Source organism: Emydura macquarii, unplaced genomic scaffold (assembly GCF_026122565.2).
Source record: "Emydura macquarii macquarii isolate MOO-44397 ecotype Brisbane River unplaced genomic scaffold, CSIRO-AGI_Emac_v2 contig_2863, whole genome shotgun sequence".
Classification (NCBI taxonomy): Eukaryota; Metazoa; Chordata; order Testudines; family Chelidae; genus Emydura; species Emydura macquarii.
In genome coordinates this window covers 5,296,494-5,368,582 of record NW_027133000.1, presented here as the reverse complement: position 1 = coordinate 5,368,582, position 72,089 = coordinate 5,296,494, and the positions used below count along the sequence as shown (strand labels likewise).

The 72,089-nt window shown below is 39.8% G+C and overlaps 1 long non-coding RNA gene across 1 annotated transcript; it reads right to left on the bottom strand.

Moving 5' to 3' along the window:
* Nucleotides 1-36,289: 36,289 nt before the first annotated feature.
* Nucleotides 36,290-48,576, bottom strand: LOC137166491 (uncharacterized). The gene is made up of 3 exons (XR_010923713.1): nt 48,403-48,576; nt 44,471-44,510; nt 36,290-37,214 (listed from the first exon to the last, which is right to left on the bottom strand). It is a non-coding gene; the product is annotated as an uncharacterized lncRNA (long non-coding RNA).
* Nucleotides 48,577-72,089: the final 23,513 nt, after the last annotated feature.

Here is a 72,089-nt window from a genome sequence, read left to right as displayed (position 1 = left end):
CCTTCCCACACCACATTGATGTCAGTGAAATGCCCACGGTGATCCACAAGTGCCTGCAATACCATAGAGAAGTACTTCTTTCCATTGATGTACTCTGTCGCAAGATGGTCCAGGGCCAAAATTGGGATAAGCATGCCATCTATCACCCCACCACAGCTAGGGAATTCCATTGCTGCAAAGCCATCCATTATTCACACACATTTCCAAGAGTCACAGTCCTTCATAGCAAAATGTGATTAATGTCCCTGCACACTTGCGATAACACAGCTCCAGTGGTGGACTTCCTGACTCCAAACTGATTAGCGACCGACCAGTAGCGATCTGGAGTTGCCAGCTTCCACACAGCAGTTGCCACACATTTCTCCACCAAGAAAGCAGCTCTCATTTTGAGGTCCTTGTACTGCAGTGCTAGGGAAAGCTCTGCACACAGTTCCAAGGTGGATTTCTGCATCCAAAAATTCTGCAGCTACTGCTCTTCATCCCAGACCTGCATAACAATGTGATCCCATCACTCAGTGCTTGTTTCCCCTGCCCAAAAGTGACGGTTCACCATGTGCAGCTGCTCCATGAATGCCAAAAAGTAATCTAATGTTGTTTCTTTCCATGGCACACAGGCAGTCAGGCACCTCTGATTCCTGTTCAGATTGCGAGTTCATGATATATTGCATGACCATCCACAATGTGTTCATAACAGTGACCACAACAGTGGAGAGCAGTGCAGGATCCATCCTTTCAGACAGAGATGGCAGCTGCACAGTAATCGGGGGGCCATTGAGAAATGTCACAAAATGCAGTTGGAAACCCATGGAATAATGGGATGGAAAAAATGCATCATGAGACATTGATGCCACACTCATGATTCCTAGCTACAGAAGGTGGAGAGTTTCACAGTGGGATAGCTACCCCACAGTGCACTGCTCTCACTGTCAATCCTAGAGCACCAACTGCGGACGTGCTCTGCCAACAGAAGGAGCATTGTGTGAACATGCACAAGCAATGTAATTATAGCGCTTTTTGCGTCGACAAAACTCTGTCGTGTAGGCCTAATAGTTATATTGTGTCTCTGCTACCTGAAAGAAAACAAGGTTACTTACCAGTAACTGTTGTTCTTCGAGATGTGTTGCTCATATCCATTCCAATATAGGTGTGTGCGCGCCCTGTGCACAGATTCCCGGAACTTTTTTCCCTTAGCAAGCCCCGTAGGGTCGGCTCAGGCACCCCCTGGAGTGCCGTGCTCATGCCGCGGTACATAGGGCACTGCCGACCCTGCGGGCCCTCAGTCCCTTCTTTCTGCCAACCCCGACAGTGGGGACGGAGGGTGGGTGTGGAATGGATCTGAGCAACACGTCTCGAACAACAACAGTTACTGGTAAGTAACTTTGTTTTCTCTCTTCGTGTGATTGCTCATATCCAATCCAATATAGGTGATTAAATAGCCATATCTTGGAGGTGGGTAGGAGTCAACGGTGAGCTGCTCTCATCAGCATGGCCCTGCCGAAGCCCGCGTCCTCTCTCACCTACTGCACGATGGCGTAGTGGGACATGAAGGTGTGCACCGATGACCAGGTCACTGCTCTGCAGATGTCCTACAGGGGCACTCGCTCCAGGAAGGCCGCGGAAGAGGCCTGGGCTCTGGTTGAGTGCGCTGTCACAGCTCCTGGGAGTGGCACCTTCGCCCGCTCATAGCAGGTCCTGTTACAGGCAGTGATCCAGGTGGAGATGCGCTGGGTGGAGGTGGGTGAGCTTTTCATCCGGTCTGCCACTGCCACGAACAACTGCGTTGACTTCCGGAATGGCTTGGTCCGTTCAATGTAGAAGGCAAAGGCTCTTCTGACATCCAGCGAATGCCATCTCCGCTCCTTCTCCGAACCGTGTGGTTTAGGAAAGAACACGGGGAGGAAGATATCCTGGTTATAGTGAAACTGAGACAACACCTTAGGTAAGAATGCCGGGTGGGGGCTCAAGCAGACCTTATCCTTATAGAAGACCATGTGGGGGGCTCCGAGGTCAATGATCTTATCTTGGAGACCCTCCTAGATGATGTAATGGCCACCAGGAAGGCTACCTTCAAGCAGAGGACGAGCAGCGGGCATGTAGCCATGGGCTCGAAGGGGGGGTCCTGTCAACATGGCGAGGACCAGGTTCAAATCCCAGGGAGGCACCGGGTAACGGACCTGCGGATACAGCCTCTCCACCCCTTTGAGGAACCTGACTGACATGGGGTGGGAGAACAGGGATCGCCCTTCCATTGGCTGGTTGAAGGCCGAGATAGCCGCCAGGTGCACCTTCAGGGAGGCCAGTGCTAGACCCTGTAGCTTGAGGTGGAACAGATACTCCAAAATTGCCTGTATGGGCGAACAGCTCAGTGGGATACCCCGGGACTCCGCCCAAAAGGTAAAACGCTTCCACTTGGCCCGGTACACCACCTGAGTGGAAGGTTTTCTGCTGCCCAGCAGAACTTGCTGGACCTGTATGGAGCAGGCTCTCTCTCCCTCCATCAGCCATGGAGTCTCCATGCTGTCAGGTGGAGGGAGTCCAGGTCCAGGTGCAGCAGGCGACCCTGGTCCTGGGAGAACAGGTTGTAGCGCCTCAGGAGCAGGATTGGCATGTTGATGGACAGGTCGAGAAGCATGCTGTACCAGTGCTGCCTCGGCCAAGCTGGCGCAATCAGTATTATGTCCACTCTGTCCCTCTTGATCTTCAAGAGGACCTTGGGTAGGAGCGGGATGGGGGGAAACGCGTACGTGAGGGTCCCCGTCCAGTCTAGAAGGAACGCGTTGGAGAGGGAGCCCGGCTCGCGACCTCGGAGCGATCAGAACCTCGGGCACTTCTTGTTCCAGGACAACGCGAACAGGTCCAGTTGGGGAACCCCCCACTTTCGGAAAATTGAAATCACCACCTCCGGGTGCAGAGACCAGTCATGGCGGGGTAAGAATGACCTGCTGAGGTGGTCTGCCTCATCATTCCTGATCCCCGGGAGGGGAAAGGCAGATATTTGGAAGTCGTGCCTCACAGCAAAGTCCCAAAGTCGAGTAGCCTCCTGGCAAAGAGCATCCTATATGAGGAGTTGCTCGTGAGAAGGGTCCCTGAAGAGGGACGGGGTAGGAGGAGAATCCAGGGAGAAGGCCGTAAGCTAAAGGGCATAGCCCCTGAGGACTATGTCGAGGACCCAGCGTTCTGTGGTGATGGTTTCCCACTCGGCATAGTATGGTTGAAGCCTGTGTGCAAAGGGCTGGGAGAAATCCAGGGGAAACGAAGGAATGCCACCCTCATGCGCACTATCAAAACCTTTTATTTCCATTATTGTCCTTGCTTGGGCCTTGCTGGAGCGCTGCCGAGGACCCCGGGCGGTCGCGGCGGTTGGACGCCCGGTAACGATTCTGACCCCACCTGGGTTGAGCGGGTCTGGGGACTGGCCTGGATGCCTCTGGGCCTGAGGCCGAGATTAATGTCTCGAGGCCTGCGGGGTGTAGAGCCCTAGGGACCTTAGGGTGCTTGCGAGTCCTTCAGGGCATGGAGCTTCTCATCTGTTTTGTCTGAGAAGAGGCCAGCGCCATCAAACGGGAGGTCTTGTATGGCTTGCTGAACCTCCTGGGACAAGCCTGAGGACTGAAGCCAGGAGCAGCGGCGCATGACGATGGCCGAAGCCATCACCCTGCTGGTGGCATCTGCCGCATCACTGGCTGACTGCAATGCCGCATTTGCCACAGCTGCACCTTCCTGGGTCACAGTGGCAAAGTCCGCGGCCTGGTCTGGTGGCAACACTGACTGGAATCTCTGCAGCGAGGACCACAGGTTTAGGTTATACCTCCCGAGGAGCGCCTGGTGGTTAGTGACCCTCAGCTGCAGTGCCGCCGTGGAATAAACCTTACGCCCAAAGAGGTCCAGCTTTTTGCTGTCCTTGTCCTTAGGGGTGTTGCCCTGGCTGCCTGTCGGTCCCGCTGGTTAACAGCATCCACAACCAGAGTCCCCTGGGCAGGGTGGGTGTGTAGGAAGTCGAACCCTTCCTTAGGGACATAGTATTTTCGCTCTGCGGCCTTGGAGGTGGGGGCCACAGAGGAAAGGGTCTGCCAGAGGGCCTTGGCAAGTTTCATGACCCTCTTGAGCACCGGCAGGGCGACACGTGATGGCCCTGTTGACCCAGATGCTCCAAAGAGGGGGTCCTCCTCCTCTGACATCTCCTTAAGTTCCATGTTCAGGTTGCCCGCCACCCGCTTCAGCAGGTCTTGGTGGGTCCGGAAGTCAAAGAGGGGGGCCTTACGGTCCCTGGCTGCCGCCTCATCCGGGGAGAAGTAGGAGGTCTGCGGAAGGGGCCCCGTGGAGGGACCTTCCTCGGGTTCTGAACTCTCATCAGAGGGGTGACCCTGGTTCGGCTGACCTGGAGGTGGGGGTGCTGGCTGGGCCACCGAGGAGTGGATGGACATAGTGCCCTGGCCCATCTAGGCACCCCATGGCCCCCAGTACGGCCACTGCCAGGGGCCTTGGGGCCACGCTGGTGCCAGCATCGGTGCCTGATGGATCGTGTCTGGCTGGCGTGCCTGAGACCCAAAGCCGCTAGACTGATGTTTGCGGCTCCAGGGTGGTGAACGGCCCCGAGATGACGATGCCGACATCTCCGGTGCTGTCGGGGGGATGAGCAGCTGGAGGAGTTGGACGTTGATCTCCTCCTGCGCCTCAACCTCTTACGGTGACGCTTCCCACCTCGGGACTGGGAGCGGTGTTGCCTATGTCTCCGTGGTGCCGAACCAGAACGTGACCGACTCCACGGTGCTGAGACGATCGGTGCCTGTGGAGCAGACGGTGCCAATGCCATCGGTGCTGGAGCAGGCGGTGCTGGAGCAGATGGTGCCGAGGCCATCGGTGCTGGAGCAGGCGGCAGAGAAGCAAGCGGCGCCAAGACGGTCAGTACCGAAGCACTTGATGCACTGACGGGCACCGTGACCTGTGTCGGGGATCTTGATTGGCACCGCCCATGATGCGTAGCCCCGTGCACCGCTCCGGGCTGTGCACCGGGGTTAGGGATCAGTGCCGAGCGAGGCTCTGTACTGAGGTACCCGAGCCAGAGCTGCGACCCCTGCGCGAGGTGGAACTGGAGCAGCGTCACCTCGCACGTGTGCCTCTCAACTGCCCTCGATGCCGTGGTGTCGAGGAGCTCGACGACTCTGAGTCGGAGCTAGGAGGGCAGCCTGCACTCTTGACCCTCCTCGACCATCTGGGGGGAGACCTCTGGGGGTTTACCCCGAGACGCCAGTCCTGGAACCCTCGGCCGAGGGGGGGACGGAGGCGTGGGCAGGCCCATGAGGGCGCGTGCCGCTGCGAAAGCCTCCAGCGTCGATGGCCCTTGCAGGGGCGCTCCCCCACCCCCAGGAGTTGGGGGAAGCTCTCTGCGAGGAGATGCCGGTGCCAGAGTAACCTCCATGGCACGTGGCTGGGGCATCTCCTGTGTCACTCCCTGCTGTACCGGTCACAGGGAGGAGTCCATGTGCGCGGCCTCGGGCTGCTTCTTTTTCTTTGGCACTGAAGGCTTCGGTGCCAGTGCCGGCAGAGTGCTCCGCACCAAGGAGATGCTCGGTGCCGCCGGAGATCGCGATGGCTCGGAGTCCAGGTGGAGCGCGGACTCCATCAGGATAGCCTTTAGCCGGGCGTCCTGCTCTTTTTGGGTCCGCAGCTTGAAAGCCTTGCAGATCTTGCACTTTTCTCTTCTATGCTGCTCTCTGAGGCATCGGAGGCAGCGATCGTGAGGGTCACTCACTGGAAAGACTTTTGCACACACGGTGCAGGCTTTAAAGCCGGTGGAGCCAGGCATGGCTCAACTATAGCCCCTAAGGGCACTATCTATTTACTAACTGCTCTACTATCTGTAATCTAGCAACAATCAACTGAACAAAGAAACACACTAGAATGCTAACGGAGGCTACTTGCGATATGCAAGAGGCAGACGTTCCAGCAACTGTCAAAGGCAGAAAGAAGGAACTGAGGGCCCGCAGGGTCGGCAGCACCCTATATACCGCGGCATGAGCGTGGCACTCCAAGGGGCGCCTGAGCCAACCCTACAGGGCTTGCTAAGAGAAAAAAGTTCCAGGAATCTGTGCACGGGGCGCACACACACCTATATTGGAATGAATATGAGCAATCACTCGAAGAGAGAAATTTAGTTATTAATAAATGGCTGTTAATTTTGCCATGTGGAAAAACAAACTCATATTTGGGAAGTATGGATTTAAATTTTTGTTATTAATTGTCCAGGGTTCTTGCTTAACCCTGCAAGCCCTGCCAGTAGCGATGACTCAGGCATGATAGGTGGAGGGCTTTACTTCCTTCTACTACAGTGCATTTTTTCTTGAGTCTCTGTTAACTTTCAAGTGAAAACTACGAACAGATCTATTTCTCTGGAGTACTAGGGAGGATCATAAACAACTCTGAACTCCAGAGAGAATTTTGCACTATTCAATCAAGTGTTAACAAGGCATATTTTAAAAATTGTTACCTGGTTTCAACAGAAATAATTACTAGGCATGATGTGAGCACACTTTCATGCCCAGGGTTTGGGAATAGACTTCAGATCTCACCCTCACAGCCAGTAAAGATTACCTTGCAGGAACTGCCAACTTCTACCGCACTCTCTCCTAGATAGTTCAAGATGAATCTCTTATGACTAGACAATCTCACTACTCACCTAGTTTGAAGTAAGGGATTGTAAGGAGAACAAGCAGCTGGAGATGTGCACAATTATGTGATTGTTGCCAGTTCTTGTAATTTTATTATGAGTCTTGCAATAACTAGTGATTAGCTTAAAGCCCAAGCATATGATTATGTGAAAAATCTTAGCTCTAATTCAAATAAGAGTACGTTTCAATCCCCAGGCTTGGAGAAAAGCAAACCCTACAGGCTCAAACACCAGAAGACAAATTATAAGAGCTGCAAATTTATTATTTTTAAAAATTTCATGATTTTAAGAAAATCTCTTGACTTTTCTGGGGCCTGATTTATGATTTTTCAATTCTTGGGGTTGGCAATACTGTTCTGGTAATGAAACAAAATGAAACATACAAAACCTTGCTAGTTTCCAGACAAACATGGAAATGAAAGCAACCAAATTTGCTGGAAATTCATTTGGCTTAGTGAAACGTTCATGATAACTCAAAGCAGAACTGGGTAGCTCTCTCTGGAGACGCACAAATTGTTCAAAAATATATATATATATTTTAATTTCTCACGAGAGGGTGTGCCATAGCAAATCATTTACCTGATAGATTTATCCTCTTTCTGTTTACAGAAATGTCCATGAACGGACCATTTACTCAAATGTCTTTTATTATTTTTGGTGAGTTTTGAAGCTATAGATCAGTGATACTCAGACCTCAGTGGCTCAGGAGCCACATTAGCAATCAGCATTACCCCAAAGAGCCACAGTAATGTGAATTCATTGTTTCATCCACTATAGTACTATATATTCATATTTAAATAGTATAATATATAATAAAAACTAAATATTTTCCCTATAATTCTCACAGCAAAATGACTAATGTATTATTATTTTATCAACTATAATTGGTTAATAACATAGTAAAAGAATCCTGATTGGTTACACAAAGTGCCAAGTCTCCCAAGAAAAAAAAGCATCACACCTTTCAAAACTAGCCCGAACTCCTTGAAGCAAGTCCAACCCACCGGCCCTGACTCCTCCCACCACCCGCCCTCTCCCCTAGGTGCTTCAGTCCTCCCTTCCCTTGAATAGCTGGTCTCTGATTGGCCACTCCACTCCTGCTCCCAGCAGCAGCACATGCAACCACTGGTCTGTTGTTTGGTTCAGCCAGCAAAGAAGCTCCCTCACTACTGATGGAGTGGCATGGAGCATAATGGGAGTTGTGGGCCACTTGGGTGGAAAGGGGGGTGGGTGACGGCAGGTGGGGAGGGGAAGCCCAGCCTGTCTTAAAGCCCAAATAAGCGATCTCAGAAAAAAAAGGGGGGGACACCCCAAAACCGGCAACTCACAACTCTAAAAAATTTAAATCAAGTTTAAAACTAACTGTTGCCGTTATGTAAATAATAAATTGAGTCAAAGGTAAACTTCTCAACCTCTATAAGCAATGACTGAAATAAAACTTACCACTTGCATTTCTGCTTCGTCTTCTCCATGTTGATCCTGAACAACCCCCAAACTGAAAGCAATGACACTACTGACGGAATGTTTGAAACTCTAGAAAGTTTCATTACAGTCATATATAAAACAAAAAGTTAAATCGGAAAAGGGTGTAAACTGAAAACAAAAACCAGGTCTTACAACAAGATATTTCACTCTTACTTCTGACAGAGCTCATTGAATTAGCTACACTTTGACTTGTTTCTATTAAACAAACATAAAAAGAAAAAAAGAAATATTTTATTTAAAGTTATTCTTGCACACAAAACATAAAGTCCTGCACTGTAGCAATGTGTCTACTTGTGTACTGATGAGAGGGAAGAGCAGATGAACAACATCTTTGTTCTTTTTTTTTTTACTCTCTGATTACCATTAATGAAAACATAACTCTTCAGATCAACTCATTTAAGAAATATAGAAACATATCACAATGTACAATATCACACCCTCTCCACTCACATCCATCCCAGGATTTTCCCTGTCTGACTCACAATTTAATACAAAAAGTTTTATACATGTCTATTTTCTAAATTTTCGCTGCCTTATTATAATATGTGCATATATATGTAATCCATTTATTTTACCATGTACAGTAGAAAATAGGTTTTTCTTCTCTGTTATGTCTAAACACATCTAGAATTATTTTGAAAAACACAAAGAGCCAAAATTCTATTAAACTAAGAAACTAAATTTGGGCTGTGATTATTTAATTGGCTTATTAGACCATAACACAGTCTTAGATAAGAAGCACCGTTGGCTTGGCCTGGCTGAAGTAGTGGTTTCTGAGTTATTTTAACCTGACAACACTTTCAAGCTAGAACAATGTGACAGTTCTCTCTAAACGAAGACTCCCAAATGCAGTAAGCATCAAGTAACTCCCTTCTAGGTCAGATATCGATTAAGGTACACAAGCTTGAAAGTTATGCTCTGGTCATTGCCAGAATGAGTTTGTCTCACTAATTTATAAAGCTGGCTAATAATCTAACCCACTTATAGTGTGCTTAACAAACTCTGTTACGTAGTAAAGGGAGAGAGGAGCTGAAGTAAATTAATAATATCCTAAATTTCAATAATTCAGGCTAGATTGAAATCAATGGAAGTTTACCACGTGCTTCGGTGGGATCAGGATCTGGCCTGTTACACTACTGATGGTCCCGAATGCTTCCATATCTTTAGATCCATATATGAAATTTGTGGTGTGGTCCCATTTCTACTTTGTACTCACATATTCTTTTTCACGGTATTTTCCATCAGAAGTTCTCTCAGTGCTTTACAAACGTTAATTTAGCCTCATAGCACTTGGAGATAGGAAAGTCTTAGTCTCATTGTACAGACAGTGAAACTCACAGAGCGGTTAACAGACTTGCCCAAGCTCACACAGCAAGTCAGTGGCAGGGCTAGGAACAGAACCCATTTTTCCTAGCATGCAAAGCTGTGTTCTAATGCTCTAACCATTAAACTTTGGTCTCTCCACTATAGTCTAACCACTAGACCACGCCTGGTCCTGTGCTCAAACCAATAGCCAATCATTCTAGTTATCTAAATATCATCAGAACAGAAGTTCAAACTGAGCTACCAATCCATGAAAAACTGTTCATGGACTTCAGCCAAATGAGCTACCGAATATATTAATCAGGTACGTTTCCTGCTATTAATCAGTTGCATCCTATCAATGTAATTGGTGTGATAATATGTAGAAAACTCACAAGGAGTTAATTTGTAACCGACACTAAATCTTGCTTTGTTCAATAACTTCTTCTCTTTCAGAACCAATTCTCCTGCTGTGTCTTGCTTAACAAGCTGAATGTTATAAAGCTGATGTTTACAAGTAGCTGAGGATATATGCACACTATAGAATAGACTGAAATCAGATAACTGTTTGAACTTTTATAGGAGACACTGTACTATGTTTCTCATATAATATTACAGACACCACTGTGGAATTAAGTGACATGCCTTTCAGTTGTAAAGTTACTAAATATAATAAAAGTTTATGTACCATGGATTTCCGGCAGAACTTCAAACTTTCATAGTTATCCATGTTATAGCCTGTGCCTTGCGATAATGTACAAACTTGTAATTTTCAAAACAAACAAACTTTGCTACTGAGAGAGAGTGGGGATGTGTTCTGTTTCTGGCTTCTGTGGAAACTGTTTATGAAGGATAATTTTTTTATGGTGTGATGTGGAGAGTACATCAGAGTACACTGTACCTCTCTCAGCTTACTCCTACTCTGTGTTGGCCAAGAGTATTAAGATGGCAGAGGGTAGAATGAAAAGATTTCCCCCACTTTTTCATTGTGAACGTCTTCTTGAGTTTGGCCTAAGACTTTGCAGTCATTCAGTATGGGAGAGAGAAAGAGACAGATAAACAAATGGAGGGGAAAAGAAATGAAAGACAGACACAGTGCTAGTATAGGGTCAAGCACTTGAGTTTTAGAATCATCCCTGAATTAAGGGACTATAAACTGATGAGTCTTAGGCCTTCTTTTAGCCTAGACAGCATGTAAGTTACAATAACATTGACTCTTTTAGATGGAGTATAAATTATACATCAATAAGAGGGTGTGAGAAGTAATAGAAAGGAACAGAGCAAAGCCTGATTAACTGACTTTGGGACTGACAGAGTATAAGTGAGTGTAATTTCAGATGATGGGGTAAATTACATCAATAGACTCACCTCTGAATTTGACCCTTATAGTTTACTTCTGAGTGAGGCTGTTTATTTGAAGGTATAACACAAGTAACTAGAAAGAGGCCTTAACTGCATCTAATGGGCATCTAAATAACAGTAGCGTGATAATGTCCACATTTTTCTGCCTCCTGTAAGCAAATCTCTACACCTCACGTTCCACTTCACTCCTTAGTAGGATGACAATAGAGCCAGTTATGAAATGTGATGGCATTTCAGGATTCCACACAAAAACAGGGATTTGTTGTTTTAATGCGTTGAGGTGGATATGATCATTTTTGTGACTCCACCTTAAAGCACAACTTATTGTCATCTAATGCTGCTGTGTTCTATGCCCTGAAAAACCTATTGATAGTGACCAGTACTTACAGATAAGAGTAGTACACCACATAAAATACAACTGCATTCTGTTATGTAAAGTCATGGAAGATTCAGTCCAAACTGTCAGAGTTTAATTCATGTAAATAAGGGTGTGGGGGCAGGCGTTCAAACCGAGTTTGCTTTGTGGAGACAATAATTTTTTCATTATAATAAAAATTCTAGTATTAAAAGTTGCAAGTTGAAAGAAAAGAGGAAACATTTAATAAGAGAAAAGTTTTAAACCTTTATAGATTTCATGCACTCTTAAATAAGATGAAAGTAACATTTTGAAGTCTTAGGCTCTGAGAGAAACATTTTGAGGTGTGCTGTTTCCACATCTCATCAGCTTTTTGCAGTCAAGAGCTATTTCAGCTCTTATTGTGGTATGTTTGGCAATACACTTAAAAGATTACCACTTAATCTAGTTAAGTAACTTTGGCTTCAAGCAAGTGTCTATCTGTCCATCCAGCTGCTTATTCTTTTTTCTAACTCAAAAAAATAAAAGAATCAAACAACATGGGGGAAGGGTTAGGGGAAAAAAGGACAGCTCAGCCTGATCTTGTTCTGTTTTTCATGTAGCTTTGAGTTTTACTAGATGGATAATTCTATCTAGACTGATTGTACTTTATACATTTTTAATGTAAAACTGTGCAAATGTCAGATTGTTATAATGTGCAATCCCACTCACTAATGGGAAGGTTTGATCTTAATTTAGCAAAGGACTCTTTTTAGGAGGTGAGGATGAAGGTTAGAGCTGGTTGAGGCTTGTAGTCTGGTAGTGTTGTATTTTGGGGAGATATTGGAATGGGATCAGATGGGGGTAAAATTATCTCTGGCAAATTCCTAGATTTTCACCCTGGTAACTGCAAATAGAATTTGCCCCAAATCAGGCTTAGCTCCTAAGGGCCCCTTTTTCTTTTGCTATATATCCCTGCCACATTCAGTCCACCTGACCCAGGTTCATTCATTGAACCTGGATGATGAATGAGGCAGAGCCCTGATGAAAAGCAGAGTGCAAGTGTGTGATTAAAGACTATCATAATGCACAAGGGGATGGAGGTAAGCTTTTCACTTTAGTTTTGGCATTTCCTAGTTTTTCAGCCCTTCACTTTGCAGCTTAAGTGCTCTTTTAACATAGTTTATTTTACTGAATTTCCTAGGTTTTTAGAAAGAAAAATGACAGAAAATTTTTAAAATATAGATTTTAAATAACTTTTCTTTAATAATAGAAATATTTTTTTTAAAAAATCCAAAATACTATTAGCTAGACAGCATTGGAATGCTCTGCCTTACACATGGTGCACATTCAGGGCCTGATACAAAGTCCATTGAAGTAAACGGATGTCTTTCCATTAATTCAATAGTCTTTGGAGCCCTGTCTCATTCCATATGGACCCTCTAAGAGCTAAAATTGCACTCAGCTTTGTTATGGGTGCACATGCAGTGACAGAGTAGTGGGAGATGATTTTTAAAATCCTTTATTGTTATTTAAAATGTGTTGCACATACGTAAGATACATTTTAAAAATCCTTATTACTTGGCCAAACCCAAATGGACTTTCACCAGACTACCCATAAAACATCCAAGACTTACATCCCTGCAAAATTTCAAATTTTTGTTCAAGACCTCTGAGACACCAGAGCTATTTAAAAAAAAAAAGTTACAAAATCTTTTTTTTTTTAATAGCAAAAGTGTATTTTTCACTCTCTAAAATAAAAGCACCTCTCTCTTATTTAGTGCTTTTCATCTCAGAGCGCTTTACAAAGGAGGTAAGTATCATCACTACCATTTTACATATGGGGAAACTGAGGCACAAAGTGGGGGTGTGACCAGCTCAAGGTCACTCAGCAGGCCAGTGGCAGAGCTGGGACTAGAACCCAGTCTCTTGAGTCTCAATCCAGTGCTCTATTTACTAGGCTTCTCTCTCTCTCTCTCTGTCTCTCTCTACTCAACAATAGCCACATCATTTTTTGGCTCAAACTTTTGAGTGAAATTCACCCTGGGAGAACAAATCCACCCTGACAACTTTCAGTTTGAAAGGTGAAAGTTTGACAAGATAATAAGAAATGAAAAAGGCCCTTGAGAGTGCAAATGCTTAGGCAACCTTAGCTAGAGCCATTTCTGTAAATTCTTCTTATACACACAGTGTAAAACTTGAAATAATTAAAGTAAATTAAGTCACGATAATGCTACTTTAAACAGTGAAAATTAATTTACATTAATTATTTAGCTTCATGTAGGTACATGCTGTGATTCAAGCAAAAATTAGGGATTGTGATGGGCTCAGAGGCTGCCTTGGGAAGAAATTGTATCTGAGAATATTTTTACTCATGCTCAGTATCTTTTTGCTGCAATTTTCCTCAGAGTTGCTGTTTTAAAATTATATTTTGGGCAATTTGTCTTCATCTTAGCTATACCAAACTTAGCTTGCAACAGAACAAATGCTTACATTGTACATGAAGCTTTCATGTTTCTCTCCCTCCTTTCTGAGAAGCAATCTGATACCATTTACTCCCTACACCCGCATGCTCAGGACACTCACCAAAAATGTGCTCTTGCCATCCGTCCCCTCTGAAAAACCCAATAAAGCTGATGTAAGTTCTTTGTCAGCTGTCAGTTCTCTCCTTTTCCTCCTGGCTATGACAGAAGTCAGTGATGATGTTGGTCTGTTTTTTTCTGTACATGCCTTAGTGCCCGCTCAGTCCATATTATATATAATGGAAGAGATGGAAAGAAAAGAAGAGGACAATGGAAAGTACATGATAATATGAAAGACTTGTATTAGCAAGGCCACTTTAAAAATGTCTCTCAAATATCTTCTCTCTCCTCTATGTGCCAACCATTTGAAGTGCAATTGTAGGTTAAAAAATGCTCACAGGTTTCTATCCACTCTAAAATTAACTACCACAAATGCATCCAAGCTAGTTCTCTAAAATAAGCATGGAAATGATAATAGTTCACCAGGTAGACAGCAAGTGTGTGTGTGTGTGTGTGTATATATATATGTATTTGCAGGAATAACCCCCCACTCCCAGTGTAAGCTGCAGAGAGCCACTTGTGTGCATGTGTATTTTTCTTTCCAGATTAATAATTTTTCACCTCTTATCTGTACTTGGTGTTCTATATAGCTATGGTGCATCAAGGCTTAATTATTAGTACCATACTTAAGGCCTTAAATTATTCTGCAAAAAAGTTCCTAAGAGATTGCCTATGGCCCCAGCTACCATCATAGCCATTGAGGTAGTTGGGATGGAACTGATGGGGGTCCTGAAAGACAGTCTAGAGTGGACAGCTGGCAGCATCTTTTCTTTCAGATACCTGCAGCTCTGCCTCATTCATAAAGGCCACAGATCCTGAAGGGGACAGGGTAAAACTCAATACATTTTTGTTTTCTCTTAATATGTGATTATTATTATAGCATCACTCTGTGTTTTCTCTCTGTTCTGAGGTTCTCTGCTTTATTTTGGACTTGGTTTTTTGTCATATAGCATATAGGATAATTTTAGTTATTTTCTTTTAAGGTGCCAAGAGGCCTTCAAGTATTGGGTACCAATGTACTTTTAGTAATCACCTATTGTCACTTCACCTAAATGAGTTTGCTGTGTGAGATAATATTAGGTATTTTCTGTGCTGGAAGGCCCGGATTCAACAAAGCATTGAAGCATGTGCCAAAGTCCCATTGAAGTCAAGTACATGCTTACGTGCTTTGCTGAAATGGGGCTTCAGAGAAGAAAATTTCCTTAGGGAACCAGAAATGACTGAAGCAATATTCAAGAAAATTTTCTGCCAATGGACGTTCTTCTGAGTTCTCTCATCAGGTTTCAGACACTTGAAGCTCAGCAGTACAGCTATGCAAACTCTCATTTAGCACCTCAAAGGATTCTAGGAAACTGCATACTTTGATGCTACACAAAAAGCCCTGAGTTGCTGTGAGCACGTCTCCTGAATTCAGTGGGAATATTCAGCATTGATTTATACCCTCTCTCACCACGGATGTCAATGCATGAGGTAACAGTCAAGGAAAGTTTTCCCATTATAATTGCACAGCGTACAAGTTAGGGCAGCATTTTTCCTAGTTTGGCTGCACGCGGGGGCGGAGTGTGTGTGTGTGTGTGTGGTGTGAACATGAGGGCAAGATTTGGCTGAGTGGGTCAAAGTTTCTGGAGCAGCCTTCCAAATTGCTCACCTAAAAGAACATATCGTAGCTTTTGTGGACTTCATTCTGTGCCACCTAAGTCTCTATATCTTCAAGAACTCAGATGTTTTTGGCAATGGCATATTTTATGTTCAGACATGGGGTGGTGAGGTATTGAAGAGCACAGCCTGTTCATTGAAATAAGATTTTGACCTGTCTAAACTCATATGAGCTACTACTGCAGTGTTGGGAAAACGTGAGAGAAAATGGAAGAAAATAACTGACATTTTTTGATGTATCCAAACTGTGACTGAGATTTGGAAAACCAGTCTGATAGATCTCAGAGTTATTCACATTTAAACTATATATATATAATTTTCACTGGTCAGGTGCTGAAGATCATGTCAAAGCAAGAGGATTTGGTACAAAACAGTTTAAACACTATTGGGTAAAAGTCATTTTTATGCAAAGAAAAAAATGCATGTGAAAAATCACAGTAAGAGAATTAAAATCATCAAAAGGTAAGGGAAAAAGACAATTTAAAAGAGCTTACAGAATTGCATTGGTACTGAATCAGTTTGAGATACTCACATGGAATATTCATAGAGAGACTGAATCCAATAGCCATTCAATACACACAATTTGTGCCTCTAGAGAACGCTGTTAATTGTTTTCCTTTTCCCTATCACTAAAATTTTGGGAAATCTGTTATTGCCCTAACAATTTTTTCTTCTTCCCTGTCATATAACAAGAGTTATCAATACTGGAGAGAAGTCTGAGATGCAAAGTTAAGATCATGATCTGGATTTCAAACACCCAGTATTTCAGCTTTGTTTGAATTCAGGATTTTTCCATTCAATCCAATAAAGAGATATATGGGCTAAGTGTGAAAATTGGATCTGGGTTCAGATTCCGACCTCCCTTCTCAGTGTTTTGGAGTGAGCAGACAGCTTATATCAGGGACTTCAGCTGAGGCCCATTTATAATAGATAAAGTTATATATAATATCACTACACATAAGAGTAAACAGCAGCTAAATTCAGTAAACTGTATGCCTGAATTTTTTAAATCAGAAGTAGTGGGGTAAAGAATGTTGGAATAGATTTCCCCCTGAAGAAATGTAATGTAGAATTTACAAACATTCTCCCACTACAGACTTGGGCAGTTCATGACATAGGCTAGGCAAAAAGTTTGTGGGACATCTGGTCTGAAAGAGTTATGGTTAACTAGTGGATCTAATTTCAGTAAAAAGTATTTCACTTTTATTACCCACATATTTTCTTTCATATCACATTAGCAGAAAGCTAAGATGTATGATGAAAAAATATGCAGGCCTACCCCCTCCATTGGAAAAAAATTGATACAGATTTCTTATAGTTAGCCAGAACCAGTTTGAATCTGACTCACAGGAATGAGAGAAGAAAAGCAAGACATCAGTGAAAGATATCACAGGCATCTATTATAGATATTTTAGATATTTATGCCACTGCTGTTTCTTTAAAGAGGGTTGTTCACACCTGTTTCTCGGAGCTTAGGAAGATCACAATCAGCAATTTATTTATTTTAGGATTCTGCAGTTTCATAAGTCACCAGTTTTAAAAATATAAAAACACTAAGCCTAGATTGCACATGATAATACTGAACCACCATGCTGTATCTGGAAAGTGTTTCCTTCTCTTAGAATCTGAGAGCTGACTAAAGATGCTGGAGGGCGAAATTATTTTCAAAATACCAATATGCTGTTCAGAAGGGGAACGGATGGAAATGGATTGGCAGAACTGTGTGACAGAAGCTTGCACAGTGACATGCACCTTCTGGCTCTGGTCATTGCTACTGTTCCCTTATTTTCATGAGAACCAAATTCACTTGATTTGTATATGTTAAAAAAAAATATATGTATAGAAATCCAAGATATTTTCTTAAATTACTTCCAGTGAAGAACACTAGAGGTCACTCTAGCTATCTTCTAGACAACAATTTTAGTATTTTATAGCAGCATTTCAAAGTACTTGTTATAACAGGACTGGGTTGTTCCTTTCTGATCTTGATAAAATTATCTTTTCCAAATAAACAAACAAACAAACCAAAACAAAAAAGTGTCCATTTCCCAAATGCATTTCAGAGGTTATTTACAATTGATTAAAAAAATTAAGAAACTTAGGTCAGAGATGTGTGTGATTTAAATATTTCACTGATCCAAACCAAATGAAAGGCTTATTATACAAACATGAAACACTTAGGCAGATTCTCTGCAATAGCTGAGTTCTGAGCCCTAAGAATGGGGAAAGGGTGCCAAGCAGTCAATCATTTCTCCCTGATTCGGAGGGTTGGTCTGTGCCAGTCCTAGCATGACTTTGAGCAGCTGAGCACTCATGTAACCTAATGGAATTCCATTCTTCCTCCCCTGCATGCACCCTGCACCAAGAGAGGAGCGGGATGCCTGGTGCAGGTGAAGGCTCCAGAGGCTTTATGGCCATTAGGAATTTTCCCTACTGTAAAACTCTCAGCTGACCAATTATGTCCCAATTCTTGCCCTTTAGGCTACTTGCATAGTGCAAAGGGGCCGAATCTGACCCATAGTGTTTAATAATCAAGATTTTGAGTTGATCCCAAAATGTTACCATTCAAGAGTGATTTAGTATGTGCTGTGTCTATATATATGAACACGTTTAAATTGTTTTTCTTGATTCTGTTTTGCAGAAATATCAAGTGATCAGTTTTTATTTTTATACTATATGTGAAAGATGCCAAGATAATAGCAATAGAAGCTGAGGCCCTCTGTTTATTCACAGAAGCTTACAGCATGTGCACCAATGTACCACAGCCTTAACTTAGAGAAACTATCATTAAGGGTAAGAGGATAGTTACGCTCTGCTGGCCTATTCAGTCATTCATCCATGAGCCTCTCCACTGAGATTGCCAACATGTCTGCCAATTGTTATGGTAGCATTTGTGATGTAGGCATTTGTTCATTAAGCTCTGGACTGAGATCTCTAGTAGACAGTGGTAACTTTTTTAAGGCCAGGAGGGATCATTATGATCATCTAGTCTGACCTTCTGCATGACACAAAGCATAAAACTTCACCCAGTAGATTCTCCATCAAGCCCACAACTCACTTAAAAAAATATAAATCACAAATGCAACAGACAATTGCTGGTGTGATGTTATCAGTGAACTAAAGGCAGTGTCTCTTACTAAGGCCAGCAGATTTATTTTATATGTATTATTTAATTAATGATTCCACGTAGCACACTATTGCGCACATTTACACTGGGAAGTGAATGTGAGATTAGAACTTCTCTTAATTAATACTTTTATAAGTAATTTGTCCTGTGAAACATCATCTAATGCTTGAGCAAGATTTAGCACTGTAAAATTAAATGAATGAACATTCAATTTACTGAGGTTGCAAGACTACCCATGTATCACATGAGCTTGTTGTATCAAACAGGACAAGTGAGGAATAATCATGATAAAGTGCATATGGCAGAAATGGTTACCACCCAACCCCTGAGCATTGGTTGAACCTTAAAACATTTGACGGTCTTATTTTGATCAGCATCCAAAAATTGAAATACTTATCTGAACATAACTCAACCTCTGAGACTATAAATTAAATCTCCTGAGAACAGGTTATCTTGTCATATTTCTGATTTTTCCTGGTTTCAGATGAGTCAAAAATGCCAAGAGAACAGCTTCTTTTTTTGCAGTATCTTCGTAATTTTATTTTGGGTCCTATCTGAAAGAGACTTGTGAAAATAGATCCATGTCCAAGTTCCTGAAAAAGAGCTTTGATTTTTGAGTAGTCTTGTATTTTGTTACAAAATCTGATTTTACACTTTCTTTGTGGGTAAACTTCCTCTGACACTGTTAAAAGTTTGAAGAAGCAAAGCAAAATCATCATGCAAGTTTGCTTTGCAATACTTCCACTGGAAACCAAAAAGTTTTCTGGGCATTTTTTGGGTTGACTCGTGAAATACAATCCCAGATTTATGCTGATAAAACTTTTACATCACACAATCATATTTCTCTCTTTCTCTCGGTCTCTGGTAATCTTGACCTGTTGGGTTTATATAATGTAGGCTTCAGTAGTGAATTTGTAGTTAAGTATCCACCGATATTTGCATTTCAAACAAGAGTAAAAATCCCTCTGCTTTCCACTTTAATGATTGAATTTAGCCTCCAGGTTTGACTCAACAGGTGCTTACTGAATTCTCTATGAATTTTTTGTGTGAAATGTTTATTAATTTAAAATTTCCCCATTTTCCCCACCTTTCCTAAAAGACCACAATCCCTTCTAACTTCACAGATATACACATTCTGATAACACAGAACACTTTGGAACTTTTAAAATTAAACACAGACAATTCTTCCCTTATTCTGAATTAGTGTTCTGAGCTATGTAAAGATTAGCCAATGGAACTGATCAGATCCATCAACCATTAGCATCTTCTAATGCTGGTAACCTGCCTTCCTGACTAGAGGCAAAATGAGCTAGATTTTTCTGGCTCATGCAACTCCACATGACTTGTTAACTAAGTTTCAATAGCCAAATCCCTAGTACTGTTAAGGTAAGTGGCAGAAATAAACTGATTGTCGCATCTCATGTTGCGATTGCAGGACTAGCAGTTAAAATAGTTATCTTTTAATTTCTAAACAGAGGACGTCAGATACACATAGAGAATACGAATGGAGTTCCAGGAAATGTAATTGCACTTTCAGATGAAAACGTATAAAATGTAAATCAGTAAATATACTTTATCTGAAGGTTTGTTCTACAAAGCTCATACTAAATACCCTGTGTTTTCTTTGTAGTGCTGTAGTGCCAAAGTTTCAAACACTTTCTTCATTTCCTTTTAGACACTAATACATGTGAGATACTTTCCTTTTTAAACTGTAATACACGTGCATGTAATGCACCATCTAGAGTAAAAAATAAGTATGTGAAAGAAAAAATGGAAATATTTAAGAGATAATAGTAACTTTCATAGTAATAATACATAACAAATATATAGTTCTTTGGGTTAGATTTTGCTGTTACACAAAGCCTTGGTGCATTGGGTTCACTGCTTCAGATAAAGCCCCCAGAGACATTATGACTGAGACACACGTTTGAGTCACAATTTCCCTCCTGCTTACTCCAAAGAGTAGACTTTTGCTACTATAGCATTAGTAAATTACCTCTTCTCCCCATGCCAGTTCAGCTGCTCTTGTCTGTGAATAAGGAGGTAAAGCCAAGTCTTAAGTCATGCACAACCTTCCTTTCTCATTCCCTGTGCCTACCTACTCACTCCCAGTTCCCTTCCCCAGGGCAAGAACAACTAATGAAAGTTAACATTGTGCCAGTATTTAAAAGGTTAACAAGTCGACCCAGATAATTATAGGCCTGCCAATCTGACACTGAGCCAGAACAAAATAATGGAACAGCTGATAGGCAACTCAATTAATAAAGAACTAAAACAGAAAAGAAAATTCATGCCAATCAACATGGATTTATAGGAAATTGACCCTATCAAACTAACTTGATAGCCTTTTTTGATATAGTTTTAAGTTTGGTTGAAAAAGGTAATAGTGTTTATTTAATATGTTTAGATTTCCATAAAGCATTTGACTGACTGCATGATATTTTGATTAAAAAACTAGAATACTACAAAATTAGCTTGGTATACATCAACTGGATTAAAAACTGGCTAACTGATAGTTCTCAAAATGTAACTGTAAACAAGGAATCACTGCATGGGTGTATTTCTAGTGGGGTCTCTCAGGGATCTGTTTTGAGCCGTGTGTTAGTTTACATTTTTTTTCAGTGAACTGGAAGAAAACATAAAATCATTACTGATACAGTTTAGAGATGACACAAAGATTGGAGGAATAGTAAATAATGGAGGGAACAGGTTAGTGACACAGAGCGATCTGGATGGCTTAGTAAACTGGGTGCAAGCAATGAAATACTCATTTTAATATAGCTGAATGTAAATGTATACGTTTAGAAAAAAAGATTGTAGGCCATACTTACACAATGGGAGAGACTATCCTGGGAAGCAGTGACACTGAAAAAAATTTGGTCATGGTGGATAATCATGAGCTCCTAGTGAGACATTGTGACCAAAAGAGACAATATGATCCTTAGATGTATAAACAGTGGAATATTAAGTAGAAGTAGGGAGGTTATGTTACCTCTGTATTTGGCACTGGAACAACTGCTACTGTAATATTGTGTCAAGTTGTGGTGTCCACTATACAAGAAAGATGTTGATAAATTCAGAGAAGAGACATGAAAATGATTAAAAGGTTGAAAAAATCCATTTAGCTTACACAGAGAGGGTTAATGGATGACCTGATCACAATTTATGAATACCTACATGGGCAACAATGTATAATGGGGCTCTTCAATCTAGCAGTGAAAGGTATAACAAGATCTAATGGCTGGAAGATAAAACTAGACAAATTGAGACTGGAGATATGGTGCAAATTTTTAACAGTGAAGGTAATTAACCATTGGAGCAATTTACCAAGGGCTGTGGTGGATTCTCCATTACTAACAATTTTTAAATCAAGACTGAATGTTTTATCTAAAATCTACAGCTAGGGGAAACAGGAATTAATTCATGGAAATCCTATGGCCTGAGTTTTGCAGGAGGTCAAACTAGATGATCACAGTGCTCCCTTTTGGCCTTATAATCTATGACTCTACCCCTATGCACACAGACCAATATCCAGGTAGACCACACATGGAGGTAAAGGGAGTTTTTATGCCCTTGCACAGGCACGTAGGAGTTACAATCTATCCCCTTATGTCTTGAAATCTTTTTACCAACACTGACTAATAAAGGCCCTCATTAACTATAATGGGACACACCACAGTTTGAGCGGTCCACCCACATGCAATAGCTTGCTGCATAGAGACCTAAGAAGCTACTTTATCTTTTTTGTGCCTGTGATATTTTCACACGTCTGTCTTGCAATTGCTTCTAGTATCTTTTCAAAATTAACTTTTGATCAAGTCAGTTCAGCGAGTTCAATGGGTGCTCTGCTCTTATGAAGCTTGAATAAAGACTGTAGGATTTGGCCCTCTAATGTAACTAGATGTGACCTCTTGCTTTGCGTACTTTCCAAAGGTAGTACAATCACCATCCCCCTACGTGCATTGCTAAAAACTGTAGAAGTAGCACTGGAAAAATCTTGTGCTAATTTTGCTATTTCTTTAGAAGTTCAAGTTCAGGCACCTCTAATCTTTGCAGCACAGACCTTAACCGAGACCTAAAATTCAAGCTTCTCAAGGCACAGCTGTAATTCAGCCTCAGGTTTCCAGAGGTTAAGGGTCAGCACATTAATCTATTTGATATAATTCTTAGAATCCTTTTGGAGAAAAGAAAAAGCAGTAACATACGACCAAGCCATGTTTTCTGGAAATAAATGAGAACATATCATGATATAGAACTGTATCCTGATGATGAAACAAACTGATCATTACAGTTCCAGTTATAACTTATACTAAGCATAACCAGTTTCACTCTAAGAATTGCTGTTCTTTTGTTCTGTTAAAAGATTTTTTAAATGGGTGGTTTTGCTTTGATTACAAAATAATTTCTCTGAAAATTAATTACACCAAAAAAAAAGAAAAGAAAAAAAAAGATGTTCCAAACAGCTGTAGTATAAATCTAACCATCACCCCCACAAGACATCATCATCAACAACAAAAGCCTTATAATAATAAAGATGTGTAAGTGGGAAAATATGGTTTGTTGTTACCCTGAGAAAATGACTAATATTAATTACGGGGGAAGTAATTATTACAATGCAAGGATGAGGATGTCATCACACACTTTATGAAGTGAGTGCTAGTAAAACACTACAGGACTTTGCAGAACACAGACATGAATATCTGGGAATTGGCTCTGCCAGAATTTACACCAAAGATGGATTATTATTAGACATTATCTTCATCTGGAGCTTCATTATTAACTACTTCTTCACTGAGGCTTCATAGACTTTAAAAAAATACTATTTCTGGATATTCATAGCACAGCCAAAGATGAATGTTACTGCTCTAACTGTAGATGAGCAGATTCCCAGCTTAAAAACTAGAACAATATACAGCAAGAGTAGGAAGAACGAAGAGGAATCATCTATTGGGTGGTGGATTTTTAGTTTTCAAATGCAGGTTTTCACTATTGGAAGCTCTCAGCTACTGCTTGTGCACTTTATATACACACTGCAGAGAGACATGGAGATTATTTAGATATGAAGTTCATTGTTAAGCTTAGGCTTACTGTAAAATGAATTAATTTATTGCTTATAATGTTAACACCACTGATGTAAAGAGCAGAGAAAGAGTCAACTGAACTTCTGCTCAATCAAAACCTCGCAGAAAGTCAAATTTACAGAGACTGATTGTCCCATCTGGTGTGACACCTGTTCTACCTAACACTCTCAAAAGGAGAACAGAAGGGGCCCAACTGCCTCTGCACTATCATCCTTCCCTCTTCCAGACCTCACAGAGGCTTCTGTATGCTCAAAGTCCAGACAGAGGGAGGGCAGGTAAGGTACTTGGGAGGGCTGTGAAAAGACTGGGCAGGTATGTGGCAGGAGACATATCATCCTCATGGAGAATCCCTGGGGAAAAAATGTTCAGTTCCTTATGAGACTCATGAATTCAGTACAAAAATGACCATTTTGTAGCTCCTGTGAGGAGAATTCTGAACTGAACTGTGGGATATTTAATGCAAATAGATGTAGATGTAGACAAGTTGGAGAGAGTACAGCGGAGGGCAACAAAAATGATTAGGGGGCTGGAGCACAGGACTTATGAGGAAAGGCTAAGGAAACTGGGCTTGTTTAGTCTGCAAAAGAGAAGAATGAGGGGGATTTGATAGCTGCCTTTAACTACCTGAAAGGGGGTTCCAGGGAGGATGGGGCTAGGCTGTTCTCAGTGGTGGCAGATGACAGAACAAGGAGTAACGGTCTCAAGTTGCAGTTGGGGAGGTCTAGGTTGGACATTAGGAAAAAAGTTTTTCATTAGGAGGGTGGTGAAGCACTGGAATGGGTTACCTGGGGGGGAGTGGAGGGGTGGAATCTCCATCTTTGGAGGTTTTTAAGCTGAGGCTTGACAAAGCCCTGGCTGGAATGATATAGCTGAGGTTAGTCCTACTTTGAGCAGGGGGTTGGACTAGATGACCTCCTGAGGTCCCTTCCAACTCTAATATTCTATGATTCTATGATTTAAAGAAAATGATTTCCACACAAAGCTGAATTAAAGATGCATAATTAGCACATTTACAAACATAGGAGCCAATCCTGTGATGGAGTAGACATGTCCTGAGGTACACTTGGTTCCATTAAGTCTTACTGTCTGGTCCCACTGGGGGAGTCAGTAACTTGGAGGATCACACTATTAGTATCCATTACAAATTAGTGGACCCATTCAACAAACATGAGTGGACTTCAGTACATAGTAACAATGTTAATTAACAAAGGTCCATTGTCTCCACCACCTAGAAGGATGGTTTCTGGCTGTCCTGGCTCTCTATTCCCAGGTAGCATAGCTCCTGCAGAACACTATGTTCCCACTGGCTAGCTTCCTCTCACTGCACAGTAGCAGCAAAGGAGGAATCCATTGAAGTCAGCAGAGGGTGGCGGGGAGGGCACATCACCTTTGAAAGTCAGAGCACTAATTCAGGCACCTAATATGGGTTTGGTACAATTCTGAAGATAAATAAATAATAAAGAAAGCAGAGAGCTCTTTTCTGAATCACAACACTGTGATGCAAAACAAAAAACTAGTGAGAAAAAAAGGTTTTCAGCAAATGCTAAATTTGGCTGCTGAGAGCTTAAATATAATGGAAAGTGATATTCAAGAACATTCAGTCAATTAGATGAAATGACTTTTTCTCCTGATCCTTGTCCAGTAAATTTCAGAACAAATGGCATTAAAGAAACTAATTATTTTTGCAAAACTAGTACGAGCTACCTGGCAGATGACTGGGAGTTATTTAATTATCTTCCACTGGCATGTACATTTAGGAAGGAGAACTGTTTGGCTAGAATTAAGAGCTAAAAAGGCAAGAAGCCGACTGCTTGAGGATAAGGAGCTAGCTGCAGATTTAATCCACAATCTTGTTTCATTGGACCTTTCTTGTTGAAGAGTTCAGCTACATTGAAGACCCAGATCTGGGCCTGGCCAAAATGCAGCAACTTGTTGGTATTTTCTCCTAGTAGAGGCCTATGTGCTGTAGTGCAGCAGAATAGGAATCCTGTAAAGATAGTACACAGACTGGCTTTACCAATAATCCTTTTGATCAATACACTTATATGAGCATGATCTCCAGCTGCCCTAAGGCCACAAAGGGCAAGACGATGTATAAAACCAAAATTGACTTGTGCTAATTCCATATTAATTAAGCTTCTCTTGACCTGCTTTCCTTGTTCTGAAGGAGACAGTGGAGGATCTTTGCATGCAGACCTGTGAACATGCTCTTTTGGGATAATTTCGGCAACCTCACTATATCAGTACCTTGAATTCACGCCCTTAATCAAGTTGTCGCATGTTAGGGCAAACCATGGATGGCTGACTATAGATATCATTCATTCCTACATGAAAGCCAATATAGCTGCTCAGAAAAAGGCAACTGATGCAAATTTATATCCACCAGGCAAATAAACTTTTTTTCTGTACTGTACAGAATGTCATATGATTCCCACTCTTTAAATTGGCTTACAATTATTCAGAGCTCTAACATTTTCTCAGTTAGTATCTGAAATGAAAGGCTCATATGTTGTACTAACAAACATAAAGTGATAATCCAGCCATCAACGAGGCAATTTGTTAAAGGTTTGTTTATGGGTATAATAAACATATCAGCAAATATAAAGCTGTCAGCTTGTATACTGCCTAAACACCATCAACTCATACCCCTACCTGAGGTGGCCTCTTGCAGTGATTGATTTTGGCCATTAGCTCCAAATCAAAGTTGGTTTCAGTTCATCTATCTTCTTCGAACCTTTAGCAAAACTGTTTGAAAATAAACATTAGGTCTATGTTTCTTTTGCCAGAAGAGCACCAGGGAGTTTATAGACATATGACTAAATACATCTCCATCTTTGCAGTGACAGCAGCAACCTTCTGAGGTTGAGCTGCCTGGGCCAAGGTATTTTGTTGGCTAGTTGTGGAAGGCAGCAGATGAAGACATTGGATTCTGATTCAATAATACAATATACTGAAAAAGGTTCAAATATTGATAGTTAAATTGTGCTGACTTTAAAGGGAAAGGCTTTAAAAACTGAGCAGCAGAGATCTTCCTGTCCAGCTGATGTGTGTTTGTTCACAAGATCAAGGAGGGGAAAGTTGTTTTAAACAATTCATTTGTGGCCTCCAGAGCCTGAAACCAAATAAGGGACAACTCAGTCTCTGGCACAAGATACAGATGCCTGAATGTGGCTCTAATTTACAACAGTTGTATTCTGTCAGCAAGGGGTTTCCTGGACACATTGGTCGGGCCCCTTTATCTCAGTGCTGGAGATCAGGAAGAGCAGGGTTAGAAATCACAATGGTGACTTTAAATCACTTAAAGGACTATGAAGGGGAAATCCACAAATGCTTCGTCAAGATGGCTTTGCCCATCTTGGCTAAAGGGGCAGAGGATCTGGCCCTAACACTTTTTAAATTAACATTATTCAATAAACAAAACATTGTCCTTTACATGCCAGTTATGTACATTTTGAAGAGATGGATTTAAGTGTGAAGTTTGGTTCTGGGCTTTTCCAATAGTTTGATGGTGTTTGGATCCAGGGTTTAACTTAAGAGCCATCTTTAATACTTGCTAATCACTGATGCTGTGTGTTTGAATTTACATTGTTCAATATGAACTGCAAGATGGGCTCAAACCACAAAGGAATTGAATTTTGAAACCCACAGAGTTCAGGGGTGTTTTTAATCCAATATTTAGTTTACAATCATCTCTAGTTTGAGCACTGTTTTCATGGCTCATAATATTTCAGACACTCCTTACCTTACGCACAGACAATTTTATACAACTGTGTTTATAAATAAAATATTAACTTGGTAAAAATGGCACTGTTTTCTTTGATTTCTGTTTGCTTAGTTAACTATCAAAGACACATTTTTACTATTGTTTTCCAGCAGGGTCAATACTGCTGTAGAAACAGATCATGGATTCTTTTTTGCCTTGCATCATCAGCAACAATGCTAATAAAATCCTGATTCCAAGCTCTTCGTGGCTCATGATAGACATGAACCCTCCGATTCAAACACCCCTGCACTTGGGAAAGGTTGGATCTGGATCTGAAGCTTAGAGCTTTGACCCTTTCTCTGCTTTGTGACAATGTCTGAAGCAGAAAGAAAACTGCTTTGTTATCAGAGACAAGGCCAAGATAGAAGTGATGACAAAGAAATCTTCTTTTGACATGTGAAACTCAGTAATGTAACAGACAGGCCATTGAAGAAATAATGATATCTTATTCCAAAGTTAATGGTCAGATCACATGCTATTTTTCACTGGGGGTCTCTGAGGCTACAGACATTGCGAAAAGGAGGCTTCTTTGTACATTTGGTGTCACAAAGATATAAATGTTGCAAACTGGCGTCAATACTTTTCTTTAGTATTTTAGGGGATGATACGTATTAACAGGGAGCTTTACAGTGAAGACTCAATGCTTTGGCTTGTGTTTCTGTGCTACTGATTGGTTTGTCTCAGCAGGAGGATGTGAACATCTCATTGTAGTACCTACCTCCTTCTGCCTTCTGCTGAAGAAAAAGGGGATTTAGTACAAATTGAGAAGTCACCCCATACAGTGTGGCAAGAGTGACCTCATTGTAGCTGCCACAGCCGGTGAAAAAAATCTGCTGGAGCCTGCCGTGCTTTTGCTGGGTCAGATTCCTTGCCTTTTGTTATTTGAGCTTCCTTGTGAGAATCGCTGCTGCCTAAAGGAGTAACATGACATTCCCTTTCTTTGCCCTTTAATCCAATCAGAGCAGTTTTGCTTTTTCACAGAGGGCTGAGATACACTCTAAGTTTAGATCAGCAGCTGTGAAGTGAGCTTCCTTGGTGAAGATTAATACTTTGACTCTGATCATACATTTCAAAATGAATGAAGCCAATAAAGGAAAATTATCTTTTTGGTTATTTTTTCAAATATCTTATGTTTGAGGTATTGTTGTTTACATGGAGCAGTTGACATTCTTTGCCCTGTCAGGGCACACAGGATAAACATTCCTCTTAAAAATACTGGGGGACAGGAGGAGGGGAAGAGAGGTGCAGAGAAAGAAAATGACCCAGTCAGTCAGTTTTGGATGATAGCAGATGGGATCAGGTCAAGTGAGAATCACACAAGGGCTCTTCTGGTTCCAGTCTGACACTTCAAAGCAAAATGAAGAGGCACCATTTCAAAGGGGATACACAGTATTATTTGATTAAGATGTAGCTTCCTGAATGAAATGTGCATGTAATTATTTGCACGATGATGGGTTTCATACAAAAAGTTTACTTTACTTTGTTATCTCTCATTGGTTCTTATTAGTGATGGGCCTAGCTTGATACCCTAACTGTGAACTTCCACTCTGGATTTTTTAAATTTGTGTGTGTGTGTGTGTGTGTGTGTGTGTGTGTGTGTGTGTGTGTGTGTGTGTGTGTGTGTGTGTGTGTGTGTGTGTGTGTGTGTGTGTGTGTGTGTGTGTGTGTGTGTGTGTGTGTGTGTGTGTGTGTGTGTGTGTGTGTGTGTGTGTGTGTGTGTGTGTGTGTGTGTGAGAGAGAGAGAGAGAGAGAGAGAGAGAGAGAGAGAGAGAGGGTTCAAATATAACCTCACCCTCTTGGTTTTGGATACAAATCAGAATCATGTAGTAGGCTTTTTACTCAACCTGGGGACATGGGAAGAAATACCACCACAACGTTTACACAGTATTTCCTTCCCGCCTCTTGTTGCTGGCCCACTGCCCTTCCATTCCTCCTGGAATTTGCTTCCCCCTAGAGACTCAGCATCCTCTTCCTCACCCATCACAGACATCTCCTCACCCTTTCCCCCAGTCATGCTACCCTCTGCACCCCATGCCCTTTCTCTTATAATAGGTGTCTTTAGAGAGAGAGACCTGCTAGCTTTCATCCAACCTCTCCTCTAAGTTCTGTGGAGAGCTGCCAAGAAGAGTAATCCCCTTCACCACAGCATTCTAAAAAGGTTTTCCAGGGTGCATAGTATGTGGCCCAAAACCTTCCCTGCAGACCAGCATGGGTTGCTCTCTGTTGTAGTTGCTGCCAGCTGCACTGGGCTTTTTCCTAGCAATTGGCTGAAAAGGATTCTGGTGAAGTTCTTGCCCCTAGAGTACAGTTCCATTGATAGTCACTGCATGTAGGCCTGTACCTTCTTATGATATTGGGCCACCAACTATCCTGTATTTGGGGGTGGGCCTTCTTGGAAGCCCTCCCAAAAACCCAATGCAGGTCAGGAATTGACCATGGTCTCCACTCTATTACAAACTTTAAGTGCCAGTTACTTAGTAATGGAAACTTTAATTATTGAAGATTTAAAAGTTTAGGATGGGACTTTCAAAATTGTTCAGCATTGGCCTAATTCTGTTCCCATTGATGTCAAATGTTCATTGAATTGAGTGGGAGCAGAGTTAGCCCAACGCTGAGTGCTTTTGAAAATCCCATCTTTAATCCCTAAGTGGCTGGCAGAGATCCAGTCCATAGTGATTTATTATGATTTTTATAAATGCCTTTTCTGTAAAAACTACCATATGCTTGAGTGTACAGGAAAACATAGGCTCAGAATTGCCATGCTAGATCAGAGTCCTGTGTCCCACCTCCAACAGTGGCCAATAACAAATGCTTCTGAGGAAGGAGCAGTAAGTAGTTACCAGCTCCCATAAAAAGTTTACCCGTAACCTCTGATAGAGCTTGGCTTATGTCTTAAGGGTTATATATTGCCAAAGCTCTTCGAATTGTTCTTGTTTGTTTTTTTAAAATCTTTACTACTACAGCTCTAGACGTTATCCATATAAATATTGTGTTTTTAAATCGTGCTTAGCTCTTGTCCTTAATGATATACTGCAGCAAGGAGTTTTGTATGTTAATTGTGCATTATGTGGAAAAGTATTTATTTTTATTAGTTTTAAATTTTCTGCCTTTTAATTTCCTGATTGGAAGCTTCCATGAAGGACGAGAGCTGAGTCTGATCAAATAGTGATACCAGATGTGTCTTGGCCATGTTGGTACAGTCAGTATGACTTGTCCCAATCTTATTTGATCTTGCTCAGAACATTTAACAGTAATGGTGTTGGTAGATATGCACAGAGAAGTCCTTTTGTCTATGAGATAAGAAATGTGACTTCTAGAAATAGGGAATCGAGACCCCATCTAGAGCAATAACTGGTGCACTTTGCGTTAGCTGCTGTGGAAGACAGATTGACTTCTAGGAGTCCCCAACCTAAAAATATCATGTGGAGGATTCTGGAGTTTAATTCTCATTTGTAACTTAGAAAGAAACTTCTGCTGAGTTTGTCTGACATGGTGTTTTGAAAACCTGGGAGGTATGAAGATGAGATGACTATGAGGTTGGTTGGCACCAATTCCAGAATTTTATAGCTTCATCATCGAGAGATGGGGAACATGCTCCTCCCCTGATGGTTGATATAATACATGACACATTGTCTGTCATTATCTTTACTGATTTCAATCCGATTAGAGGTAGAAAGAGTAGCATTTTTGACCATTTTCAGTTTCAAAAGGTTTATGTGGAGAAGCTGCTCTTGTAGGGACCATTTACCTTGCACCTTATGAGGTCCTACCTGTGTCCCCATCCCAAAAGCAAGTGTCTGATGTTATCACTATGATAGGGGGAATCTGACCTGCACAGGTCTTGGTCAGGTCTTTCCACCAGTTGAGTGAGTGTAGAACCCATTGGGGAACAGACAATAACCTACCAAGACTGTTTGCTGGGTTTGTAAACCATTCAAAGCCATCCCTGTAGACCTCGGAGATGTAACCTGGCATGCTGTACTACAGACATACGTGGTGACATGTGTACCAGCAATTGAATGCAATCTCTTACTGTAACCTGAAGACTGATCTGAATCCTTGAGATGATATTTGCTGGTGCAAGAAATCTGGTGGAAGGGAGCTATGCTCTGCCTGTTATTGCATCCAGGGAGGTTCCTATGAAGTCTAGACACTGTAGTGAGGTCAAAACATATTTATGAGGTCGATCTGAAGGGCTGGGCTGTGAAACAGAGAACACGTGATCTTTACTGACTCCAAAATATCCTGATATAATCTGCCATTTATCAGCCAACCGTCTATGTTGTAATGATGTACAAATGATGTAAGTGGGTGGCAACTACTGGCAGAATCTTTGAGAACACCCTTGGTGCCAAAGATAGCCCAAAAGAAAGCAACTTGGATTGGTAGTGTTTGTTATTGATTCAGAAATGAAGAAACCTCTTGTGCGATGGATGAAAATTAAATATGCATCTTGTAGGTTGAGACATGAGCCAGTCTCCTCATTCTAATGAAGGAATGATTGCTGCCAGGGTCACCACCTTGAATTTTTGCTGTATTACAAATCTGTTTAGGGACCTGAGGTCTAAAATTGGTCTCCACTCTCCATTCTTTTTGGGGATCAGGAAGTACTTTGAATTGAATCCCCTTCCCCTATGTTACACAGGGAATTGGTTCTACTACTCCTAAATGTAGAAGTGAGGTCACCTCTTGTTCTAATAATTTATTGTGAGAGGTGTCCCTGAAGCGGGATGGGAAGGGGGAATTGTAGAAGGGATAGCTTTGAAATGAATAGTGCAACTAGATGTTATGGCTTATGAAACTCATTTATCTGATGTTATATGCTCCCATGCAACCTGAAAATGGGAGAGGCGGCATCCAAAAGGAAGGAGAAGGGTAAGATGTTACAGCTGTAAAATCCTCTCGACTGGATGGTTGAGACTCCAAACCAAGCCATCAAAATGATTATTTGGAGGACAAGAATGGCTGGGAAGTTGTAGCTGATGGAGGTTTCTTTCTGGAGTATCAGGGGTTCAGAGGGCCTAGGAAAGGCTGAATATGGGGTGGGGTGTGCTCTTTATGCTGTCTGAGATCTACTAAATCTCCTTTTACTTACAGGAGTATAAATTCCAGGGGATCTCAGCTTGGCTCTTGAGTCCTACAAAGTGTGTAGACAAGCATCCATTGCTACTATCAAAGGAGAGGCCTTCACTGACCTCTCTTGGAAAGCCTGACATCTGCAGCTCAGTCACTCTTCTCATGACCACTGTGGTGAATGTAGACTGTGCTGCAGTATCTGCCACATCTCAGGAGGCCTGGAGTGATGTCTTTGCTAAAAGCTGTTCCACTTGAATAATGGCTTTAAACTGGTCACAATGTTCCTCTGGCAGATGGTCAATAAAGAAATTAAATTTGTTATAATTGAAGTAGTCGTATTTGGCCATGAGTGCCTGATGGTTTGCTATACTGAACTGAAGTGTGGCTGAAGCATAGGATTTGGGCCCAAAATGTCCGAGTCTCTTATGGTCCTTACTTCATGGGGTGAACTTTGAGCTATGTCGCCTGCCTCATTCATTAATAGTCTCCACTACTAGGTAGTTTGGTGCTGGGTGAGGGAATAGAAACTCCAATTTGCTGGTGTGACGGGGTATATAGACCCCTCATTGGCCATGAGTGGGTTAAGGAACAATTATGAGCTAAGGAGGTCCCACCCCTACACCCTTGTTGAGCATTCTTGAACTGGAAGAAAGGTTTAAAAGGCAGCCAGTCACCTTAGTCTAGGAGGGGGACATGACCGGGGAGTTCCTGCATCGGGCCAGCAAGCAGGAGACCCAGCACCCGGCGGCAGGGAACCACAAAGACAACATTCCCAAGAGTTTGGCAGCAGCCAGATGAGACATGGACTGGAATAGGAAGTGGCCCAGGGAATCTGACAGAAGGCTGAACATCGTAGAGAGCCAGGTGAGCAGCTGAGGCAGCTCACAGAGCCCAAGATCGGAACCAAGTAGAGTAAGGTGGGCCTAAGTTCTGCTACTTATGCTGGAGCAATGACCACTAGGCAGGACTACCATCATGTTTGAACTGTTGCCATTGGGTGGGAGTGCTGCCATTTTTGACCTGCCACCAACTGTACTGAGGCCACTGGGTGGGATTGCTGCCAACTGAACTGTGACCGCTATGCAGGATTACCACCACATTGAACTGTGACCACTAGGCAGGAGGCCCTGCACCGACACCCCCCTTCTCATTCACAACTGGCCAGAACATACATTTTATCTCTTTTTGCAGGTAGGTAGAGTTGTAGTTGGGGTTTGCCAGACAGCCTTAGTGAGTTCCATAAGAGCTTCATTCACTGGAATAGCAATTCTCATCAATGACAAGGTATGTAAAATACCTAGGAATGTATACTGGGACTCCTGAGCCTCTTCTAATGGAGTCTGAAGTATGTCAGCAACTCACTTCATCAATTCCTGAAACTGTCTGAAGTCATCTGCCACAGAAGGTGGTGGAGGCAGGACATCTTCATCAGGTAATGAGGAAATATTCATAAAAGCTATCACCTCCCTTGTTTGCCCTTGCCTCTTGCTCCTCAAAGGTCTTTTCCTCAGGTATAGCTGGTGGAGGAGGAGAAAGGACCCTTCTCTGTTCCCTCCAATGGTGTGAAGACCTCATAGTGAATTGTTGGTGACAGAATGCCCACAGATCCCAGCAAGGCCACAGAGAGGGGGTCAAAAGGCAAAGCTGGAGGTATCAATCTGTTTTCTTTACATGCTGGTGTCATTTCAGATCTATCCTCTTGCAAAAAATCAGTGTGGGGGAGAGAATGATGTGTTCTAGAATAAACAGGGGAACTTTGCACCCAAATCTGAGAATCTGAAGAGACCTCTTCAACATACTCTGAGGGAAGGGGACCTGGAGGCTGTTCAGTTTGCAAAGTATACAAGGGTGTGTATGGGTCTCTAGGTGACAAAGGGGTCAGTGACAGAGAGTGTCTTGACACTGACAAACCCCCAGCATTCAATAATAGTGGAGACTGCAGCTCCAAAGAGGCAATCAGGTCCTTAGGGTACTGAACTTTTGCAGTACTGATGGTAAAGATGGCCCAGGACAGGAGTTGTGGAAGATGGCTTCAGTACTGATGTAGTCAGCACTGAGTGCTTGGCCTGGGAATGAGTCAGCTCCAATTCCCTTGGTGCTGCAGGATGCCTAGTGGTCTTTGGTACCATTGACTTTCTTGATGTCAGTACTGAGTATTATTCAGGGAAGGGGCTTATAAATCCTTTCAACCATGTCTCTGATGGTCTGGATCCAGGTACCCAAACTTGGTACAGAGTCTGTCTTAAACTGACTTTTCTTCTTTGCCTCTGCAGTATTGACACGACTCAGAGCCTGCATGGAATTCTCCTTGGGACCTGAGATCTCTATAGCCTTCTTGTATGCCAGTGACCAAGAGCTGCTTGGAGATATACTCCTTACCTCCTTATGTTTGGAGACAGATGTAGATGAGGACTTTGGAACCTTAGGTGTACTGATTGTCACAGTACCACCTACCTCTCTAGTGGTCTTCTGTGACCAAGATCTTGATGTTGACAGAGCACTAGCAGTTCTAGGAGATATAAAGGAGGTCCTCCGCCCTTGGATCAGAAGATGGACATAACATTTGCTCCATTATTAAGAATTTAAACTAGATCTCCCTATTTTTTTTAATCTATTCTTGAAGGACGTGCTGATCTTGCACTTAATGGGGATATAAGTACCACTCAAACAGTGGAGGCATTGGGAATGTCTGTCACTGTTAGGAATAGCTGCTTAGCAGGAGAGGTACCTCTTGAATCCAGGGGAGCCTAGCATTCCTGAACAAAATACTCAAAAAAGACAATCCCAAAAAAGGGGAAATTCTTAACAACTATTTAACTATATCTAAGAATAAAAAATTTAAAAAAAATATTTTGAGAGAAAAAAGAAAGAAAAAAAAACCATTACGTTATAAGCACTGAAAGGTAAGTAACTAGAAACAAACACTCTAAGTAAATGCTAAATATTAGAGATCAGACACAGGTTGCAGACTCCATCTTAAGCCAAATGTGGCTGTGAAGAAACTGAGGGCAGTTTGCCCGCACAGTCCTATATAGTGTCAAGGCTGTGTAAGGTGGATGCACAGTCTGCACGGGCACTGTTATCAATAATCTGCGATCAAAAGCACATAGCACAAGCACACTTGAAGTGGAGCACCCACAGAGATACTACTTGAAGAAGAACCTAGAGCATCTCAGCACAAAAAACCATGATATATTGCCCAGGCACGCACAACGTAGAAACAGCGAGGACACAGTAATTCTGCTAAGGCAATGCTGTGGGAAAGCCTGCAGCCAGGCTAGACTAACCTGAGTACTCAGAGTGGGTGCCAATCACCTGGATTAATCATACAGTGAAGATATATCTCTAGAGATGGTCCCTCCAATCACACTGAGCCACAGTGTTGGGGCATTACAGGGACATTTGCTGCCTGTATTGCTTTATCTGTTCTATGGATAACAACAGGGACGTCAGAGCTGCCAGCATAGACTGTTACATAAATTCACTTATGTCTGAATTCCCGGTTATATGAAGGCCCTTTATGCTCTATTCTTGCAATTTAAAGGGTCATTAATATGAGTGTAAATTACATTTATGCCCACTTTAAAGCTTTGAGCTTTCAGCACCTTTGAGCTTGCACAGGGTAAACACAAATCAAGTCCTTTTTTTAAAAAAATGCTGAAATAGAAGTCACATGGTACTTTTCATAGATTTACCTTTAAGAAATAGTAAATAAAAGCAAATTACCCTGCTGACCATGGAAGAAAAGCAATATGTGATATCATTGGGAGAAATGGAAGATAAGAGAGAAAAAACAAACAGGAAAAGCGAGTAAATTAAATTAATATTTAATAAGTAAGTAGTAAATAGTAAGCTGGAATGTTGGTGTTTCTTGAGTAGTGCTGGCATTCAGTCTTCGGCTTCATGGCATGGTGACATCTGCACACACTGTGCTGTGGATTATTGCACAAAAAAACAATAGATTTCCTCCCATTTTTTACATTGATAGCAAACGTAGCAATTTGCTTGATTGGAGAGATGCTTGGACATTTTTCAGCTGGAGGGGACTAGCCTATTGAAGACATAATGAGTCTTGCCTTTGTAGCACTCCTGACTGGATGGAGACCAAGCTCTTGGTTTTTTAAAAACAGTCTTTGCACATGATTATTAAGAGATCATCTAATTTACTCATTGGTTTCTTCAGAGTATGAACAAAGTCCAGAAAAGTGTCTGAAAATCTCATGTGTATGGAAATATTGACCGTAGCACAGAACTTGTAGCGAGGTTTTTTTTTTCAAATCTGATTGTATAAAAACTGGTCACCCAGAGTGACAAAGAAAATAAAAGCATTATTTGTTCACTACACGATATGCTGGCAGTGTGGGTGAACTAAAGGAAAGCAGTTGGAATCAGTTTTCTTTGTAGAGCATTGATGTCAATTCAGGGGGAAAGAAATAGTTGTGACGCTCACCTCAGAGTGGCTGGCTATGAAACCACTGGTGCCATTCAGTGCTAGGACCCACTGACAGATTTACTGCTTGCTGTAGAGCTGCTGCTATATGATGGAAATGGCAGGTGTAGTCTGCTACAAATATTTTTGTCTCAAGCATCTGCTCCATGCACATGTGTAACAGAGCAGCAAGAGGTCATGGAGGGACAGCTCTGTGTTTACAATGACTTATTAAGAAATGTAATTATTTTCTTTAATCTTCCTCACAACAAGGAGTTCTTCTCACTAACCTGTAGTTCTATTGCAGTGCAGGGGACATAGCTGAGCAAATCAATACCAGGTAATGGGCACTGAAACAGAGAGAGAACATATTACTTCAAAAAGTATTTTATATATATTGCTTATAAAAAACTACTGCTAACACCTAATGAAAATGTGACTATACAATTTTTAAGTAAGTTACAGGAAAATCAAAGAGGAACTGTGCTATTCAACAGTTGAAAAATATGAAATTTGTTACCAAGTCAGGTCCAAGACAAATCCTAGATCCAATTAACCCCCAACACTGAGGGTATTGGAAATCTGAACCCAGGTTTGGATCTTAATTTTGAGGCTTTGTGGCTCACTAAATAATAATTGAAAGTGCTTCTTAGCTCATCCATAAAGCTGGTCAAAAATCAGCATACAGATCACAATGGATTTTCTGAAATTATTTTTGGTTTTGCTCTGAGAGGCTTGTGACAGAATTTCACTCAAGTTTGAACAAACCAAAAAACTCAGGATCTGATTCTGTATAAAAACTTGGGCATGTGTTTGACTTCAAAACAGAGATCATAGGCCCTCTGTCATGAATGGGACTGGTCTCAAAGCATAAAGTTAAGAATGTATATACTCTTTGCAATATTGAGGCCGCAGTTGATACTAAATAAGGTGAAACTTAAAAGTATCAAAATAATGAAGAACTAAGAATTGTACATGATTTAAATGTGAAACCATGAATTAGTTCACTCAGGTTAATTTGAAACTAGACACTGGCCCAACCCTTACAATTTGGAACTGGATCTAGCATTTGAAGTTTGGAGGTTGTGCAGCCCGGGATGGTTGGACATGCAAATAAATGCACAATATTAGCAAACTTACATGAATCAGCTCCTCCACAATACTGAAATAAACAATGGAATCTTTTCATGTATATTAACTACCTGTTGCTCCAGAAGAGGTAAGAAAGATAAAATACCTTCTTTGGATTCATTACAAAAATGCACCAAAGGACAAAGGCAGAGAGATATTTAAAGATAGGGCCTGGGTCTCTTCTCACACCTGTTTTACACTTGTGCAATTTCATCGATTTCAGTGGGGTTACTCTTGTAAGCAGGACCAGATTCGTACCTTTCATTTAATATTTTAATTGAAAGTTATCTATATTATTATCCACTCAAATGTAATAAACAAGCTACAGATTTGGGATCCATGCAGTGGTCCATTACCAAAAGGATAAGTCCATTCAGGTTTGTTTGAATCTCTCTCTTTTTGTCTTCTGCTCACTGCTCTTTCTAAACAACCGCTGGTGCAGCTGCCGAGAAATGGTTGCCTGCAGCGTGTATATGCTCTAAGCAGGTAGCTCATGTTTTGTTTCAAAGTGGTGGGCAAACATATTTGGTTTTCTCTTGCTGCCACAGCCATACCATTATTTCAGTCTCATGAAGTAGGCCATAATTTATTTCATGAAACTCTTCTCCAATAAATATTTGCGTATGGTATCTCCTTCGGCAGCAAAGTCCAAAATAGCATCTGCTGACAAAGGTGGGTATCCATGCTAGACTTTCCAGATCTCATAGCACAGCTTCATGATGGCTAGCTGCTTAAGTGTGCCCGGTGACTTCATGATTCTCCTTCAGTGGCTAATTACACTGAAGAACAATTGCCAACCCCCTTCCTTTTGCCTTGTGCCGAGATCACAGAAAAGTGCATCTCACATAGTTGTGATTCCTGACATCACTGGCAATGCTGGGAATAATGCCACAGCCTTAGAGACACCAAGCTGTAAATGTGATTAGCACTCTTGCAAATTGAGCCCCTTTATCAGATGTGTTTTTAATATCACATTATCTGATTTCCCATTTCTGTGGGCTAGGGAAATGGAAGGAAAGCAGCTTTCATCCATGTGTACAATGCCCAACACCAACAAAGCAATCACCAACAAAGGATGAAAGTTTGTAGTACAATAGCAGTTCAGTGGGTACAAGAAAGTGTGACAAGCTGATGTCTTGCTATATCCTTTAATCAAACGAACAGAATAGAACTGATCCAAAGAATACTGCCATTGTATAGGACTGCACATGCTATTAAGATATAACCATCAAGGTCATCTTGACAGTCCCCCACTCTTTTTCTTATTTCCCCCCACCAGCTCCAAAACAGGAAAATCTTCTGAAGAAAACAAGTGCACAATTCACGGAAAGAACAAATACAGTAAATGAGAACACAATGCCCCTTTTCTTTAGGCTAATTAAATGAGGGCCAAATATTCTTTACATGTTCCCTCCTCAGAATACATGTATTTACATGCACATTGTATTTATATACACATCTTTCTAACATATACTAAACCTTTGCTTTGCAACAGTAGCTGCTTAAAAATAATGCCATCGACCTGTACTGACATTACAAGATCAAATTCAAGTGGTTTTACCGTTAATAGCTTACAAAGCAGTTTCCAGGCAATATGTAGAATTTTGCCTGATTTGAGTTCTAAATCTTGGTGAAAAAATGACTGAATATGTAGAATAAGAGGGCATTGATGAATTTGGACTTGATAGTTAAACCTCTGTTTTGTAGACAATACAAAGGGTCAGCAGATACTGAACTAGGTATGAAAGTCTGAATGTAAAGTGAACAGAAGGGTTTATTCAAGTGATTTTCTATCCAAGGGTAATAAGGAGTTCTTTTCCAACCAAATTTAATCTTTGGGAATTGCACCAATGAGAATTTTCTGATTAGGCTCAGAAACTAAATGGGTTATTATTTCTTTCATGAGAGTAGTGCCTACAGGCCCCAAACAAGACCAGGAACCCATTGTGCTAGGCACTCTGCAAACACATGGTAAGAGTTAGTCCCAGCCACAAAGAGATTACAGACAAGAGAGTCAAAGGCACTGGGAAACAGAGGCACAGAAATGATGAAGTGAGTCATCCAAGACATCAATGGCAGAATAAGGAATGCAACATAGGTTTTTTTTAATGAAATCCAAGGCCCTACTGTGCCATACCCATTCTCCTCTCACTATGTTGTAACCAAAGCCACCATTCTAAAAAAGTCGAATATTAGCATTTATCAGAATGTACTGTATGTAATGCAAAGTCATTGATAGACTTATGGATGTTTATGGATTTAGGTTTTGGAGTATTATTTTACACTCCATATGAGCATTTGTCATCCACTGGCAACTACAGAATGGTTTCTTTCTCCATTCCTTTTGCCTATTCGGGCAACATAAAAAGTTCATCAGGTACAAGTTATTTTCCACCATTGTAATAAAGGTATGGCACACAAGAGTGCTTGTAAAAAACTGATCTTTATTCTTGAGCCCCAGTCACATGGCATGGATCAGTGTAACAAAAGAGAACCCTAGAGACAATACAAATATTCTGAATGTAAAATTTTCAACAAAAAACTGAGGGGGAGAGGAATGGCAAAATATTTTACAAAAATTCTTGGCCATTTTCAAACAGCTCTACTGCTACCCTCCCATATTGCAGAGGTCAGTAACCACTGACTCCAGTGACTGCAGTTACATCTATGAATAAGCTGTGAAATGTGGCCTGAATTAAAATCTTTACATTACTATTACAATTTAGAGTCATAGAGTTTAAGGGGAGAAGGGACCACCAGATCATGTAGTCTGAACTCCTATGTATCACAGGCCAACAACACAAGCAATGGCAGTGTTAATGGCAGATAATCCTTGCAAGTGACCCACACCCACATGGTGCAACTCCCCCTCACCTCCGAAGATAACTGCCGATCTGATCTGCAGGGAAAATTCCTTCCTGACCCCACAAATGGCGATCTGTTAGGACCTGAGCATATGAAAAAGAATCAGACAGCCAAGCACCATAGAGAGAGAATGCTTGGTGCCACTTCAAAGATTTGACCCTTCCCATCTAATGTACTACTTCCAGCTGTGGCCATCCCTAATGCTTCAGAAGAGGGAGATTAAAAAAGTCCCAGAATACACTGGTGGGAGAGGGAGAATTCTCTTCCTGACCTCTTCGGGTGGCTGGCTGAAATCTTGAAGCATGAGCTTTTAGCAACATAAGACATAAATCTGAAGTGAGTCCCAGAGCTGTTGAACCCTGCCCCCTATGATCACAAGCAACCCCATTTTGCAATCTAACTCAAATTTGTCCAGCTCTCTCTTAAAAGTAATTAAGTTGTTTGGGCTCTCCCTCCCCCCAACTATTATTGGGAGCCTGTTCCAGAATGTCACCCCTCTGATGACCCCTTCTAATTTCTAGCCTGAATTTGTCCTTGGCAGGTTTATATCCATTTTTTCTTGTGCCAACATTGCTCTTTATCTTAAACAGTCTTTAACCTCCCTGGTATTTTACCTCCTTAACGAATTTATAGGGCAATCATATCCCCTCCCAACCTTCTTTTTGATAGACTATACAAGCTGAGTTCTTCCAATCTCCTCTTAGAAGATAGGCCCTTCATTCCCCTGATCATCCTAGTAGCTCTTCTCTGTATCTGTACCAGTTTAAATTCAGCTTTCTTGAATGTGAGTGACTAGGATTGTTGACGATATTCCAGATTAGGTCTTTCTAGTGCCTTGTACTAGGTCATTAATAGTTGTCCATCTCTACTGGAAATGTCTTGGCTAATATATTGTAGAATTTATTTGCCTTTTTCACAGCTATATCACATTGTGGCTCAGAATTATCTTGTGATCGACCCACATGCCCAAGTCTTTCACCTCCTCTGTCTGATGAGTGCCCAGCTTGCAGAGGAAATTATTATTATTAGACCCTAAGTGCATGACCTTGTATTTTGTACTATAGAATTTTATCCCATTTCTGTCACTCCAGTTTTCAAAGAGTCTTCAGAATCTACTAATGGTAGTTACCATCATTCTGAATTATGACATATTTTATGACACTGTCAATATAAAACATAAAAAGAAATTCACTGACATTTTGTTTCACTATTTAGAGGATAACTTAAAGATATTTTCCATTTATGCAATGCTAATTCTTTCCTGAGCTAAATAATCTTTGAAGCCAAAACTGAGGTATCTATTAACTCAGGCTGCTTCAGCAGCAAGTTAACAGGAAGTTGTTATTACACAAAATGTCTCTGTTCACATATTTTTGATCTCATGAAGAATAAAGTAACTTTAAACTATTTTAAGGAAAAGAAGGGACCATTGTGGTCATCTTAATCTCATCTCCAGCATAACAGATCATAGGACTTCATCCAGTGTGTCCAATAAATTGTGTTTGAACTACAGCATATTTTTAGAAACGTACTTTGTTGTATATATATTTTGAAATAGAAAAGAAAAGGTGGAACAGTAGCAGACCAAAGTGCTGATGAGGCCATGTGAGTTGTGAGACTATGGAGGGTAAATTCTGAGAGCACCAGCCAAAATGATCAATAAAATGAAAATGGACAAATATAGAGCCATAGGAATTAACAGACTAAAAGGACAGTTCTTTCACAGTTGCCTAAACTAGATTAGCCAAAATAATACTATACAGTTAATATTATGGACTGGATTCTCCACTTATTGAATCAGTGATGAAATTCCACTGATGTCAGTGGTGGAGGTCATGTCCTAGGCAACTGCTAACTGTGCAATACGATATCCTAGGATACATTATTTCCTTACCACAGATGGTAATTTATTTATTCCCTGAAGCATAAGGAATGATAAATTAGGCAGATAAAAAGGAGGATTATAGTAGTCTGGGCAGAATTCAAGGGGAAAATCAAAACTCTGGTGGCCCACAGGAGTGACTTAGGGTGTGAGCAGAGACGTATCCAACCTACAGGCATTAGTACTCACATATAAGCAGATTCAGCAAAATATTTAAGCATGTGCACTGATATCAGTGGAACTCAACCACATACTTATATGCCTTGCTGAATCAGGGCCTTATTCCCCAGTATTCTTATTGACTAGAACGAATCAATATTATGGAGGTGGTTTTCTAGACCCAGTTAGGGAGATTTTGCCCATCGGGCAGTAGGAAACTGAAGAATAAGTAGTGTCCAAGTATCAAGTAAGAATTGAGAAATGCACGATGCTCAGAAAAGGTTTCCAAGCTGCCCAAAGATTATTTTCTGGCCTCATCATCAACATATACAGAACTGACAGCTGGAGAGTCACATTTTTGCTGAATATAGCGACAAATAGGCAAGTCTAATAAAATTCTTCTTCTTTGATATATTATTACTATAGCACCAAGAGGCCCCAATCAGGATAAGGCTCCATTGTGCTAAATGCTGTACAAACACGTGTAAATATGCAGTTTCTGTCCCAAAGAAATTACAAGATAAGGCTCTGAAGTCAGTGGGACTACTAATGTGAATAGAGTTAAGCATATGTCAGTGTTCGAAGGATCAAAGCCTAAGATCATGCAATCTTCTGATATAGTTTTCAGACTCTATTTCCATTTTTACATTCTTGTTATTTCCATTTGACTGCTGTTCCTAGACCAGCCTTTACTCTTTTGACCTTTACTTTGTGCTCCTAGTAATATACTAGACATACTTTTTCAATGGAAAAGAAAAATGTTAGCATCAACCAAAAATTATCTTAGTTGATGAAAAATATATTTTCTTCAGAGAATACTGGCATATTATAGAAAGGTATATGTTGCTAGTAAACTAGAAATGAAGGAGGGATGGGAGAAGCCAAAGAAAAATCAAGCCACACAAGACCAATATATAATCATAATGAAGCGTTGGAGGCAATTTGGCATTGCTTTTCCTTCTAGGAATAGAAGGTCACAGGGTCTGATATGCTGCAGTGAGGGAAAGGAAAACATTTGCAGTGTGTGGATATGTTTGGAACTGTCTTACAGACAGAGCTAGGGAATTTAAAAAAATTAAGCAGTTAGACAATAGAGAAATAAAGCAGGGTATTGTTTGTGAAGTTCTGAGGCAAATTGCCAAACTTTCTGAAATGGCTGTAAATGTAGTTTTTAAAAAAAGTCAATACAGTGCTAGTGAAAGATGTCAGACTGACAGTTCTTGATGATGAGGTAAAAGCTCTGCAAATGATTTGATTAGAAACCTGACCCAACCCAAAACCAAGATGGGTTTGTGTTCTTAGTTTTGCAGACCAGGGCTGATGGTAATTGAACAATCAGCTTCCAGAAGCCCTATTGGTTAGCAGGAGACATCTTCAGTGGTAGAGGAGACTTTTCCCCTACTTCTGAAAGTCTTTGGGAATCACCGATAAGGGCAATCTCTAAGTTCTCAGAAGGCAGGATGCACTTGCTCTCATAATACAGCATTGTGAGAAAACAGCACTACAACTGCTCAGGAACTGACTAGAGGTGAGTGGGGCAACATAATCCCTAATGATGAGTACATACACCTGAATCTCCTTATACTGGAAGCCCCAGCAGTGACAACTTCTGCAAGATTCATAATTGAAGTTCCCAGTTTTTCCACAGAAACAACACAGCAACAACATAGAGCAGGTTCCACGGCAAAAAGAAAAGAGAAAGATAATAACGCTCTTACTAAATTGAAAGTATATAATGTGCAAATTCTTCACATTATCATTAAATGGCAGTATCAGACAAAAAATGAGGAAAAAACAAACAATACATTTTGTATCTAGAAGAATGTGCTTCATTTTAACGGTAGTCTAATTTTTCATGAAGCAAGGTTGACCTTGCTATTATAGTTCAGAGCATTTCCTTTCTGACCTTGTGTTTTCTATAAAGATGGGCCTGAAACTCAGATTTTGTATCTAGATCTAATTTTTCACAAATCTTAGTATTGCTGCATGTAGTAGTATTCTTCTGATCAGAGTGCATCAGAATATACAACTGTGCATTGGCCTGCATGCAGAACTTGGCTGAAAGTGTATTTAAAATATTGATTTTACATCTGGAAGTGTAGGGAAACAGAGCAAAGCTATACACAGCCTTTGCCAAGAGCACTAAGATGCAGTCCCCATTACATGGCTACTATTTATTTACAGTAGTGCCCAATACATGCTAGGTGTTTTCCAAACATTCAAAGAGGATGATTCCTACTCCAAGGAGCTCACAGTCTAAGGGCTCAAGAATTGGTTAGATTGATTGGAAATGTATAGACTCAATCTAGTCTCTCTCTATTCAGTTCAGCACTACAGATTCTAATACCTGGGAAGTTCACATCTTTGCACTTACAGTGACAAGTGGCTCAGCACAGAACTGGAGAAACATGTCCTCTTTTTTGGCATAGAAATAATAGAAATGTAGGACTGGAAGGGACCCTGAGAGGTCATCGAGTCCATCCCCCTGCACTGACCCAAGATCAAGTATACCTACACCATTCCTGACAGGTGTATGCCTAATCTGTTCTTAAAAACCTCTAATCATGAGGATTACACAATCTCTCTTGGTAATTTATTCCAGTACTTACCTAGCTTTATAGTCAGAAAGTTTTTCCTAATATCTAATCTAAATCTCCCTTGCTGCTAATTTAGCCCATTATTTTTTGTCCTACCTTCAATGGACATGGTGAACAACTGTCCTGTCTAAAACTGTCCCTAACATATTTGAAGACTTATGTCCCTTTTTTTCTCAAGACTAAACATACTCAATCTTTTTAACCTTTCCTTGTTGGTCAGATTCTCTAAACCTTTTACCGTTTTTGTTGCTATCTTTGGGACTCCCTCCAATTTCTCCACGTTTTTCTTAAAGTGTGGTATCCAATACTGGACACAATACTCCAGCGAAGGCTTTACCAATGTTGTGTAGAGCAGGACAATTACCTCTCATGCGACACTTCTGTTAATACACCCCAGAATTATATTAGTTTTTTTCACAGATGCATTGCATTGTTGACTCATATTGAATTTATGATCAACTATAACCCCAAGATCCTTTTCAACACTACTACTGTCTAGCCAGTTATTCCCCATTTTTGTATTTGTGCATTTGATATTTCCTGCCCAAGTAAAGTACTTTGTACTTGTCTTTACTGAATTTCATCAAGTTGATTTCAAGCCAATTCTCCAATTTTTCAGGGTCTTTTTGAATACTAATCCTGTCTGCCAAAGTACTTGCAACAACTCCCAATTTAGTGTCATCTACAAACTTTCTAAACATACTCTCAACTCCATTATCCAAGTTATTAATGAAAAACTTGAATAGTACCAGACTCAGGACAGACCAGTGTTGGACTACTTTTGATACTTTCTCCCAGTTTGACAAGAAACCATTGATAACTACTCTTTGGTATGATTTATCAACCTGTTATGCTGTCTCTCCTTATAGTAATTTCATCTAGCCCACATTTCCCTCATTTGCTTATGAGAATATTATGTGGGTCTGTGTCAGAAACCTTACTAAAATCAATATATATCTTGTCGACTACTTCAGTGCATCCACTAGACCAGAAACCCTTCAAAGAAGGAAATTAGTTTGGTTTGGCATGATTTGATCTGGTCAAATTCATGTTGGCTGTTATTTATTACTCTATTATCCTCTAGGTGATTCAAACTTTTTGTTTAATAATTTGTTCCAGTGTCTTTCCAGGAATCAAAGTTAGGCCAAATGGTCTATAACTTTCTAGGTCCTCTTTGTTCCTCTTTTTAAAGACAGGTACTATTTTTCGCTCTTCTCCAGTCCTCTGGGACCTCACCCATCCTTCATGAGTCCTTGAAGATAATTGCATGTCAAGACACAGATAATCACTCTCAAAATACCCTCAAAATGGGACTGCTACAGTGGGAAATGGCAAAAAAAAGAACACAACTAGTTGTTTTGTTAATCTGGGCACCTTCCTCCAGCCAGTGCTGGCCATATCACTTCTACCCCATCACTCTTCCCTGGAGATATGTTATTAAATTTCCTTAGATTGGGATAACATTTCTAAAGATAGCATGCCAGCATGGTTAATGTAAATGAGAGAGCAGCCTCTCACCAGTTTTTCAACTGCAGCAGAACCTGATATATAGAGGGAATAAGTGAAATCAGAATAGAATTCTAAAATATTTAAACTGAGATTATGCTTTTATGGCTTTATCCTGTTCCCAATAAAATCAATGAGAGCTTTCCCATTGATGTTAATGGAAGGATTGGGCCCTTAAATTATATAGCAAAATGTTCTCCATTCCTTTCAGGTTTAATGTCTATATAGACGTAGTCTGAGGTAGGATGAAAGTGTCAGTTTTTACATTTAAGGATTTGTGCTTTATGAGGCTTGATATGTTAATGCTTCCTCTGGGGCTATTCTGGATGAGTGCATTGCACAGGTGGCCTACTGCAATTTATAGACATAATAATTGAACAGGAGAAATAAGAGACAAGAGCATTTACAGCACATGGGATGCAGCTGGTTTAACCACTTTAACAGCAGGCATAACTTTTATATGACAGAGTCGCTTTCTAAAACATGGGAAGAGAACTTTTTTCTGAGAGCCCCATGCACTTTTTTGTACTCGCTTTCTCTGCTGCACATACCAGGGCATTTTCTGAGAGTGACTTTGTCAAACCCTTAAATGAGCAATTTAATCTACTATAATTTATATTGCTAAGGAACTCTTCTAAAATGAACATCTGTTAAATGCAGTCAACTTGAGAAATGCCCAAAACTCCATGAACTAAACAGTCACATACCAAAAAATATTGAAGCTAGAGAACTGATGGCACAACATGAAAAACAAAACAATTGGGTATTACAGTTCCTACTGAGTAAAATAACATAAAATAACATTTTTGTTGCTTTCCTAACAGCTGTTTACATAGTTAAACTGTTTTTTTTTTTGGTTTTTTTTTTCCATTTTTTTTGTTTCCCCAGTGCTGTATATATTTTCTGCTGAATGGCTTGACCTATGAGTGGTTTGCTAAGGAAACTGGAGAGAGCAGCTGGTCTGGAAACACATTTATTTGTCTTTATGAAAAGTAAAATTATAATAAATGGATGGCAACTTAATACCATTTGTTACAGAATCTGGTAGGAATACTTTTAAACTTAGAGAGGATAGTGAGACTGAACAGAGGGACTGGATTTTTTTTTAAAGGTAAACTCCAAATATATCCCAATCCCTACATGAAATTAAGAAAGAAAAAGAAAAATATGTCTTGAATATAATGAAATATAGTAATTCAATGATGAAGAAACTCTCATTTTGATAATCTGTTGGCATAGACTCTGGACCTGCAAGCCTTACTCACATCATACGTAGACTACACATATGAGTAAGGGTTACAGGACACAGGAAATACTTTTCCCTATTTGAATGGTGGGAAAAGACTTTTAAAGTTATTGTACTGCAAGTGCTTAACCTTAATATGTATATAAATTTACCTTTCTTGAAAGTTTGTGCCTTCTTGGGCAGTTGGCATTGGTCCTGCTTTGAGCATGGGATTGGACAAGATGACTTCCTGAGATCCCTTCCAACCCCAATATTCTATGATTCTCCGTGCATTTCATAAATGAGTGGCATTTCCTGTGTCTTGAACTGCATCATAAGATGTGACTTCTAGCTGGGGAAATTTAGGAAAATGAAAGCTGTTAATAAACATCACGCAAAGCTATAAAACTATGAAAACATTGTCAATTTCTAAGAACTGTTTCATTTAAAACAATTTAATTATATGCTGTATTACTGCCAGTTTTATGCCCTATCCACTGTTTCCCATACTATGTATTGTTATTACATATTAAATATGCACTGAATACTGGTGCTAAGGTATCGTAACTAATCAATGCAGTTTTCCTTTAATACATCACATTTTTAGCAACAGGAAGGATGCTAAGACCATTTATGTTGCAATGGACATCTTCTTCTGAGGACAATATTTGTTTTTAAATTTGAGTTGAATTTTGCTTTCATTTACTCCAGTGTCACTCTAGAATTAAAGCTCAGTTCAGCCAGGTACTGAGCACTTTGGTCCAACACAGCACTTACATATGTGCTTAACTTTAAGCACATGGATACTTCAATGGGAATACTTTGCTGGACTGGGGTCAGAGTGCTCAGTACCTAGCAGGACTGAGCCCTAAATCCACCAATGTTTGATTTACTTCAGATTTACACTGAGATAAATGAAACCCAGTTTTGACTCTTTGCCTCTAATTGTCTCCCAGTTATGGTTGAGGGCTACATTTGACAAGTATCCTCTTGGCTCAGTTCTAATTGCACCACAGTTACAACAAATGAAATACAAGTTATGGTTTCTTGTCCTCGACCTAAGCCTCAATTTACATAAGAACTGAAGAACTGTGTCCACACAGACTCAATTATCTCCTGCCTTTGGCCTTGGTTCATCAAGGAAATAAAGTCAGTCCTATTAAAATCATTGGGGCTACTCACATGCTTCAGAGTAGACACTGCTTAAATACCTTGCTGAATGGGGCCACAGAAAGGAAGCTGAATTTAGTCTGGAAAGGGTTGAAGTTATTGCGAGGCAGCCAGGGATGTGTCTGCTGTGAACTATAAATGAGCAGACATAGCATTTAATGAACTTTTATATGTATGTCGATGTAATTAATAGGGGCGTTCCTTCAATATCCCATTTCCTTTTTTGTAGCTATCTTTCCCACTCTCAAAGACCTGATGATGTGGCACTCTTCCTCCATACTAGAAGGAACTATTGCTCCTTCCAGAGAGCTTCCAGGCGTCTGTCACAGGAGGTCACACAAAAACAATGCATAAAGCTCCCCTTTTCTAAGCGGAATAGAAAAGGTATGAGGAATACACCTGTAAAAATATAGGAAGAATTCAGAGCAGAGAATCCCATTCTAGGCCCTTCAAAAACATACATCACCACTCAGGAAAGCAGTATTGTAAGGAACTAGCTAATGTATGTGTAGCACTGCCCTCTCCTAGGTGGAATCAGAAATGTTCAGTTGTGTGTCGTCAGATCTATATTGCTAAAACTGTGGAGAGTCTTCTCTAGCACAATTGGTAGGGAGCAGGATTTTTGAAGCAGCAAGATTTGACTTATCTCATCTCTCCTTCTATGAAGTTCTCAGCGGTCATAATGTGCAGCCTACTGGCAACTGTGCCAGAGGATTGGTGACAGTGTATTACTATGATTTGTTTCTCTGACAAGGAAACCACAAGGTTATATATCCTGGATTCAGATGCAGCCTGTATATTGGTTATTTTGTTTTTATAGCTAAATGCACAGCAAAATAAAGTAGAAACTACAAACATTGTTGCTTTAGGGGAAAATGGTGATTACTTCTAATACCTTAGATACTATGTACGAAACCCTGGTCTTACTGAAGTCAATGGAAGCTTTGCCAGAATTTTATTGTATTGCTATATACTTACTAAAAAATATAAAATATCTTAACTTTAAGCCATGACATCCATGGGACTACTGAAATGTGTAAATTTAGGCAGTGGAATTTGCTTAAATTTGCATTTGCTGCATCCAGGCTTTAATATGCATATATGAATATACATAATAAATATTAAACAGCAACAAAATTTACAACAACTGCAAGTTTCCTGCCTCTTTCATGCTTTTATATGCTGAACTTCACTTGCTTCACAGGAGCAGCCCCAGGCTCTTCGTTGCCCTAGGCAAACTGGAAACACATCCCATCCAGAGTTGGTAGTTGTCTCTACAACAAACAGTCACTAAGCCTTAATGCTCTGTTGCTCTAGGCATCAGCCTTTCCTGACTATGGCTATGTACACACCATCAGATCGATCTTTCTGGATTGACTGAGCGGTCAGTGAAGACCTGCTCAATCAATCTGGAAGTTGACGTACTAAAACCACCTCCTCAAGTGGCGTAGCACTGGGTCAATGGGAATGTATTTCCCATCAGCACAGCGGAGTGAAGATGCCGCCCACAACGAAAGTTAAGAAGTCGACGGGAGTTACGCAAACTACTCTGTGTAGCTTGCATAATTCCCATTGACTGCTGCCAAATTTTCACGTAAGTGCAGACCTGGCCTATGTTTACGAGCCAGGCCTATTTCTACATCTCATACTACATCAGACAGACAAGATGGCTGCTTCTTGATTAATTATTCATTTTTGTTATATGTACATTTTAAACAAAGTATAGCTATTTATAATTAAATGTGCTATTTAATATTACAGTGTAATTCTCCTTTAAGATTATAAACGAGTTCACCAGAGCAGGAATTGAATGGAGGCTGTCTTCAGTTCAGGCTCCCCTCAACAATGGAAAATTTCACTTCTGCTCCATATTTAACATAGTCTGCACTAAAATTGTCTTCATCTGAAAGCCTGCTGCCATAAATATGCTGTCAAATGCCCATGAATCTGAATTTCACAGAGCCCTTTTGTGATGCTGAGATAAGTCCAATATTCTCTTCTGGCTCTAGGTGTTCTTTTAATTCTAAAAATAGATCTCTCCCACTTTTCCCAGAATCACAACAAACTTGCAATTCTCTTAAATGCTGCTTATAGAACAGAGAGGGAGTAAATAAGTTGCCACATCTTCATGAGCCCCATTCCTCTGCAAAAAAGCCAACAAAAAATCTGCTTTGCTCATTGATTACCAAAATAGTTTCTTGATGACTTGTTAATTTGCTAAGCCAAGCAATTTATTAGGTGTTTCCTGTGTTTTTTAACTACAGTCTGCATTGCAAGGAAACAAGTAGTGTCTGTGGCATGGAAGATGAGTCTGTGTCTGATGAGAGCCATGTGTACCAAACTCCCATTTTTCATAAGTGCTGTCATTTTACAGATGTATGACCCTCTTCTTCTGGTTACAGAGGAGGGGGGCTGGGGGAAGATAATGTACAGGGTTCAGTAGAGAAACCCTTGTAGGCAGATACACAAATCATGTCATGCAAACCAGAACAGGCTAAAGGAACATCACATCTTTTTGCAGAAGACAATAACAGATAGGACAGAGAAAGATGGAGTTTAAGATGATTAGGAAAACAGGAATGGTTAATGGATAACAGCAACGTGGCGCCAAGCAGTTCATTCCATGTCATAAAGATATGAGGCAACACAAACAGAGAGCAGGTAAAAGGTCTTTGAAATTCATCCAATCAATGCAGATGCAGAATTGTGCTCCCAGCATATTTGACAGAGAATAATATAGACTGTGGAAAAGTTAATTTTTTTCAAATTAAGCCTTTTGTTTTCTTAGTGTTTCTTATTCTCAACTGCAGTATATCATTTCCAATTTGGGATTTTTTTTTAAATGTGCCTCTCTTGTGATTTTAGGCACTTGCTTTTTCTTTGAAGAGCTGGATTCACATGTGTCTCAGAACAGTCATTCCTCTCTTACATTGGGCCAGTAGTTTTGGGAAGCATCTTAAATCACATGGGAGTCATTTCCCCACTGCTAACCCCATAGTGAGATTCCTATTTCACTCCCTCCACTCCCACACTTGATTGGAGCACATTAAAAGGTGAATTCAGCAAGGGCTGAGCTCTGATAAGCCAATCTTACCAGGAAGTTGCTTAGAACTCCCTATTATACATGGGATAAAAGCTGGATAAATGAAGATGCTTATACTTCCTCCCTCCCTCTCAGATTTAGGGTTTGACTGACTTCAATTCAACTAGATATTATTTCTCAGAGCACTTTCTATTTAGTATCTGCAAAATAAAATGAAATTGTTACATTTGGATTTCGTTTACAGCAAACATAGTACAGAAGCAGTTAGATAAATGTAACAGTGCCTCCACTTTCTAGGTCATGGCATGAGTGCCATAGTGCATTTAGCCTGGAAAAGCCTATACAAAATCACCACCTGACAACACAACCTTTCAGGTATCAGGCATCCAGTCTGCTTTCATGCAAAACTATTTAGGACCAGGTAGTGGCTGGTCCTGCATGGCTGTGCAAGGGGAGGGAGCACAATGGGTACGTCCATGCTACATCTCGGAGTGAGCCTTCCAGCTGAGATTCACAGATGTTTGTAAGCGAGGCTCACGCTAGTGCGCTAAAAAGAGCTATGTAGAGGTTGTTTGACATTGTGGCTTGGGCTGGCAAGCCCACAGCCCATCGGCAGGGCTGAGCCTGAGCCTAGAAATGTACAAATTCTCTCATCTTTCCTAAAGATATTAAAAAAATAGAAGCAGTCAGTGAAAATTGTTTGGAAATTCCTTTCTCAGGCAAAGATTTCATTTACTTCAGTGAAAAATTTTGCCTCAATAAGGAATGCAGGACTTTCCGCTGTAAACAGAGGTTCCCTGGAACTGTGGTCTGCACACGTTGAGCCTTTCAGGCCTTTCATTCTAATTCACTATGAACAGAGCTTTAGTGTATCTAAGTTAATGGTAAACACAGGCTTTACTACCAATCCTATTCCTGCTGAAGTAAACAGCAGACCTCTTGCTGACTTCAATGGAAGCAGAAACAGATCCTGTATATTTTAAAGATGGGGCTAACTAGCTGCTCTAACTGAAAAGGTGCACAACATTTGGTTTTAGGAAAGGAGAAAGAAAAAACTAAACAAATCTTGTAGTCTGTTATGGAAAAAAATGTAGACCAGCACAGATGATGATACATGGAGAGGATGAATCTGATATCAATAAAAATCAATTTTATATACTCATCCCATGACAAAACTCAATAAATGTAATGCTTTCCAACAAAACCCCAAACCATTAAATGACAGTGGTTAAGTAGTTTCATTTGTCTGAATCAATTCCATATGAAAGATAAATACAAAAAAATAAGTAACATCTACCCTATTATACAATAAAAAATGTTAATTATTGCAGAGTTAAGACTACAGTTAAACAGAAAATGATGTGGCTTGCTAGATAAAGGTAGGAAAACAAAATGCTAAATCTCTGTGTGCTGTGATTACCTCACACTTGATAGCACTATCCAAGATGTGATTGTTTATTCTTTCGATAAATGTCGTAATCAATAAACACATAAAGACAAAACAAGAGCAACTAACAAAAGTGTATTTGCCTCCCATATTGGTATGTATCTATTGAAAGCAAATAGGAGTCTCATCAGCAAAAGCCACTTTGAGTCTAGTTTGCAGTTCTATTTGATTAATAGGCTTTGAAAACATCATGTTTGGGATATGGTAAATATGCAGTTGATTTGCTTAGCTGAAAGATAAAGGACTATAAAGTCAGCTGAGATATGACACAGCAAACAAAGACTAGAATAGTGCACTCAAAGTTGCAAGTCACCTTCCTTCAAGACCATAAAGAAGAAATGTGTCCAGCATTGTATGAAGAGTTGGAGAGAGGGAGTCTCTTTCACACACATTTAATCAGTGACATCTGGTTGCAGTGAATTCTAAGAGTGTTATAGCTCTCTGTCATTAATTCATTCCCATTTCTGTATTTAAAAGGCCAAAGGGGTCTTGATTTAAGGGTTCCAATTCCAATCAAAATTGGGCCCTCATTGTGCTAGATATTGTACAAACACATAAGTAATTGTGGGTTGTAATGCTCTGACAGTAATTAAATGACGTATTTGATATAATACACCTTCACAGTGGATTTTCAGTCTTCTGTTAAAATAAAAGTGCCTTTCCACATTACCATGCTGGATACTGGGTACAGATAAATATCCAGGGCCCAGTGAAGTCAATGGGAGTTTAGTCATTGGCATCATTGGACCTGGGATTTCACCCCTTACATCTAGTAGGGCTACCAACAGTTGAAAATTGCATGTGTAAATTCTATCAGCTGCAGATGCAAGTTTTGGATGTACAAACTTGTGCACATGTATGCAGAAAACAGTTCCTGTAGATCAGGCACAAAATGTACATTTTCTGTTCAGCTGTATGCCATTATTTAACACTCCGGCTTTCAAGTTCTGAGAAGAAATGGCAAAGTGTTAGCTGGTGGTCAGAGCAGGGAAGTGGGAGTCAGGATTCCTTGGTTGTATTCCATTGATTCACTCTCTGTCCTTGGGCTATTTAACTACTTGTGCCACTACTTGTGTCCTATCTGCAGAGAGGGTGTTAAAATGTCTCTCTCCCACAGCTGCTGTGAGGCTTAATTCATGTTTGTGAAGAGCTTTGAAAACCTTGACTGAAAGTTGCTACAGTGTAAATGCACAAAATTCTTAACATTTAGGGAGACCTTCCATAACAAAGCTAACACGCTGCATTAGGGATCCTTTTGATGCACAAACTCGGAAACTAATTAATGGAACTATAAGAATCACATCAAAAGAGACATTTTATTTCCCCTCCACTATTACCACCACCTCTCTTATTTATTTTTTGGCATTATCCTTTTCCTTCCTATCTTTCCAAAGCCCCAGGCATTGAAATTTACATTTTCTTTGCATTATATTTTTAAGAAAGAAGTGGGGAAAGGGAAAGAGAGCAAGAGATAAAAGGGACAAACAGCTCCAGATACCAAGCAGTGTAACCAATTCCTTAGAGTTAGCCTGTGCTTTTGAATATTTTATAATTTATAAACTGAAAACACATTATGCTTTGATTTTCAAACAGCAGCTGATGTCACATGCCTGTTCTAGACTTCTAAGGGACAAAGATTCTGCCTGGGAGGAAAAAATATGCACTCATTTTCAAAGTACCCTTGCGGTGTTTCACAATTTTGTGGAGAGCTGGGGTTAAGGGAGGGAGACCATTTGAAAGGATGCTTAATATCTTTCAGAGACACACAAAGGGTCAAAGTCTTCCCTTAGTAGCAGTCCATTAAAGTCATTAGCGTGACACCAGGGATGATGGTTTATATATATAGTTTTAGTAGAAATACCAAGCACAGTGATCCCTGTGCAAGATAATCTGATGGGAGACTTCTTGGAGAAGGGAGCAGACAGAGAATTCCCATTTGAGACCTACTATGCCTTAAGGGCCCAATCTTGATCTCATTCGCACCAGGGGAATAGGATCAGAACTCGTGCGGACTAGAGCTGGGGAAATAATGGATTTTTCAGACCACTGGCAAATCAGAAAAATCTCCACCAAAAAAAAAAAATAATAATTTTGGGTCAAATTGAAAATAAATTTCCCATATTTTTGGTAAAAAAAATAAATGAAAAAATCTTGTTTCAATTTCTAATATCTTATAATTTAAAACTGAAAGGAAATTTTAAATGGAAAAGAAATTGAAATATTTAATTTTAATAATGCTTTGATTTGTTTTGGAATTATTTTGGGGCTTTTTTTCCAATTGAAACAATTTGACAAAATCAGGATGAGTTCACGAAATATTTCTGTGTCGTCGAATCTGCATTTTTTGCTGAAAAAAATGTTTCAGTCAAAAAAATTCACCCAGCTCTAGCCCCGCTACTAAGTGATGCACAAAATAAGTTCTAACCTCCAGTCCATAGTTCAGGGGGCTCAGGAAAACTAAAGACTTAACTCGGGGACAAAAGGAAACAACAAAACATTAGAGGAATACTGATTATTAAACATCAATCTGCATGAGAAATAAGGCCAAATATTAATAAAAGCATGGCTTACTAAGATAATTAGTTTCTCCATCTGTGAATGCACCAAAACAGAAGCACTAAGCATGATTTTACATGTAAGATGTAAAATAGTTATGTTCCGACTTTCAGCCAGAGCAGTGTAAGAGCCAGGCAGTACAGGGATACTGTACAATTTCAACCCTTGAATTCTACAGCGATAAGGCAGGCTCCTGGGATTAACAGCCCTGTCAAGGGTAACCCTCTGAAGTGCTTATTTGTTTAGAAGAAGAACCTCATTCATCATGAAGGAGTGATAGAAATGGAAGCCCTCCGACACTGTATCTGAAGTCTACCTGGATGTATGCTTTTTTGGTATTGTGGAAAGAGGGAGATAAAACTTGCTATCCGGTTTTGAAAACAGTATAAAATGAAATATAGTACTTATGTTCAAAATGCCAAGCTTCTAAAATGTTTGTTTGATTTCTTTTTAATGAAACTATTTCAAGCTCATTTGAAGGAGTATGTGCTCTATGTGGACAACAAAAGTATGAGGTACAATATTACAGCATTAATCTTAAATGAAAACCCTCCTTTCCTGGGATGGTCTTCCTTTGGATTGTTAATTTGAATACTGTCTGATAACAAGCTGAAGTTTCCTGGGTAAAAAATCCTATTGTTTTTTTTTAAAGTAGCATCATTTAAATAAAAAATAAAAACAGAATGTGCAGGATCAAAAAATAGCCCATTTGTAGACATTGTTATATGGAAGCTTTCAGTAAATGATCCTGTGTGGAAAAATTTGAATCTGGATCTGAACTTCCTTCATATTTGGGGTATTCAAGTCTGAGAGGTTATTTTGGACCCATCTTTACTCTGTATATTACTTATTACTAAGAAAGAGGGTCTTAGAAAGAAACTACATTTTTTATAAGGAATTGGAAGCATTTCAATAGTTTGGCATATTCTTCTTCTAGGACAACATTGTCTGTAAAAGGTGAGGAAGATAAGAAACTGAGGAGGCTGGAAGATGTGAAAAAATATAAGGAGTAACAGGAGGTGATCTTCTGCTCTGCTGGTGGTCTTGTAGATACTGGACCCAATTGGATGTTAGGGAATTAAAGATATCTTGTTCTGTCATTTTGACAGTGTGTCTAGTGAAATGCACTAAGGAAGCTCTTGTTTTACTAATATAAAAGAACTTGTAGTGGAGGCTATTAAAATGCATGCTTATGCTGTGGGAAAATTGCCATTTACTTTGAGGCTGGGTCTGAGAGTTTTTTAGAGTTGCATCAGGAAACAGTAATTTTGCTTTGCTGTGAACATGTTTTAATGACATGTTACTCTGTGTTAAATACATTTGAAAAAACCCAACAGATTTTAACAAATCATAATATTTCTTCTTTTTTCTGCTGTACAACATATACAGTGAATTCTACTTTGAAATGACCACCCAGGAATGAACACAATTTCCCTAGTGGAAGAGTTCTGTAAGTGCATAGCTCCATAAACTTCAATAAGAAAGAATTATGCAGTATTACTGTCTTCAGCCATTTGATTAGCTGCCAATAATGTGACTATAAGCAGTAAACCCATGAAATGCTACAGCTTCACAGCTGATGTTGGCACTACTTTTAAAAACGATAAATGATATGTATGCTGTGTGACATAATATCAGATATAGTAAATCTGAAATTGTCTTAATTCTTGCTGTCATTTTTGCTAATTTTTGCATTGATTCAGCATTATTTTTACAGCTGATTACCTCAGACGTCTCACCGACCAGCTCCCTTAGAAAGTGCTAATTAAGATACTGAAGAGTCTCATCTAATATTTATACTTCTGGTGTTGTATTAGATCATTTTGCAGTGCATGAACAGCGTCATGAAGAAGGAATTAGAAGCAGTATAGCTTTGAGCCTCAGATAATCCTTCACTGATTAGTGAGATTCTCATCATCACCTATTCTGAATGCACTCCTCTCAGGATGTTGATAAAGCCCTTCAGTATCACAATATGGACTTCCAAGCACAGCTACAGCTTTTCTCCCCAATCAAAGTGAAACCCTCAGTTCACCTGGTTAAGCTAGCTAATCCTAAATCGGCTTTTAGATTGTCACTTAACAACTCTGAGGCACTCCAGAAGGATCCCACACAAATCCTGTGGTAAATGAGGCCTAGACTGAGTGAAAATGAACAAACAAAAAGCTTTAAAAAAATGGACAGTGAATTCTTTATCTAAGACATATTTTTATTTCTTTTGAGTGAGAATTAAGATGCCAGAAATTGGACAGTTCTGTTAAATGGGTCTTCAAATGATGATACATAGCTATATTTTAAACCATACACTAAAATAAATGGTGAATTTTGCAAGAGGTTTTGGTGCTTTTGTCATTTTTGAATATGGATGACTAATAATACAGCACTGAAGAATTTTAAAAGTTCCATTAATCTGTGTATATTTGTTGACCTTGAAAAATGACTGGACAGCCTGCACAGTTATTGATCAGATCCACATCTAGTGAGCCTTCTGCTTCTAATTAGTATTTAGCACAAGGTATGATTTCATGGTAATGTTTGTACATCTTTGCACGTTGTAGGAAAAGGTATGCATTTACCTAGTTTCTTGAGCTATGGAATATAAAATGCACTGCAAATCCCTAATTGGAAAGCAAAACTTTGAGCTTGGCTTATAGATGTTTTCCTTTTTATAAGCAAAGTGAAAAAGAAAACCCAGTTGGGTACAATGGGAGTAAAGACTTAATACAGAAGTGCAGCAGTGTTGTTGTGGTTGCTCAGTAACCAGCAGAGTGCATGAGATTTTTGCATGCATGAACAGAAATGTTGGCAGTGAGCTCAAGTGCCCAAGAGATAGGCTTACCATTAGGCTGACTTCTTAGTTTGAAGAGCAACATAAAAAGGCTTCACTAAGTACAGTGAGATTTGAAATTACATGAGTTATTTGGTAGCATGAGTGTATTCTGGGTAACAAACTCAGTTTAATTTAAGATTAAATGGCACAATTCGGAACTTTGTGCCCTAGATTGAGAGACAAATAGCATTAGATCAATTTTTGAAAATGCAGGCTATAAGCTAAGTATGGAAGAATTTGGAATAATTTGTATTCACTGTGGTAATTTTAAAAAGCATACACGATACTGGGAGGGAGGGGGGGGAAACAATTTCATGAACTCCACTTTTAAAACACTTGTTTAGGGACCTGATCTGCAGTCACTCACTACCTAAACTAGGTGAGAATTTATTGTGTTTTAAAATAGATTAAGAAAATGAAAATTTGGCTTCCTTTTCCCCTGCTTTCCCCGCCCACCCCCATTCTCTCCATTCATCTTTCTTATACAATGGAATGAGATCACAACGATTCATAAGTCCACAACCAAAATGTGGGCACTTACAGGACAAGCAAAGAGTGGCAAACAAAACTCTTGCCATCTGAAGCAAATCACTTAAGTACAAATATTCACTGATGATGCCAGATTAAATAGAGAAAACATTCAAACATCCAAGTTTATTATCTTTCATACTGAATTGTTTAGAAATAATAAATAGAATACACAAACTCTATACCACGGTAGTTTATTTTGTCTTGTGGGAAGTTTTAACTGTTTCTAGGATTAAATGGCTTTCCCCTTCTGTGAAGGGTCTGATGTAAACTCTTGTACCAAGGCTTAAAGTCTTAAGGCTGTTAGAAGTTTCCATCAGTCAGTCTGTATGTCAGTGGATAAAAAGTTGGTTGCTGATCTGACCTGTTCATCGCTCTCTGGAAAGATGCCATCAAACTACAGACACATTCTGCAGTGTTATGGGGGAGGGGAAAATTGGTTACCAAATGGCCTTCTTCCCCTAAGTATTGTATCTTTGGGCCAAAACCTTTAAAACACTATGCCAATTTTGCATTAATATAAGCTCATGTAATTGAAGCCATCTCTATATAAATTCCAATAGATACTTGCTTGTTTAGTGAAGGGGGCAAAAAATAAAATTGGGCATCTTTAGGATGCAGTTTTTAATTTCTAAACCAGGTTAAAATTATCTTTAACATATTAATTCCAAGATTTTGCTGGGCAAGCTGCACATGCAAGGTAACACGAGTATACTACAGACCAGTTTGTCAATGAGTCTAATGAATTTGCAATAGATCATGTTTAATAAGTTATCACCATTGGTTCACTTTATAAACACTGATATGCAGATTTACCTCAAAAAGTATACCTTGAAATTATTCTTCCTCCTGGCTTATAGAAGAACAGCAGATTGTTTTCAACTGCATAAAATCAGGGCTCATTACATTTCTCCCAATGGAATTTACACATATCTAGGGAAAATACTCTCCTATCAGTTTTTGCCAATATCTGAATAAGCATGATCTATTATTGGTTTGAAATGGATTTCTCTTAATATTTGCCAACATGCAAGGACTTAGCTGCTTTTGTCTGCCTCTTTTAGCAGCCTATAGGTTTGGGAGTGTTATTCTGAATTTTCTGTTAATTAGCTGCAATATTTTCTGGAATTGCTAAACTTAATTATGCTTTCCTTTTCCACCTTTCAGCATAAAAAATGGCTGATATTTCTAAACGTACCTTTGTTAATTTTGAAAAAGAATCAGGGGCCAAATCCTGAAGTCCTTACTCAGACAAAATTCCCCTTTGCATCATCCAGTTCTGCTGGAGGATGAAATAAGTAAGGACTTCAGGTTTTGGCAGCTGGTCTGCATTTTGGTGAAGTAGGTTTCCTGCCTGCATTAATCTTCCTGAATCATGTTCATCTTCTGCAAATTTATATGGGAAAGACTTACTCTGTAAGAAGAAAGAACATTTTTTCCTTTTATGATCTGAAATAGGAGCCTGAGAAATAACTTACATCATGATGCTACATAATTTCAATAAGAACGTTACAGGCCAGATCTTGGGCCTAAGCTAAATTGCATAGAGCATAAGTCAGAGTTTGTATGTGGCTTAATGCTCATATTTGCTCTCTCTTGATCCTGGGGCTGCTCTGTGTAGGCCAGTCCTCCTCTGCTATGTTAGGGCAACCTGAAGGCTCCTCTAGTTTACACCATTTAAGATATACTGACAATAATTAGGAGGAAGTACTTACCAAGTAACAAAATATTATTACATTTTCTTACATTAGAAGGCAAATTCTATTCCCAACTTGACCAACGGAACTGGGTGCTGGGGAGCTCTACAGTCATTTGAGACCTACAGAGCAGCAATAGGTCTACTTTGCAGCTGCTACCCCATCAGCAGGGCTGAAGTAGGCTTTGTGTGCCTAGTGCTTTTTCTTCCTGGAGTACAATGGCCAGTGGATCTATGCTACAAAATATCCCTCCACCCCATCCCCAAAGAATCACTTTGCCAAGCGGTGCAGGGTGCCATAACAAAGCAGGGCTCTGAGAAGCACAATGGGAGGGAGCAGATACCCCTCCTGTGTGGGCTTCTGAACTCCCACCCATGAAAGGTGAGAGATAATGCCTCATTTATTTTTTTTAAAGTGGCATTTAGACATCAGCAATACCTATCTATTGGCATTTGTCTGACCTGTCACATGATATGAGTCAATGATGAGGGGGGTCAGGTCAGGGGTGCGTCTTGTCTCATCATGTTTGTAGTTGAAGAAAACAAGCTAATAAAAGTTAGCTTGGTTAATTTTTATAGCTTTTTCTATTAGCAGAATGCAGAGTTTATCATTTAGGAGAAGGGTAAAATCATGATAGATGAAAACCAAATATTAAACATGGACAGCACAAACACAAGGAAAATGCAGGTCACTAGACAATCAAAGCAGACAATGAAGACTGGGAGTGACTGAGGGGCATAGCTCAAGATATAGGAGAAAATGGTTTGTTTGCAAAAGTGTTGCATATTCTTTTGAAATTTACTGATTGATTTTTTTTTTTAGACCGTTGAACTGAAGAATCTTTGAAGACTATCTACAATTCACTCCCCTCCTCAAATGTTCTAGATGCGTGGAAGGACCCTATTGTATTATTCTGTGTTATGCATCTGATGTGATGGAATAACCTTGTTAAACAATGCAGTTTATATACAGTAGAACCTCAGAGTTACGAACTGACCAGTCTACCACACGCCTCATTTGAAACCGGAAGTATGCAATCAGACATCAGCAGACAAAAAATAAAAAAAGCAAATACAGTATAGTGCTGTGTTAAACATAAACTACTAAAAAAAATAAAGGGAAAGCAGCATTTTTTTTCTGCATAGTAATGTTTCAAAGCTGTATTAAATCAATGCAAACTTTGAAAGAGCAACCATAATCTTTTGTTCGGAGTTACGAACATTTCAGAGTTACGAACAACCTCCATTCCCAAGGTGTTCATTACCCTGAGGTTCTACTATATCAACAAGGACTCTGGCACAGACAGAAAGACTCAATATGGAAAAAAATAAACAAGAAGGCCATAGAATAGTAGTCAAGTTAGAAACAAGTTTCCATCAGAATAGCTATTAAGAAGATATGATTAAGGCTAAATTGGAAATCAGCCCTTGGCCTTGATCTCTTGGAAAGCTTACCTTTGATTCAGTACTGAACCCAATGCTTTGGAATGGTGTTAAGAGACAATGTACTGCTGCAAGCATTATCTTTTAGACAATATAAAACTGAGGTCCTGATCACATATGATCTTATGGCATTTGTTGCAAACATAAGAGTGTTTTCAACAAATTCCAACTATGTTCTGTTGCAGTATTTCAGTTCTCTCTGAAATTTCAATTAGAAACCATATCCTTCTTCACGTCCTATCTACATTGTTGTCCAGTGATGCAATGCACTGCCATCTTGAAATGAACCCCAGCAGTAGCAGCATGTCAGTGGGGGTTGATATCATTCCAGTATATATAGTATGTATGCATAATGCTTTGAGATCATTTTGGATGAAAGGCACTAAATATATAACATACTGTTATTAACCTGGTCATTTAAATAGTAAAGCCTTTTGTAAAGTGGCTCTTAGTACATCACTGGTAAACAAATCTGAATTTTTTCTAACAATCGTCTGTTTTTGTAAATGTTTAATATTTTGGAAACTGCTATCATTTTGTACAATAAGGATGAAAACATTATCATTCATTTTATTTTTTTAAAAAAGGGAAAAATCATTACCAAAGTTATACATTATGGAATGAAAATACAACTCCAACAGAATTTGAACCTAGAATCTCTGCCAGGAAAAGCAGCCACATTATCTACTAGTTTGCCTGGAATCTCTCATTAGGCATGGTTACTTTCATGCCACTCCCAGAATCCAATGAGTAACAATAGAAAGATATGCTTTCCTTCAATTTATGCTAGATATAGAAAAAAGATGCCCCTCCCAAGTTACTCAAAATATACAACTGCACAAAATAAACTAAGTAAATAGACTTCCCTAATTTCTCACAATGCACAGTACCCCAGGTAGAAAAAGGAAATAAACAAAACTTAAGATCCTCCACCAAATTGACCCCAGTATTAGCCCATTAAATATTTCCCCTGGCCTAAAAGTAAGAGATAAGATGGGCCTTGCAACTCATCCTAACAGTCAGCAAGTTCAGTTGAAAAATTGGTGGAGGGGACTGAATTTACTGACATTTGATCCCAGTATTAAAAGTCTAGCTTGGTTACAGTCATTACTATTTTTCTAATATACTAGGACCAAGATTTTTTAAAAATGGGTGCCTAAGGCCACATTCAGGTACCCATGAAAGTGGCCTGATTTTCAAGAGGACACCAGCTCCCAACTTACATCAATGATTTCAGAGCCTAACTTAAGGCCCACTTTAAAAATAAAAAACCCAAAAATCCGCAACATCCAATCATAAATCTCAACCTGTTTACAAATTACATCATAAGGTTATATTTGGGTATATTATAATAAACACATTTTTAAAACATTTATTAATGCTATCACCACCACTAACTTTTAAAATAATCTTTCAAAACAAAGCATTTTTAGAGTTTGCTGCCACAAGCACAACTATTACTGTGTTAGTACTTCCAGTCCTGGGAAGAAGCAAAAATGTCAAGAAGCTCATGACACTGAAAATAAAAAGGGAAAAATTACTAATTTAACTTTTCTAAACCCCGTAAAGTCTTTGCTTCGGGTTTGTTTCAAGTCAGTCCTTATTTTATCTGGACTGATTTGTTCATCTCTTGTTTTTCCTGGGATGTCTCTGTCCCTTGTCCTAATAAACAAATGAATCATTCAGAGTAGAAGACATATGAGAAGAGAACAGGATCTGGCAAAGCAAATAAGTACATCAAAAGGAGAGCAAAAATATTCCCTGCATGGAACACAGGATTTTATTTGCATCATCCTGGCATTCTAAAGGGGTAAAAAGCTCTTATACATAGTACCCTATGTTAGACAGTAGCACGAACTCGGGAAATTTTACGAGTATTTGTGGGGAATTTGTAATTCTCCTCTTGGAAAGTTTGCGAGTGTCTGTGGAAACTCACAAGCTTCCTATCATTTTCAAGCATTTGTGATATTTTTATAAAACATATACAGAACTTTGCATTGTGAAATCTACATTTTACTTCTCTGATCCTCTGTGTCATCCAAAGGGAAAATACATTAAACAACCTATTGTCTTTGCTGGTCGGTAAAGAGACAGACTTGAGCCTCCTGTATCATAACTTCAGACTTGGTGCTTCCTAGTCACTAAAACAAAAATGTCTAACGAACACTCCTGTCTTCTGATTTATGACACTGTGTCTGGGATTTAAAGCCCTAACACTACTTCTAAAAGAACAGCAAGTCAATCTATCTAGATCATGATATAGCTGTGCGGGTTTGGGCTGGGAAAAGGTATGGGGAAAAAGAGAAACTATTCCCCAATTCCAGAATGTTTTACTGTGTCTGGTAGAACTGTTCTTTCTCTCACTTGACTGTTTACAATCAGTTTACAATAAACACAATGCAGAACGGGTTTTACATATAAAATACTAGACTTCAGAGTGTTTCTAGCTGGAAAATAGTCCATATGCCCATATGCACTTCAGCCTTTATTTATTGACATCTCAGCTATTTTCAAGTCTACAAATATTTAAGAATATAGTACAAATTTATTTTGGAAAATTACTTAATTATTTATGAGTTCATAGCAGAACCTTTATAATCTGTAGAGAAAACAGAACAGAACCATTTACTCAATAACATTCAAAACTTCAACTGTAAAATCTTACTTATGTGCTTGACTATAAGCCTGTGAATCCTTTTAGTGAAATCAGTGGGATGGGTCACATGAATAAAGTTTATCATCTGAAGAATTGTTTCCAGGATTGGGGCCTAAATGACTAACTTAATCAAATTCAGTAATTCATAATGAGCCATCCTAGTTGTGTTAAAAAAATTGCAACTGCAAACTGAGTTTTGAAGGTATCCATGAGAGTTCATTTTGCCATTCAGGCTTAGCATGCATGGCCCATTCTTTGAACACACTGGGATATTTATATATCTGCACGTATAATATACTGAGACAAGGTAAATCCCCACTTTTCTTTCTGGTCTTTCAGGTATTTTCAGTGGTTTCTTTGGGCTTGGCTTTTATGTTTGAGTTTTGCAATCCCACTTCTTTCAAAACCACTTGGAGAGTAAACAGAGAGGCTTTGTACTACGAAAAAGAGGCAGACGAACAATACACAGCCAATAATGCAAACTTCTTTTGCATTTCTTCTTTTAAACATGATAAATTAAGGTAAAACCTTTTCTTAAAAAAACAAAACAAACCCCAAGCCGCAGAGCCCTGTGGTCATGAAATAATTTTAAGATTCCAAGAGAAAAGCAGAGACTCGCACAGACATCAAAATCCTTTTATCAGTTTTTTCTCTCCCTGTTTTTCTGAAATTCTATTGTAATTAGCCAGCTGTTCAGAGTAAACAGATAGCAGAGAGGTATTCCAAAAGGATTGCATCCCTGACTGCAGTTAATTTTAAGGAATCTTGATCAGCTGCTCCTGAGGCTCCCTGAGCAAGAAAAATGATCTCACTAAGTGAATTCTACAGCATCTCTCTGTTTCTCTAGATGGCAGCATTTACCTTATGGACTGTCCTTTGGATGAAAATTTCACACACAAGAGTAAAAACAAAGAATGAAGCTATTAGTATTGACCAGAACTGAAATGCTTTGTGTGATGGTTTTGTTTTTTGCATTTTCATTTTTTCTTTGGCGCACAATTCTTCAAGCTAATAATGCTATGACTACAGTAACGGTTACCAATGAACAGCTAAAGATCCAATTCTAGCTATCCATCTAAACACAAACACTCCTGCTGGCTTCAATGGGAATTCAATAAATAGAATAACGGAGCACCCTAATTTAAGAACGAGTAAACTGGTTTGGTTAAAAATGAACCAACTAAAATCTTCCCACAAACTTCAAACTGTACCCAAATCATTTACAAAATTTGGGAACATTAAATTATCTTTTCTTTCTCTCTTTGAGCACCTCTGGGCTTCCTACATTTAGCTTGGACCAGAATTTGACATACACAAATAGGGTAAGAAATGCTATTCTTGTGTTATTTCTTCCCTGACTTGTATCAGGAACAACCAGAAGGATTGTTGTCATGAGATTTCCAGACTGATTTCTAGGCTCAAGAGGAATGAAAGAGCACTGAAATTTCTAGTCAATTATATGAACTAAATATTTGAACCCTTCTGGGGTCTGCCACTCAGTAAGGCCCTGATCTTGCAATCCCATATACAAGGAAGGACCCCCTAAGCTCCTACAGAGCTCCGTTGAATTAATGTGCATATCTGAACGCAGTACTGGGGCCAAAATTAGTGAAAGAGAACCTAAATTACAGAGGATCGGAGGTTTAAAAAAAGTTCTCTGTTCAGTCCCTATTCTCCAACCAAGGCTGAAATTTTTTTTATCTGGATTCTCATCTTCATTTTCTCTATTTCTTTTTCCTATTAGGCATTTATATTTTAATTTTCTATATCCTCTTTGATTATTAGAATCTGGGCTATGTACACTTTGTGTTTATGTCTTCCCTGGTCTCAGTGGAGATCCTTTGTACAAGACTTGTTCACTTAGGTTTTGTGCATGCAATTCAGAATTGGAATGAGTATCTTAAAGCTTGGCATTACAAAACTGCAGCTGGATAAAGAAGTGAGGGTATCACTAACCTGGGTTAGTGTTGGTAAAAAGAAAAAGTAAGCTAAAAGAAAAGCAAATATGTTGCCCAATGGTAATGGACAAATGGGATCCCTCTCATTGGTCCAAGTGTCAATGCAGAAAATTCTGAGCTTTAGAATGCAGAACCATGAGAATGTAAGCATTTTACTATGTAAACAGTCTGACATAGGTCTTATTCCAATTAAGCTGCTCATCCCACTCTCCTTTGATGAATCTTCTACCATTTAGGAATTCATTTCTCTCTCCTGGGAAACTTTTGTAATTATTTTTAAAAATAGTGCTGTGATGAGTTGATGGCCAAATGCCGATCGATCATGTGGAAGGATATGTTCTTTTTCTGACTTCAAAGACTGCAGTGCTGTCCAAGGAATTAAAACTAGCATCCAAAATACCCAGTGAGAAATAGATGGGGGCCAACGTAAAAAGGTTGTGTCCCAGAGTCAGAGAAAGAAAAAAAAATCTCAAAACTCTTCAGCTAACTCATGGCAGAGGCATGAGGCTATTGTGAGGTGCCAGACCTATTGGAATAGGATTTGAAGATGATAAGAATAATCTTAATAAATGGTCATAAATCTATTCAACTATGCCATTTATAATGTTACAAAAGCAGCAATTCTTTCCCAAGTCAATAGTAACATAAAGGTCATATTTAATTTAATAATCAAGTAATCCATGGACATTAAAACAAACGGCATACTCCAGATACATTTTCAAAGGGGGAAAAAGTCATCATATTGAAATCAGATGCCATGTGCATCACACATCATTTCTTCCTGTACTGCACTGCTGTTCTGCCCTGTTTTTTCCAGTTCTGGAGATACATCTGTTTCTTCTCCCTCAGTTGATATGATCCAGTTAAATCCAAACTTTGGAGACACTTGCATGCAACATCAGTGATTACTTGTTTTCTCAGTACATAAATTTAACTACAAACCTCACTATATAGATTTCTGTTATGAGGTAACTTTTCCTATGAAACATTTTTGCCTTTGTTGCTATCTGTCCTGAGACCCACTCTACCTGAATGCTGTCAAAACTGATGTCCGTATAACACACAAAACAATTATTTCCCCAAAACAAGCTGATGAAGAGAGTGAAAGGATTAGACAAGAAAAATTGCTAGCCTGGGCCCTTCAGCATTTCAGTAAGCAGCTCCAGTGCAATTTGAATACCCAAGTGACTACCCATACTAAAAAAATCAAGCGCTCAAACAGCTTCAGCTGAATAGAAATTGTTTAGACAGATAACGCTCTTTTTAACTTGCCATTTAGATGTCCAAAAGTGTCCTTATGCTGTTTGACCTTTCCAGTTGCACAGGATCCCATATGACACATTTGCACTAGTCAGAGCTCCATTCCCAATTTCCTCTTCAGTCCTTGTCCTCCATCCTCAGATGATCCTCAGGAATTAATGTAAACGTAACTTGGGTCTAAAATGTAATTTGAAGAATGTGCCAGTCAGTCAGACAATGAGGACTGCAATGCTGCAGTCTGCAATGCTGTGTCCAGGTAAAAGAAAGATATTGACCAGCACTAATTGCTGTCCTGATCTACAGGTTTTGGATCTCCCTAATCTTGTCAGCTGAGGGGGACAACCTTTGCATCTAAGCATGTTTAACCCGAGCTTTAGTCTTGTATGCTTCCTCTCCTCCTCTGTTTGGTCTACATAACTGAAATGTGAAGGTGGCCTGCAGCCTGAAGATTGACAGGAGGCAGGATGGGTACTTGTGCCTATGCTGAAGTGATCCAGTCACAGACGAGTAGGAAGATGGAACTACATACAAAAAGCAACACAAAACCTAAGGGTCAGCTCTGCAGACATTCAATTGCTTTAAAAATATCCTTGTTAGTGGGCACAGAAGATATACCACTGAACATAGGCTAGCCTGTGGGAGGCACTGATGAAGGACTCGTGTATCAGTGAAGTTATGCTGCCTCATATATTTGTTCATATTACACCTACTAAGGAGAAAGCTTTAATGCTGTGTGTTTTGCACTAATACCATATATTAATAAATGTAAATATAAATGTAGTAAGTACATCAATTTTTGGGCTTTTTGATAAGGTCCCAATGTATTATCAGCTTCATATCTGATGTGACAAAGTTGGTGAGGTAACATTTTTTATTGGACTAATTTCTTGGTGAGAGAGACAAGCTTTTAAGCCATACAGAGCTCTTCTTCAGGTCTGGGTAAGGAAAGACGTACGACTTGAAAGCTTGTCTGTCTCACAAATGGAAGGTGGTCCAATGCAAGATATTACCTCATCCACCTTGTCTCTCTAATACTCTGGGATCGACATGACTATAAGTATACTGCATATAGTATCTGGTGTGTCTTCGCAGAAGGGGCTTAAATTTTGCACTTACAGGGGGACAGACAATGGATTTTTACATCTTTGAATAGTATGGTACTATTAATTAAAAGTGTAATAAGCCACATGAAATGTGAATTCTAAACAAAGGAATGCAATTAGCCAAATTGATCAAAGTAAACAAGGTAGGCTATTTTATTGTGGTCCTGTGAACTTCTTACTCCACTTTACACTTGAAAAAAAATGTGTAAAAAGTCATTAGAATAATTTTTCCTGCATTATACAATTTTCAGTCAGAAAAAAAAATAGGCAAAATATGCATGTTTTCAACTTTTGTTGCAAATCCTTCCAATGGCTCTGTTCATCACCAGTTATCGGAGCTTTGTATCCATTTTATCTTTTGCCCTTTCTTTATAAATGTTCTCTGATTTGTATAGTAGTGCCCCTTAATTTTAACACACCATAATACAGTTGTGGTTTGCATGCAGTTGGACACTGTATGCATCTATATGGACTGAACCTGAGTAATGTTTTCACATTCATATATTCGATATAAAATTGTCTCCAAAAATAGCCAGAAGTTCAGTGAACATGCCTGATACAGCACAATAGTGGAAGACAGACATAGGAGTCCAATTTGCAAAGCAGCCACCTAAAGTGTATGTGCAAAACCTGCATTTGTTTGGGCAAATTAGCACATAGGATTGTAGTTTAAAGTGGAGGCTCCTTATCATAGGAATTGCCTCCCATATGTGAGTTTGATACTCTATGTTCTTTACCAGATGCTCTCTGAACTGGCTCTGATCATGCGTCGTTACGTGCCAGTCTTGCTTACCACTTTCAGATGTCTCCAGCCTCCACTCCCATCTTTCATTGAAATTATGGGATTTTTACATACTATTTAGGTGGCTGTTCTTGAATGATCAGGTACTGACCTCCCACCAGTGTAACTCCATTGGCTTACAAGGAGCTATTTCTGCTTTACACGGTACAAGTGAGACTGTGCTCTGGCCCTGGATCCAAAGTCCATGATAAACTAAATGGATATGTTTATGCAAACTGTGTAATTTTCAGTCACTGAATTTCACTGGAACTCTACAAATTGAAGAATTCCCTTTACTAGCACCAAATAGGCTGGAACTTTTAAAACAGAAAAAAAAAAAAAAAAAACCCAAAAACCAAACCACCAAAAAACAGCTGGGCTTTCACAGTAAATATCTTAATCTTGACCAGTGGCAAATAGCTTTAAAACCTCATAATATCTCCAGGCATTTATACCATGCTCATCTCCATGGTATCAGAGAACCTAGTGCTCTCTTAGCTCAGAATTTACTTTCTTAGCTTTTTATTTAGTGAAAAACGTAAAATAAAATTATGTAAAGCACGATCCCAAGTATAACCATAGTGATCAACAGATACTGAAATCAGAGAAACAAGATAAGGAATGAGGGAGGTAAACACTAAAGTAATTCTATGTGTTTCACAGAGACTTAATTGTAGAGTAAAATTATTCATTGGAAAACATAACAAGATGGCCCATAAGATCCCAATGTTTTACAAACAAATCTTGGGATTGCATAGTATATGCCATAATATTTTCTCTCTCCTGTATCTCTCTTTTTTTTTTCCCCAACAGTATCATGATAGCTTGATCCAGACCTAATTCACAATAAATTGAGAACTCAAACTTTCCAACATGTTATAGCAGCATTTTTGCCAGCAGAAATATAGAAACAAAGTACTGACCCTACTTGGCTAGATATGACTTTATTTTTTAAGACTCCTTGCTCTTCTTTGCACTGGGATATTATGCAGCAGTCTGATCACTAAAGTTCACATGCCTTTTATCCATTAATAGCCTATGCCAAAAATAATTCAACTCTATCTGGAGCTTTTAAAAAAAAAAGATACCAAGGAAACTGCTTTGTTGATTACGTAGTCTTAATCCACTAGGTGGCATTTTAACGCATGTGAAGGAAGATCCTGGATTGTTGTGTTGGGGTGGTACTGACCTTGTCCCTGGTGTCCCCTCTTCAGTGACAATAGGATCTGATGTCATCAGTTAGTAGTGTTATTGCACAAGGCCTCTGGCTTTCATAAGAACATGTTTACATTGAGATGAGGTATGTTCAATGTATATCATAGTTTGTGCAGTAACCTAAGGAGTCAATGAAACAGTCAATTTATACCATGAATTTCTAGTCAAATGTAC